This window comes from Lonchura striata, chromosome 10, assembly GCF_046129695.1.
Source record: "Lonchura striata isolate bLonStr1 chromosome 10, bLonStr1.mat, whole genome shotgun sequence".
Classification (NCBI taxonomy): domain Eukaryota; kingdom Metazoa; phylum Chordata; class Aves; order Passeriformes; family Estrildidae; genus Lonchura; species Lonchura striata.
The window spans coordinates 24,006,372-24,078,460 of record NC_134612.1 but is presented as its reverse complement, the minus strand read 5'-3'; the positions used below and the strand labels follow the sequence as shown (position 1 = coordinate 24,078,460).

At 41.1% G+C, this 72,089-nt stretch overlaps 1 protein-coding gene across 1 annotated transcript; it reads right to left on the bottom strand.

Annotated features, from left to right (window-relative positions):
- Positions 1–46,621: 46,621 nt before the first annotated feature.
- ZBBX (zinc finger B-box domain containing) lies at positions 46,622–60,303 on the bottom strand. The gene is made up of 16 exons (XM_031505608.2): positions 59,964–60,303; positions 59,349–59,462; positions 58,101–58,194; positions 56,913–56,961; positions 56,666–56,772; positions 54,360–54,534; positions 53,357–53,477; positions 52,720–52,853; positions 52,408–52,511; positions 51,986–52,083; positions 51,374–51,405; positions 50,690–50,964; positions 49,857–50,013; positions 49,157–49,312; positions 48,067–48,208; positions 46,622–47,433 (listed from the first exon to the last, which is right to left on the bottom strand). Exons 1-16 carry the CDS (start codon positions 60,029–60,031, stop codon positions 47,358–47,360), a joined length of 1,902 nt encoding a protein of 633 aa, XP_031361468.2. The 5' UTR covers positions 60,032–60,303; the 3' UTR covers positions 46,622–47,357.
- Positions 60,304–72,089: the final 11,786 nt, after the last annotated feature.

Genomic DNA, 72,089 nt, shown 5'->3' with positions numbered 1-72,089 from the left:
AATAAATCCCTGCTTTATTCTGGGACCCTGCCCAGCTCTGCTCCAGCTCAGCCTGCACAAGGCATCAGAGGAGCCCTTCCCATTCCCTGGGGTGTGGATCCTCCTGTGCCCTGTCCAAGTGTTCCTTCCCACCGTCCCCTCTGAGGGATGTGGCTGGCACAGAAGGATCAGGGATGTCACATTCTGTCCCCCAGGCAATGATTTCTTTCTCTGCCTGGGGTCATCCCATGGTTTTTCCATGGTTTGGATGGGCTGGATCCATGGGATGGGATCCTGGAGCTGGATCCTGCCTCAGGTGCTGAAGTCACCGACACTGCCCCTGTCAGCAACAGCTGGGGCTGAGCTCAGGGGACACTGGAGCAGGCTGCTCAGAACCTGTGTTTTTCGGAAGTAATTTTATGGGAGAAGCAGTGGAAATACCAAACCTTGATAGGACACACCTAACTCAGACTTCAGACTGGGGAACACCAATTATTTGGTGATTTTAACAGTGTGGGGTCTGCATGACTTGAAGGAAACCAGGCCAGGAGAGGGAACAGAAACACCTAATCAGCATTTTCCTCTGCTCTATCATGTCCCTCCCTAATTCCACTGTAAAATGCAGTCAAAAACTTGGAAAGATCCAGATTTTGTGTGTTTTAAAGCTGACAACAAACCCACAACTCAGCCTTGAACAGCCCCATCCACACCAAGTCCTCCCACGCTGCCACAACCTGTAAGCAGCCGAGAGGCTCAGTAATTAGTATTTACTCAATTAGTAATTCAGAGTGAGGAGAATGGGCAGGGAGATCTTCATGCAAAGCAGCAGAAGTCTAGACCCTGCTGCCTGCAAAAAGTGTGATGAAAATAAAAATGAAATCCTAAACACTCCCAACTCCCTGTCCTCAAAGGTGTATTGTATCAAACTCCAATTCTATTCTGATATTTATAATCCAATGAGAAAAACGAGAACAAATGCATTTAGAAGAGTAAATGCTGCCATTCTGAATGTTTTCAGTTCACAAAAGTGACACAAGTGGGCTAAGAAATACCCACACCTGCTCAAACTCCCAGAACCTCCCTATCCCACTCACTCACTGTGAATCAACAAATTCAGGATGATGACCTGGGCAGTGAAGGAAAGGAACTTCCAGGCAAGGATCAAAATCATTATATGGGCACTTGCCAAACACTTTGCTCCCTTCCCTACCCCACAAATCGATTTCCAGGCTTCAAAGGCAGATGGAGAGTTCTCACCCTCTAATTGACCACTTGTGCAACACAGGGTGAAGAATCTCAGACAAGGATTTCTGTAGCCTGGTAACTGCTCTTCAGCCTGTAAATCATCTTTAGAAAGTGATCGGAGAGATCTCAGGAGAGGCCACAGCCAGCAAAACACTTGAGAAAGTCCTGAAAAAAACCCACTCATAAAACAGGCAAATATTCCACTCTGCTGGTGTTAGTTGTGAGTTTTTCCTTGACTCCACGTCCAAAGCTGGAATCTAGGTGCCAAAGGGCTTCAGGTGGTGCTGCACAGTGATCAGGGCACAAGGGGACTCTAAAATCAAATGAAAGACTGGATTGACTGCAAGGACAATTCCAATGGCTGAGTTCCATATAAATCACCCCACCACTTCCACTTTTCCCCCCGAAACTGCCCCTCTCCCATCCTGCATGAACTCCACACACCCATGCACAGCAGAGATTTATGTTCCAACTGTTGCATAATTTCAAATAAACTCGATTATTTTTTTCTGTAGCCTTGAGCAGGGTTTGGACCTAGCCTCAATTAAAGCTCGAGTTTTCAGTTGGTTTTACTGCTTGGTTTTCTTTTTCTTTCAGACTAGCCATAAATTAAAGTATATTAATTGATAAGAAAATGGCTTTTTGTGCGTGTGTGGTGATGCTGTGGTTGATTTCAGGTCACTCCTTTTTCACACAGCTTTACATTAAATCCATTCCTGTCTGCTATAACAATTATGCATTAATTTTGCTGTTTTTTCCTCTGTTCTGTAACAAAAATGCCTCGTTCACCCTTGGCAGCAGGCATCAGAGTGCAGCCAGTGGTTCCTAGGTGGGAAGCAGTGACTTTTCACATGGACATGGTGCCTTCTGCTGATGCCCCCAGTTAAGCACAGGAATTTATTTGCAGTTTGTACCTGCAAACCTCAGCAATGCACTCGTGCCACCTATTGGCAAAGAACAGCAGAGTTCCCATTTCTGCTGAGCACACCTCAAGTGAAAATCCCAAATTCGGAGCTCCCTGAGCAGCCTGCAATTTTCCTCATCCTCCACAAAAACCAGCAGGGTTCACAGTGAATCCTCCAGAATTCTGTAAACATTCTCCAAGTCAAATTCCTCATTTTTTAAATTTCTGTTTGGCAAAAGAAAACCAAACAAAGAGTGCATCACCTATGGGTAGAAGCATAACTGAAGTGATATTCAGGTTTGTTCATTCATTTCCAAGTATTTCATTTCTCAAAACATTTTAAGAAAATGCAGACTTACAGACATGTTATGATAAGTTTGGCAAATAGAACAGGGTTCTCCAAACAATAGAGTGTCTCTGAATATTCTCTTGCAAAACGAAATGCAGTGCCCAGGCAGTTTGGGGAGTCCTGCTGTTCAAATGGCAATAAAGAACACGACAGGAAATATTTACTGCTGCCAGCAAGGCAACAGACAGGTTCTCATTACCTAATGACAGAAACTGAGAACTCCTTTTTTTTTCCTCTTAGTGTATTTTTCCAGCCCAAAAGACTGAGTTAAGAATGCAATACATTTACCAGCATGTGTCCTAGGAAAATATGTGTGGTATCTCAGAGCCCAGGAATACCTAACATATGCATTTCTTTTTTCATTTCTTCTGAAAACTGATGTAAAGCTGGCTTAAAACCCAGTGCTGTGTGTGGCTGGCTTCACTCTGAGTTCTTTTCATCCCTGACAGAAGCATTTCCTTCTGCATAGGATGGTCATCCATTTAATTGCATGGTACAGAGAAAAAAAGCAAAGGAAAACTCAGCTGTGGAGATAAATCTCAATAGGGATGTGATGAGTGCTCCTGCCAAGAATCATTTGCAAAACTTGCTATTCAATGCTAACCATCAGAAGTGGGACATCCACGAGCCCATCTGGGAATCTGGAGATAAGAAGCTGCTATTGAACACCCAGAGCAGTTTGTTCCTGGCCAGGAGCAAACCCACCACTTTAAATGCTGGTAACTTGGGAGAAAAAAAAGCGTTTTTGTGCTGCCACAGTCACAGAGCCTGAGCTGGGGAACTCAAGGCCTCCTCCAAGCCCCACTCACAGCTGGGCTTTGGGCTTTGGGAACTGCTGAGCTGCACACCTGAGCAACCAGGAGACCAAAAGAGGGGGAAATCCATTCTGAACACCATATTTAACAATTCTCTCCGGGATGGGGACAAAGAAGGGAATTCTATTGCTGAACTTGGGCCAAGAGAACACGAGTGCCAGTGTCCCTTTACATTTTTTTCTCCAGCTAACAGATGCATTTCTATGTGTCTCCAATCACACCATAGACTGTGGAATATTCCAGTTTTCTGTCTTTTTTTTTTTTTTTCCAAGAAATTTCCAAAATTCCCTTAGGGCCTTAAGACAGAAGAAAAGGGAGAAGTCACTCTCTTTCCAGATGAAGAAATCTGGAAAAGCCTCTTCAGCATCTGCTGCCAGCTGTCTGGTGGGAGGATGAGTAGACCTGGAGTATCTTACTCCTAACAAGACTTCAAGCCAACCAAAAGCCAACACTTGTGAATTCAACAGAGATTGTGCTGAGATAATGCTCATCCTTGGATAATGCCCTTTCTTCATGTGCAGCAAGGCAAATTGTAACTTAATAGTTTGTTATTTCAGCATTATTACTAATCCATTCATACAGGATTTTCCTCTATCCAGTCAAATTGAAAAAAAAGCCCCAAAAACAGTTAAAAAAAATGTACTAAGATCAAAGCAGAGCTGCTTCAGTCAACCCTTTCACTCAAGAAAAATGTTGGATCAATAAAGAAAAGCCTAAAATTCTCTGTTTATCTATCAGCATTAATGTGAGGGTCTGAGAGAGCTGCACACCCCTCAACTGCAAATCCTACAAATGTTCAGGCAGCTCATGCTCAGCGCACACTGCCCTCGGCTGGGTTCCCATGGCAGCAATTACTCCTGAAATTCCTCAAAGATGAGGTCCCAATGCTTTTCCCTGGTTTTCCCTGCTCCTCTCATCTCCAGAATCAGCCTCTGGTGACTGTGCCTGACTTTCTGTGCAAATTGATTTTGTGCCTTGGGACAGGACAATGTTAAAATCTTCACATTCTGCTGCTCTGAACTGAGGAGCTCTGCTTTGCTTCTCCCAGCCACGGCCATTCCTGGTCCCCAGGCACCCAGCACAAAGTCAGGAGGTTTTTATAAAGTAGCTAAGTTTTCTGAGCATCCTTTTCTTTCATCTCCAGCACTGCCTGAACAGGACAGCACAGAGCACAGGGGCCTGAGGATGAAGACAGAGAAGGTGTGGCACTCTGAAGAGGTGTGGAACGCAAAATCTGCTCCTTTTATCTGCTGCCTGTGGAGCATGGCCCTTTCTGAGCCAAGCACAGCATCCTTATGTGGAAACAACCTTCATCAGTGGGGCAGAACATGGACCTTCCCCTGCCCAGCCAGCGCCAGGCACTTTTCTCTCTTCCATCCACTCCACAACTTCTTATCTGGTGTGTCCCTGCCTGAGAAGCAAATGAAGAAATCAACTCCGAGTAAAGAGAAAACCACTGACCCAGCATACCCAAAAAAACCCACAGCTGAGGGAGACCCAGCCCTTCCTCCCTGGCCTCAGCACAGAATCCCTGGCCCAGGCTTCCAAACTCAAGGAGGCACCTCCATGGAGCCTCAGCCTGTCCCTGCTGTGCCCAAACCAGCCCAGAAGTGGCTCCTGTCCTGCTCCAACCTGTGACATCCCCCAGCTCACTCTGCTGTTCTCCCATCCCAAATCCTTCTGACGCCACAGGAGAAGCCTGGGGGGTCCTGTGGGACACCAAGGAGAGCTCGTGCTGGGTGGTGGGGCAGGGATGGGTGGCAGGGGAGCTGCAGGAACAATTCCATTCTGGCTCTTCTTGAGGCCTTCTGGGACTACCTAAACAGAGGCCAGACAAAATTAATTAAGAATTAATTAAAAGAATAAAAAGCAGTTCTGCTTATTGAAGAGCCTTCAGGTACATTCAGGGCAGACCAAGCCCCCAGGGGCTGCACCCAAAATGGACCATGGGTCATGGGTTTGCACACTTTTATAAATTAATCTTTGATCCTCCAATTCCAGCTTCAGGTGATGAAGTCATTGACCCCCAGTTTGCTCCCCCAGCTCACTTTTGTTTCCATCTCTGCCCTGAGGCACTGAGGGGTCCTTGATTGCCAGGCCTGGAGAGGAATTGCTGTGTCTGCCCAAACTGGGACAGCAGCAGCTGGCACTGGGTGTGGAGTTCAGAGTTCCACACCAAAGAACTGCAGGGTTACAGAGAGATGGAAAATAGAAAAATAGAAAATCTCAAATCCTGAGGCACCACTCTGGCAAGATATTCCCTGGAATTCCTGCCCATGCCCTGCAGGGCTGAGCTGAGGGGGAAGGCTGGCTCCCAGCACAGTGGTTTGTGTGCAAATTAATAAACAGGAGCTCTCTAATGGCAAACACTGGATGGATCCACCTCCCCAGCAATGCCAAATTTCACCTTTTGCAGGTAGAAGAGTTGAGAATTATCATAAAACGAATCCAGGCGGGCTCTCAGGAGAACAAGCAGTATTCAAATGCAATCAAGGCAATGTGAAATTGAGTCTGTGGAAACTCCTGGCACATCTCATAATGGATTGCTCAAATATGATAACAAGTACACTGATTTTTCTCTCCAAGGCAGATTAAGGCAGTTGCTCTAAAAACACACGATTAATCTGACTCGTGCTTTGATACTTATTTGTTCCAGCATTGGGTGAAAAAGTTCTGAGTGAAAATGCAAAACCATCCAGCTGGGCATTAAGAGCAAAAATATGCCCACTGAAGCAGTGCCATCCCATAAATTAAAATTAATTAAGCTTAGGTATCATTTTGGATGGCAACAGAATTTACACCTGTAAATTTAATACTGACAATCTGTGTTATTTTTTATCAAACATCTCTACAATTATGTTAATCTTTAGTTGACTTGTGGCACCTTAAGTTCACATTTCTCATACTTTCTGGACAGGAAAACTTGAATATATTAAAAAATGCTGTAAAGTAATAGGAATTGTAGTTGAATGTTTTTAATCAAATACAAATAAAATACTGTGGAGATAAGCAGCAGATTTCCTACCAACTCTCTAGGAATTCCTTTAGATTTACTCAAGGGAAAGTAGGAATAAATATCAGCAGTATTCACTATCCTTGGTCTTTTACTGACAAAATTCTACTGGCTTCAAGGTACCTAGTGGAAAAACAGAGAAGAAAAAAATAGCAGCCTTTAGTGAGATAATTTTATACATGGATGGACAGATGAAATAAAATTTCCCACCATTAAATGATCTGGGAGGTGACAGGAAAGGTTAAAATAAAGCAAGCCATGGATTCTTCTCTTGACAAGGAAAGTTTTGCTTTCAGAAAGATTGATGCTGAGAGAAGGGGGAGAAGGGAGTGGCTGAAGGAAAGAGAAGAGAGGCTGAGTTTGTGTCTGGAAATTCAGCAGCAGCTGAAGGGCTCAGCAACCTCTTCCCTTTCCAGCTCCTTCTCAGGTAGAAATATTTCTGTAGCTGCACAATCAGCAGGAGCCCACTCAGTTCTGAAGTCATTAACAAAAGAGGTTATTGCATTAAGGATGGAAACAGGTCATTTGGATACAGAGGAAAAAAAGATAAAAACAAAAGGGAAATGACAAAAGAGGGAGGAAAGATTTAAGACAGTAACTCCATTGCAGAACATGCTAAAATACAGAGACCCAAATAATTCTAGACATTTCTCAGCAGCCTCATTTACCTCATCCAAAAGATGATTGCTTTTAGAATTTATAACATAGATGGAAACATAGATTCCATCTATGTTATAAATTCTAAAAGCAATGGAAAGATGGAAACATAGATTCCATCTATGTTATAACAGTAAGATCTTCTATTGCTTTGAATATTGAATTTCGGAATATTTGCAATTTTGAATACAAAAATTAGGTTCTTCTAAAAGTTACGAGCAATTGCATTTTTTCCAGATAATTGATTTAACAACCAGGGATAGACATTTCTTGAATTTAGGACTGCAAAAGGGATTCTTCAGCACCCTGTGGAAGTGATTTCTGTGTTGGAAAAGATACCTCACATTCTTTTGAAAGGCGAAAAAATACATTTAATTTGAGAGCATAAAATCTGATGCCACCCAAAGATAATAACATTTCTTTTTTCTTCCCAGCACTTGATTATCTTTCCACTAATATGATTTAGATACTAAAACAAACAAAAAAAAAGATTAAAAAGAAAACCAAGAGACATCCTAACGATTACTTTGATAATGCTAATATGCCCTTTAAAACAGAGTCCAGCTGGGAAATTGAAAGGGTGACAAGTGGAACCAACTTGTATTAGGTTGGCATGAGACCAGTCATTGGCATGGCCTAAATGACAGTGACTGCATCTGGGAAGGGGTTGATAAGGAAATCCTGTTACAGTGCACTGCTAGATTATTATTTTTTCTTCCCCTCCTTAAATTACATCTTACATGATTTTTCTTTTTTTTTATTTTTTTTTTGTCATTTCTTCATTTTCTGACAACAAAATTGTTTCATTTGAAACACTTTTGATTAAGCAAATGCCTCAATGATAGCTCCCAGCACTTTCTTTTAAGTGAGGAAAAAAGTCTTATGTAAACTAATCTGATCACTCAAAGACTTTGGCTGGGCATCCTTCCAGTCAGAAGTTTAAAATTTATGATAGTGGTTTACAAAGTACCTTCCAAGTGAGGGAAAGAGGGAGCATAAGCTCTTTAGATGACCTTGATCTCTTCAGCTTCACTGAAGGTGTGGCAAGCACATTTCTCTCCCTCTCAGGGATTTTTCGTAGAGGTGCACAGAGAGAAATGAAAGAGAAAACAATTTCTATTTCTGCTCCTTGTTTTTCCCATGTGGAATGTGTTTGGAGAATTGTTTACCTGGGGTGGTTGCTTGGTTGGATTCTGGTGAGGATTGTTTGAGCTGGTGGCCAATCCAATCCAATCCAATCCAATCCAATCCAATCCAATCCAATCCAATCCAATCCAGTCCAATCCAATCCAACCCAATCCAATCCAATCCAATCCAATCCAATCCAATCCAATCCAACCCAATCCAATCCAATTCAATCCAATCCAATCCAATCCAATCCAATCCAATCCAATCCAATCCAATCCAATCCAACCCACCTGGGGCTGGGCTCTCAGAGAGGGTCACGAGTTATGTTAGAGTCAGAGAAAGTAGTATGTAGTTTTAGTATCCTCATTTTATATAGTATATTAATGTATTTTAGCATAGTTATAATAAAGAAATAATTCAGCCTTCTGAATTGAGTCAGACATCATCATTTCTTCCCATTGGGTTTGACTGTGTTTACAATACTGGAGGTAATCCCAGGGGAAGGATTCTCTGTTTGCAGCAGAAATCAGACAGGAGAGGCCACTGATGGATCCTCGGTGTGTGCAGAGGTGCTGGGGAAGCTCCGGGATCAGCCGAGGTCCCTGAGGGTTAAGGAGAAGACGAAGGAGGAAGTGGAGAGGATCTTGTCAAGCCTCTCCCTGGGCTGATCCACAGCTCTGGCTGCAGCTGGATCTGCCAGCGCCCTTCCTTCCCCTCAGACACAAATCTCCATCTCCAATTAAGCTGTCCTGTGACTTCGCAGGTCTCACCAGCCTGGCACGGCTGTCACAACTTTGTCAAGAGAGCTGAAGTGTTTAAAATAACCCTCCTGCTGCTGACATTTGTGTTTCTAAGGAATAAACATGATCCCTGCCACCTCTGACTTCCCCAGGCTTGTTCTGACTCTCAATCACAGAGCTCAGGGTCCATCACCTGAACGTTGATCCAAGGAATTCTTAGTTTATCCCCATTCAATGTGCTGGGCAATGGCAACATCAAAAATGCAAGCAAGGAAAGCCATCAGAGAAGAAGCAGGTGAGTCACACAAATTCCAAATATTGGGGTTTATTTCATCATTAAGGGTGGCTGAATTAACGAGAAGCAAAATTAAAATGTAAAATAATCTGAGTTAAAAATATGGCTGACTTTTCTCCAGGTCTTTGGGTTGCATGCAGGCTCCTCAGGAACTTCTGGAACTGCTAGACAATTTCAGTCAGATCTGTCAGATTAAAAGCATAGAACGTAATTATCTTCTCATTAAAAAATTGATTAAAAGGCATATAAGAACACTGCAGCATGTTAATGTAAAGGCACCACGTTCTGCATTAAAAGATGCGGAGCAAGTTTGCTGAAGAGGCTGAAGCATCCCAGAGTCAGAAGGATCTTTAGCCAAAATTTACCCAGGCTTCAAGATCCTTATCTTCTCTCTATCTAATGGCATTTTCCTAACTATGCTCTGGAAAAACAGTGCTCCTGCTCCTTGGAGAATCCCGGAATGGTTTGGGTTGGAAGGGACACTAGACCCCATTCCATCCCATCCCATCCCATCCCATCCCATCCCACCTTCCACTGTCCCAGGCTGCTCCAAGCCTCATCCAGCCTGGCCTTGGGCACTTCCAGGGGTCCAGGGGCAGCCACAGCTTCCCTGGGAATTCCAGCCCTCCCAGGGAACAATTCCTTCCCAATATCCCATTAAACCTACCCTGCTCCTTCACGGGTTCCTTGCACTGGCTGGATTTTCACAGGAACTTTTGGATCTCTGAGCTTTTTAGGAAGCTTCAAAAATATGGAATAAAATCAAAGGAAAATTCCAGAGGTCCTTTAGAAACATAAATACAATTGGAACTCCTTTCCTGGAAAACATGTTGCAGTTTCAATACTGCACAGTATTTTAATCTTACTTTCTGCTCTGTTTTCCTGTGTCATGTTGAGTTCACCTTTCAGGAAACTGAGGGTAAAAATAGGGTCCTGTTGTCAGATGGATTCCAGTCATCACAAGACACCAATGTTCCCAAACAATCCCAAATCCTGTCAAAGTCCTTGGGAAGAATCTGAGGAACTTCAAATGGCCTGAAAGGTTCAATATTTTGATTCACTGGTATTTTACTGAGCACCTGCTACAATAAGATGCATTTTCCTTTTAAACTGGGCAATATTTCACCCACCTTCCAATCCATTTGGCCCTATAACTTCTGTCAGGTGCAAATTAAGGTAAAATATTACCCAGGCCAAACCCAGACTGCATGGCTGGCTCTGACTAATTTTCCAGTATGGTTTTATGCAAATGTGCATCCTAAAGCATTGATTTAGCTAAATATGTGCACAGCCAACATTGCTCCTGGCTCCCCCAGTCATTAATTTAATATTCATTTCATATTCCCATGAAGTAGAGAAGTTATTTTACTTCACTACAAGATTAAATGAGTGACTTGGAGAAACGCAGTAAATTTGTGAAACTGCCAGGAACAGAATCCAGGTCTCCTGCCCAATTCCACAAAAACCATTTTTCCGGGCACCACGCACCACAGCTGCACAGTGGAAATGCAGAAGTTAATTACTCTCAATTCTTGTCCAATATAAACTATTTACTTCTTCTTCAGGATTAAAATTAATGTTTTGTCCTAGCACAAGCCCACTTTTTTCTTGTTAAATTCAACATTTCAGGTGATTTGGTTTGTGGGTGATAGAATTTTTATGGAGAGCACCACAGCTTAGGTTGAATTTTTAGCCTATAAATGTTGATTATGTTGATTGAGTTAATTACGAGTCAAGCCTTAAAATAAGGCATTTTATACGTGGACAGCAATTAAAATAATAATAATAATGTGACCTCATGTCACATTATTTGTTAGTTTTCAAACATTAGGAGATGTCTTCTCTTTCATGCAGTCTTTCAGCAGCTGAAGATTTTTACATCTATAAATATTTAAATCACCTCAATATGTTCCCCTTGTACATGAACTGCTGCTGAAGCTACATTTGTTTCAGTTTCCACTCTGAATAAAGACAAGCCAACTGATGGTGATCTTTTCCTCCTGGTTCATTTGCCACATGATTTTAAAAGGGACAAAGCAAACACACAAAGCTGCCAAGGAATATGAAGCTTCCTCCCCACTAAAGCCGATTAAAGGAAGTCGTCCTGAAGTTAATGTCAATGGAAATATCATGGAAACATGACTGCTTGTGGTATTTCCAATGGAAATACCAAACAAAGAACTGTCCAAATACTACTTCTCCTGTAAATATCATGAGGATATTTGCTGCTCAGCTCAAAGGCAGGAGGATAAAATGGAGAAGAGGAAGGAGAGAGCAGAGAAAGGAAAGCAGAGTGGGACAGAGCTCTCTTTGAAGATACAAAACACCAGAAACAGAGGAAGTTCTCAGTAATATAATCTGACCTTTAAGGGTTGGATAGGATTCAGAACTCCTCAGGAAATGAGAGAAAGGGAGGCAAGCACAGAAGATTGAGCTACAAGACCATGCAGCCTGGTCTTGAGCAGTTCCAGAAGCTTTCCAGGCTCCCCATCCCTGGAGGTGTCCAAGGCCAGGCTGGACGAGGATCACCTGGGACAGAAGAAGGTGTCCCTGCCCATGGATGAGCTTTAAGGTCTCTTCCCACACAAATCATTCTGGGATTGGTATCTCAGACACCGACACTGGGAATTGTGGTGAGAATGAGATGGAAGAAGAGGCATTTTAAAGCTTTTCAGAAGTAATGTAAATGCACACAGAGCCTCCCCTTGTCAAAACACCTGAACAATCCTTCCTTATGGCACTGATTCAGCCTAGGAAACACATTTTCCTACTTTCATGCATATGTATTTTTAAGTGTGTATAAATATATACATAAAACAATTTTCCTGACAGTATTTTCTTGTCAAATGAAATGCATTGCAACATTTATCTTGATCCATCCTCCCAGTACATTATTCTAGAAGCCAAAATGTATTAATGAGAAAGAGACTGTGCAGCCCAAATCCTTGTTGATTTTCTCAGTCCGTCCTACACACAATAAAATTAGCACTGGGCATCTTTAGATGCATATTTACAAGTTTCAGTTTTCAGCTCTTGTACAGAAACAAGACAAAATATGAAGAACTGATGTTATTATTTAATTTCTTTCGACATCAGTCTTTCCAGATGATTGATTCTGCCTTTTTTCCAACACCATTATAGGCATACACGAAGCCTAGAAAAACTTTTGCAGTGTAAAAAACACCCTGCAGAGTGAGAGGAAATCCCATTCACAAGTGAAAATTATTTGTATTCCGCTGCTGTAAAAATAAACTGAGTACTTCACCAGTTTTGCAGCATGGATTAATAATGCATAAATGTTCACAAATGGTAGAGGAAAGCTTCAGTCATTTCAAAATCCTTCTGATCAGTCAGCATCCCATAAACTGTCATGGAGGAAAAAGGAAGCTTTGGAGAGTACAATGAACATTCTGCTACTGAACAATTATTTATGACTCATATAGAATTGCTAAAAAATTATTAATATTACAGCTCCTCCTGGATGTCTCACACACATGCAAAAAAATCCTGTGTCAAGGCAAAGACTAAAAGATCACGGAATTAGAAGTGGAAGAAGGAAGCAGAGAGCAGGAACTCACCAAGTGGTTTCGCAGAACGTGAACAACTGAGAGGAGCCACATCTTCAAACTGCCCAGAGAGCTCTGCCTTCCACCTGCTAACACAGGTATAAAGCAAAAAAAAAAAGTAATATTTAGCTGCCTTGCTTCTTAAAAAAATTAAACCCAAAGCTAACACAATTTACAAAATAAATATGCAGGACAAATTAAGGATATAAACTACATGACTATGTAATTTGAACTATTTATACAAAATGAATATGCATTGCAAATTAAATATAAATTAAATCAAATCTTATCATTTCTAACCTCACACTCTTCCAAAATAGATAGGACCTTGTCACCCTTTAAATGTATTCAAGCGCATGATACCTTCAAAAAAGCTTTATTTATCAAGTCAAGATGAAAATAAATGTATTTAAATTAGAGGTTTTGGTAGGGTTTTGTAGCTGCACCAAGTTGAGAACATAAAGCAGGCAGCAAAGAGCTCAGGGATGCACAATCACCTTTAGGATTCACTGGGCACAAGGGTTTCATTGGTCCTGGTGTTACCAGATCCCATTTAAGATGAGCCAGTCCATTCTCAAGCCCAGCCCTCACTGGCTCAATAAACATTTCTATACTTCCACACTCACACTGCATCCACAGAGCAGGAGCAGCTTCTCCACACACCCGGGGACTGAGCTTCATCATCTGCTGATGGAAGTGCTCCATTGACCCAGGCAGATCCCCCAGTGGAAGAAGTCTCTGTTGTCCTGACTGAACTGTGGAGCCCAGTCATGGGAATTCCCTTGGGATGAGGCGTCAGCATCTCCCTGATTCCAACCACGAAGGTCCAGAGCCCAGCTGACATTTTCCAGGGCATGTTCAGCTGCTCTTCTCCAGAAGGAGAGGTTTAAAGATGTGCTCTAAGAACCCAGGCAACTGCTGGAGAGTTTTCATTTCAGCACAAGGATCTTGGCACATAAATCCTTCTAGAGTGGAGTCCTCTCTTTGATCGAAGAACTCCCAGCCCATCTTTTGTGCAATACCTGTCCAAAAAAATTAACAACACAAATAGATATGGGTACACACAGCCCAGCACTGAATCACACAATCATGGATTATTAAGCCTGGAAAAGACCTTTAAGATCATCCAGTCCATCAGCCATGTTCCCCATTAAATCACACCCTCAAGTGCCACATCCACTTATCTTGCTTTGAGATCTCTCAATTCTTAAAGCTCAGCTGTACCAAAGGAAGACAATTTCATCTGAAGGGGTCAGGAGCTCTCCTCCAAGCCAGAATTCATCTCTGTAGGAATTGGCTTGAACAGATGGAATTACATCAATTTTCCCACTGTCATCAGGACTGTCAAAAGAATTCAAGACATGAGTAGTTAATGGAATAAGGAGCTGAGCTGATAGCACATCTAATAAATCAACCAGGTATCAACTATTTGGCAAAAATAAACAGCTTGGCCAGAATAGTAACAAAGACAAAATTTGACAAATAGAAACCTTAAAATGCATATCTGATTTTAAAAAATATACACTGAGGACAAGAAATGTCTGAATATTGCTGTTCAACACTACAAAGCAAACAGCTACCTCAGTCGTGAATGTTGTTAAAAACCTGTCTGTGATTCTGTGTTCTCTGATTAATATTGGAAAAGACGTCCAAGATCCTGGAGTCCAACCTCATTATTTGAGACCTTAATTGATGCACTTCCTGCTTTTGTAAGTACATTTTTGTTTCTGAGACAGGAAAGGCCAACTCAGACTTTACAAGCCCTGTGGAGTGATTGCTCCTCTTCACCTGATGCCATCCCAAGAATGCCACAGGCAGGAGCAACCAGGATTGTGGTTCTTACTCCAAAAGACAAAAAAAGAGAGGGTGGTTTTCTTTACTGTTGGCTCATTGGGGATTTTTGCCTCCTGTCCCTGCTGAATGTGTGGCAGGACAGATTATCCAGAACACTTTGTTCCTTCCACTTTATTTCATTTTTCTACGGGGTGCTGGAAAAAGCAAAAAGCAGCTTTTTGCTTTTTGAAAGTTCCAGCCTCAGAGTGCAGGAGCTCATGTGGTGAGGAAGCCACGAAACTGGAGGCTGTGGCTCCCCTGGGGATTGAAAAAGTGAGACCTGAACCTGGAATGCTCCCATAAACAATCTGTGCTCCATGGCTCATTTAAACTTCTCTGAGTTTAAATTCCTTGACTACACAGTAGAGCTGTAAGTAACATGGGATGGTCTTGGCACCAGCCAAATATTTTGGGTCAGAACCAAGATTTTTCCTCATCCTGATGAGATTTGGGGCCACTGAAGAATCAGTGCCCACAAGGGAGAGCACACAAAGATCTCTTTTCTGTACAGCTTCTTAAAATACACTGAAAATACCGCAAAAAAAAAAAAAAAAAATTCAAAAGTTGCACACGACTGACAGTAAAGATTCCTTAAATTGCAAAGGTCTCTGAAGATACATAACACCAATGTATGTTCTTCTTGAGAAAAAAAACATTTTAAAACATTTGAGAGCTTCATTCACCCTAAAATTCAAAGCAAAAGTCATCAATGAAACAAAAGGCAACCAACCTAGCAGCAAACTGCCATTTCTTAAAAAAAAAATAAAATAAAATAAAATTGATTTGTTTTTTTCAGCTACAAAATATTCAAAGCTCACAAAAGTTCTGTTACCCCTTAACACATCATCTTTCTTCAGGCAACTTGAGCACAAAAGCAATTTGACTTTTTTTGTGCCTCCTGATTTAGCACTGTGAAACCCAGCAGAGCATTCTCAGCAAACATCTTGCTGACAGTGAACACCTCCGGTCAAACTGAGCCATCGGGGACCCCACCTTGGTCAGGATTTTCTTCCTGACCAAGCAAAGGATTCTCAGACTCTAACTCACCTGGAACAAACCCCACCTGAATTCAGAAACTGATGGAAGGAAGGATTCCCTTTCCTAGAACCTCCCATGAACAACACAGCAAATGTTTTAACTTTTTTTGTTTTAAATATTTGATTTTCTAAGCTGGTTGAGGGATCAAAAATGTACATGGGGCTTGCAGTCAGGTATTCCCAAAGTTCACAGATTCGCCTGTAAGAGCCTGAGTTCAATTTCATCTTGAAATTGATGCTGGCTTTTTTTGTACTAAAAAAAGTCTCATATCCTAATACTTCAGGGTTGCTGATGACAAAAATACAGTAGAAATTTAATAAAGCCCTTTTTCTATAGGATAAAGCCTGTGGAACTGACAAGGTGTACACTATAATTAGCAACCTGCACCTTCACATACTTGTTGCCTGAACAATAAGCTCCAAACCTGAGGTATCTCTCCACATGTCAGCAATCCTTTCACCAGCACAACTTGCATACTGATGCATATTATGTAAATGAATTTACAGATAAAAAGGAAAAATACCTATTCTGATGCAAATCACACCCAGCACATAAGCAGTGGGAGTGACTGAAGCCTAAATGCCTCTTGTGCTTTTTCACAGCACACCAAAAAAAAAAAAAAATACAGGAAAAAGCTGTCTGGATGTTCTCACTGCTGCTGACACAGAACCATGAGAAATCAAAAATTAAAAAAAGACAATCCACAACAAATAAATCATGGAGTATTTGCTTTAGTTTCTGCCTGTCTAATATCAAGATGACACCAAGCAGCTGCCCCGGAGGTGAGGCTGAGGTTTGGAGTTTTTAGCTGCTGTGAGCATGACAGTGACACTCCTGTGGGCAGCTTGAGTGCTGCTCCGGAGAGCCCAGAGATGCTTTCAGCTTTGGAATGGCCAGGGACCTTCTCCATCCCTTCCTTTCTCCTCAGCGTTGCAGGAGTAATGTTAAATCTGGACCTAAATTAGGTAGACGGAAAACACAGCCCCCAAAATGCATCTTTCATACATTCACTTCAAGTAACAAAAGAAAAATTTAGTAACTAAATCAGTAAATGTTGCTGGACACACCATTTTGTTAAAGTGGCAACTCAGAAGGAGAAATCAGCAGTAGTAGGGAAGCTCCCCAGTATTTCTCTGCTGATGAGGTATGAACTTTCCAGCTACAAAAAAAAGTGATTTTTACCACTTTGTACCTGCATTTTTCCCTCCTAAAAAACCTGGAGCAAAGCAGGCAACAATTGTCAGAACCAGAGGGCACAGTCTCAAGCTGCATCGGGGGAAATGTAGGCTGGATATTAAGAAGTTTTTCACAGAAAGAGTGATAAAATATTGGAATGTCCTGCCCAGGAAGGCGATGGAGTCACCATCCCTGGGTGTGTTTAACAAAGCCTGGATGTGGCTCTGGGTGCCAGGGTTGAGTTGAGCTGTTGGGGCTGGGTTGGACTTGATGATCCTGAAGGTCTCAACCAACCTGGGGGTTCTGTGATTCTGTGTGATTAATAAATCACAGCTCATTTCTCCTGCAAAACCACTTCTGGCATTAGACTCTTTCTCCATCCACATCTAAGAGTCAGAAAGAAAATCCAGAGGAAACTTCTGGCCAAGTGGGGAGCTGGAAACTTCCAGAGCATCTCTGGGCTGGTGACAGCACCCAAAGCAAGGGAACCTCTGAGGAGCTGAAGGAACAAACTCAGGGGAAAGATTTGGTCCCCAGACATGCCCTGACTTTTGGCACTGCTCAGACAATTCTGCATCCCAATTCCTCTGACACGGACTGGCCCCAGGTGATGGAATTTACCACAGGCAGTGCTGCATTCCATTTCTAATTCCCTGTGTACTCATAAACTTGCTCCAGCTAATTTAAGTGGGTACACACCAGCCCAAACTCCTGTGAGGACGTTTCAATTTTAGTCTAATTTAATGGATTATTACATTTTAAGCTGATAATGTTCCTGGCTGATTTACAATAACATGAAATAAAGTTAGTTTATGCTGCAATAAGAGTGGCTGAGCAGCCGATTGGACCAGCTTAATGAAACTGATTTAAATTACACCTCAATTTAAAGAGGTACAGTAATGCATAGAAACAAGCCCTGAGTGATGCTTTGAATATGAAGAGAACAAGAATGACTGTAAAGAGGTACAGACATTGCTGGATTGTTCATCTCAGCTTCCCCAAGTTTAGCTCTGAAGGGCTCAACATTGCATCCGGCCTGGGAGTAGTCATGGAGAAAAAAATCAGCATAAGAAACAAGGTAATTAATCTTACTTTCTATGTGGATTGCCTTTAAATTATGTAAATTCAAGGAGTCAGTGTTTCTCCAAAGCTACATAAAATAGGGGAAGGGCACAACAATAGATCACTTGTATTTAATCTAGTGTGATGGGTGAATTTGCCAAATTCATCACTAAGAACTTGATTATAGTGCTTTAGGAATTTAATTTTCAATACCATCAATTCTGTACTAAAAAGCATTTAAAGAATTCAAGCAAAAGTCACTGAGGTCGTGAGTTTACTCTGTGTTAAAGTTACAAAATTCTGTCATCTGTGACTTGTCTGTTCTTTGGACAAAAGCAAAGGGCACGACTGTAAAGAGGGGCTGGTAGTTACACTTAGAAAGAAAACAAAATATTAACTACTTTAGCTCAGTTTACTTAACTTATGTGTTATTTCAAGCGGGAGAAGTTGGTTATTAGGCACTTCTAGAACTTTTATGTCCCCCAAGATTTAGTTCATTGTGCTGAAATAGAGTGCAAATAAAATATAATAAGGAGAAAATGATGGTATAAAACATTGTGTTGCAGTGGGGAGAAGGAAGCCCAGCCTTATCTTCTTACTGCAATGCATGCTCCATTCTCTCCTTGGAATGGGCTCATATATAACTTGAAGAGTTTGGAAATAAAGCTTTCCATTTTACAATCTGTTTAATGTCAGCTGCTCACTATTTCATGGTGGGCACTGTGACAGCCTCATTCTGCAGGACAAGACACTCCCACTCCCCCTTGGCTCAGCCCAAGCTACTGATCAAGGCTGACCCCAAACTCTGAGATTTAACACTCTTTATACTCTTTGACTCTAAATTAATACAACTTATTGAAAACAAATCAAACAAAAAATGCAGATAACCTTACTCTTCCTTCTTCCTTCCACAGACATGCAGCAAGTGCTCATTCTTGCTCTTGTTCTCTCAGATTTGGGCAAAATTGCAGATACAGGGTATGACATTTCCATCCTGCTCTGCTAAGGGCAGGCCCCTTAAGGCTATGAGAAATAACTAATTAAAACAGATGAAGACTTACTCCTAGGTCTAGACCTCTTGAAAAAAAAAAATTAAAATAAAAATCACAATTCTATTACATGCATGACTCCCAGAAGAGCTGAACTGCATTAAATGACAATTTTATTAAGTTGAACAATTAATATGTGCAGAAAAGCGAGTTTGAGAGAACAAATATCACAGCAAACTGCAGCCATCCTGTCTCTTTGCTGAAGCCTCCCACTGCTGCACAGCACTAATCCAGGTTTATGGCTGCTTTGCACCAGCAGAGCAGCACAAAATAGCCAGGGCACAGCCATGAATGTGCCCCAAGATGTTCAGCAGAATGTTCCTGGGGTTTCTTAACCTCTTCTGGGGCCTGAAGAAGGGAGCACAAAACTCAGCAGTGGATTCACTGAACAAACAATGATCTGCACTAAAACTGGGTAACCCAGCAGGCAGAGCTTATTAACCCAAATTCCTCAGCGCTCTCAGCCCAGGTGTTACCACAGAATTCTGCCCATGCTTTATCAAGGTTTTTTTCCTAATTCTCTAGTGGCAGCTTGGCAAATAATCACTGCTGACTCCTAGCATTGCAGAAGTCCAGATCAGCTGTATTCCACACAATTTCCAACATCCCACAGATCAGAGCCCAGAAATAACCAGGAATAACTCTTCTCCAAAGGGAGGATGGTTTTCAAGCAAGAAATCCCAACAGGTTCTTTTGCAAAGCAGTTCCCCATTAGCACCTTGGTGGGGATCCCTCAACAGGCTCAGAAGCCAAACATTTCAGCAGCGAGTTCCCACATAAAATCTGTCCCAGTTCAGACAGAAATAAAACTCTGATTCTCTTGAAGTCCCTGGAAGAAGCTGAAGGGACATGAGCAAAGAAACTGAGCACACAGGAGAGGGTTGTGCCCACAAGTCACACTGAAGCCATCCAACAGCACTGAGCAAAGCACAAAGAGCCACAAAAGTCCTAAAGAAAAATACAAAAAAGTCAAATTAAAAACCCCTGCCTTTCAAAAGAAAATGTGAGAAAAATGAAAACCCCTTCCTTTTAAAAGAAAATGTGAGAAATAGACCTCCAAAATGCTCCAAGCATCCCTGTGAGGTGCCTGCTTTTAAACCACTGGCTCACCTAGGAAGGTCTGATCTGCAAAACCTGTAACAACTTGGAAATGTACTTATGGTCAGATTGCTTTGGAAAAAAATATATTTGCACCACACTCCAAATTTGCTGTGTCATATAAAGGGCTGCTCCTGTACAGAGCTGTCCGAGCCTCTCTGGCAAGGGAGAAAGGCAGAACTGCAGTCAGCCTTCCAAGGAGCCCTGTGCAGCTGAAATAAAGAGTAGGAGACCTCTGTATGTGGCTAATTAGGCAGCCATGTTAATGAAGAGACTCATTAATGAAGGCAGGACCTCAGGGTTAAACCATCCCAGCCTTCCCAGCCCTTACAGGAATCCAAGCTCCTCCTGGGGCAGGAAATCCCTGGGCAGCATCACGGGGAGGGGATGGGAAGAGCACAAGTCCCAGGTCACCCACAGAGTTCCCAGGCAGAGAACAGAAACTGAATTAATTCAGACCTCCTGTCTCTCTCCAAGATCTCAGAATTTCACCCAGAAACTGCAAACTGGGCACACTTCCACATTTACACCATCATTTGTATTTGCTAAATTGTTGAGGCCAACAAAGTTCAGCCTGAGATTATTTGTTTTGACTCTTCAGCTATATTTGGTAGCCTTGTTCTTTTTTAGATTACAAACTTTCTGTCAATGAAAACAATTAAGGGAGAAGGTAAATCATCTTCCTAGCATCTTCTGGGAGAAAACTTAAAGCCTGCTCTTGTTGAAGAGCTGACACACTCCACAGTTTAATCTTGAAACCAATCCAGGAAGGTAAAAGAGTGTCAGAAGTTCAAGGGCTTGAGCTGTAGCCAAGAAAAAGGTAAGTACAGGCACAGGCTGTGCATAAAAGCTGTGTCTTTCCTTTTTGTCCAAGGGGAGGTGAGGAAAAGCAGCAAAAATCCCACCAGCTCTCTGTCTCAGTTTAGGCAGAGCTTCAAACATCATGTGACAAAAGCAATAAATTGATGTCTTCCTGACAAGATCTGATTTTTGAGGTTTTTGAGTGTTTTACATACATACAACATCATTGGCAATGCAACATTATTGACACCATAAATGTGAATAAATAATCAGAGCAGAAGATAAAATAGTGAAGTGGGAAAACCAGTCACAGTTTCTAGAAATGGTTTATATTTGGGAATCATTGGGAGCTGTGGGATGTATAATTCTGAGCTCTTCCAAAACTCCAGCATCTGTCAAGGTGTATTTACGCACAGCTGCCAGCAAGATGATTTTTTTTTATCAGAATATCCTCAGGAATTGCAGGAGCTGAGTCAGTTGCAGGGAGACTGACCTCTCTCTTGGATTGCTCCCACAGGAGAGGAAGGAAAACCATGTACAGCTGGAAATTACAAGTTCTGTCCTAGAGCTGGCAATGAAATAATGAGAAAATTGCAAGTGGTGCCACTCTGGGGCCAAAGTATGGTCAGAGACTGGAGCAGGATGAGACACTGGAAATCACCAGAGCAGCTGGGCAGCACCACAGCCAGCCCTCTCTAAAGTGGTTCTTCCTCTTCCTTAGCAGGCGGTTTCACTTCTGTCAGTGGAACACAAAAACCTCTACAACTTTCACTTCTTCACTTTTCACAATCCAGGATTTCTTCAGTGCCCTCCAGCAGAGAAATGGTGAAGACTACAAGCTTTGCCTTTATAAAACACCAGTGCTGTCAAATGTTCCAGCTACATGACTCCTGTTTCCATTTTGTTCTAGCAAAATTATGCAGGATCCCAGAGCCCTGCTGAATCCAGTAAAATTCTGGAGGAAAAGCTCTGAATTTTATTTGAACTGTGCATTCTTGTGAGCTTGTCACAGACTCAGTAACAAAGAGATTTCTTTTTGTAGGAATACAAAATAGAAGAGGCTTAGAAAAACAACTAAAAGGAAATCTGACTAGTCTTTATATAAAAGATCTAGGAAATGTTTTAAAGAGCAGCACATGAGATTTAAAATTTCTATTCAGAGGCATCTAAGTGCATATAAAAAAAAATCACATATTGATTGGCCTTCTGTTTATCAAAAGAAGTTTGGAGCAAGCCTTAAAAATAGTTTACAACCACATATTTTGGAAATAAGCTCCTCATGCAGCTACAAAAGATTATGGTGCATGGCCAGTTTAAAAATATAGGAACTCTGTTGAAAAAAAAATCTCAGCTGTTATTTAGGATGTCAGGCATTACCCAAATGACTTTCAATGGGAAAAAGATGAACACCAGCAACATTGTTAAAGATAAAACCAGGGCATGGTAATGGATAAATAGGGTATCTTGGGGCCTTTTGTTGTTGGCTAGGTTTTAGCTTATTTGGAATAGCTGTGCAGTTGGGTTTAGGTTCAATTAATTCTCATCTGCTCGTAAAGAAATCTTTGATCTTAAAGGAGTATTCCTATTGTGAGACAAAGCTGTGCAGGGTAAGAAAACCAAGGATGTGAAATCCTGTTGTGTCTTGTCCACATGGGAGGGGTGTGGAATCCTCCTGGTGCCAGGGTGGGCACGGGGCACAGCTGGGATGGCACAGCTGGAATGGCACAGCTGGAATGGCACAGCTGCACTGCCCAAACATGGATCCCAATGGGCACAACACCCAGAGTGTTGCAGTAAGGCAGAAAAAACATAAAGAAAGGCTTCATAAAATCAATCCTGCTCTCCTGGAATCAGTGGCTGGCCTTGTCAAGGCAGTCTCTGCAAGTTCCCATGTGGAAGCAATCCTGGTGTCAGCAGTTTGTTAACAAAACAATCTATTCCTGGGGAAAAAACAACCAGCACCTGTACAAACTGTTTTTACACTGTTAGAAAAATGAAAACTATCCTTCACAAACAATTTTTTCAGCACGTGCACCCCAGGATTTGAGTGACCAATGAATTCAGAATAACAACTCATTACTGACCAATAAATTAATTGGGAAGAAAGCTGCTGAGCAACTGGAGTCACCCACGAGGCTTGTAAAACTGGATAAAAATGTGAATAAAGAATGGGCTTTTTCCACCATGAAGAAAATGGAGTTTTGTGTGATTTATTCCCATACCAGAGCCCAGCCTTGGTCAAGAGCTTCAATCTCTCCATCTCCTGCAAAGCTGAGCTGGCTGCCAGGCCAGGGCTGGAATTTGGGGCTCTGGAATGTATTATGCATTGTTATAATTAAATTTTCTGGTGTGGTTTTATCCAGCAAGTGTTAGTGCTCATTCCTTCACCTTGGAAAAGGAACAGGATTAAAATGGCTGGCAAAGAAGAGTTCCAGTTGGGTGGGACCTGCTCCCCTCTGAAACAGCATTTCCCTGTAATCTAAATCAACAGAGTCCAAATAATCCTTTTAATTGTCAGGCCTCTCCTGGTTCAAACCCCACAAGACAAAACCTTTTCTCCCCCTCAGTCACCATCCCTTCCTCACACAGATCTTCCTCCAAAGCAGCAGAACAAATGATGTGCAGGGTTAAGGGATGAGCTCTCCAGGCATTTGTACTTTCCTGACAAAGGCACAAAGCTGGAAAAAAACCTGTCAAATGAGTATATTTAGTCCAGGCAATCACTTAGAAACCATTTTATGTTTTTAAGTCTTTTCCATTGCTACAAGATGTTGTGCAAATGAAACAGCCTCAGCTCCCAGAATGGCTGTTTGATTTCCAGCCTGAGATTTCCTGGGCACAAATGGATGCAGGAGAGAGCACAGCTGCTCTGGGTCGTTCAGTAAATCCAGTGCTCTGGAGATGCACTGGATTTGCTGTAAATGCACAAATTAACCCTAAATCTCAGGCTTTTGGAGGAGCCAGGACTGCTGTGGCTCTGACAGACAGCCTGGCAAACACATCCGAGCTTTGTGAGCTGAGCAGGTCACTGCCACCTCCTGCAGAGCAGCTCTGAGAGATCACATTGCTCCGTGTCCAACACCCAGACAAACACACAGCACCCTCGGAGCGCCCATCTGAACAACAAGAATGGCTCCTCAGGGCATTTTTCAACAGCTTCAGATGAAAAGGATTGAAAAAAAAACACCTTCTAAGGGAAGAGCAAAGCCAGGAACAGCAGTTGCACAATAATCCAGTTCAAGTGATGGATAGAAGCTGAATGCAAGCCTGAGCTGTGATAGTAAAGATGGATCAAACAAGAACTGGAAGATTTCTTTTCAAACAGGAAGGCTCGTCTTTGGTTTGTTTCCCCTGCATTTATTTGGATGGAAACAGGAGCAGGAAAATATACTCACACTGTTTTTAAAATTAGAAATAACAGTCAAAACCAGGATAAATAGTTTGGCATAACTGCAGGATGCCAGCCCTCATGAACCTGTTCCATCAGTGGTTTATATTGCAAGTAGAAAAAATGAGCTAAGGGGAAGTTAAAATCAATGGGTCACACCCCCAAAAATGCATTTATGGAATACTGGAGAACTAAAAATGTTGAAAAAAACCTCACCCGTCAGAAAACTGAGATGGAAAATAAAACTCTGTTTTTAGCTATGCTCCTCCAAGGTCTTCAGGACTGGTCCTTTTTAGAACACATTGCTTTGCTTGCAGAGCCTAAGAGAGGAGACAGATGATGCAGTAATTACTGTTCAGTGCCATTCTGTCTCTTTTTTTTTCAGGATTTCCTGATAATCCATCCAGGACCTTGTCCACAGGCTCTCCAGGAGTTCTCCCAGCTGGCACTAGATGGGGTGTGATGCTCAGCATCTTTTGATCACAGACTGATCAGTTCTTTTGGGGAAAGGAGAGTCAATAATGAGATTTCAGCCCAATTGAAATAGTTGGGACAGCTCAGTTCAGGAGAAAGACCACAGCCAGAACTCTGCAATCCCACTTTTCCCTAAATATTAAATTATAACTTTCACTCTGGCCTAAAGCAGGTGTGGTAATCTCAGGCAGGTGACTCAGAAATGCAAGGGGGGAAATCCCACACTGCTCCTCTCACACCTCCCCATCCCTTGGAAGGTTTCCCTACCAAAATAATCACCACTGATATTTTCCAAAATCTGAAGGAATAAAGAGTATGGTTAAAAGTTTTGTTTCAAGTTTTTATAAATATGATGAAGATTTGAAAATTATTACGAAAAGGCAACCATTGCTATAAATCTCCTGGCCTTGAAGGAACTGCTACAGAGAACAACACAAACACAAATAGTGAAGGTTTAACACAAAAGCAGCTGAAGAATTTTACTAAATATTAATGCCACTTTTCAGTCCCCAATGCTCCTTCTTGGGTCTTTGCACCACCTACAGAAAGATCCCCCAAAACTCAGCCTCACACAGAAAACCTCATTTCTTCTCTTACCTTCCCAGACTCTTCAAATCTGTTTGAGGCAGAAAAAAAAAAAAAGAAATCTGTCATTACTTTGAGATCACTCACCTGTCACTTGAAACTCAAGGAGTGAAGTAACTTTTTAAAACAGTTTTAGTTCTTCTTAGACATCTGTTCTTGGAAATTTAAATTTCATTGTAGTAAAAACTTCCATCTGAACTATATGACTAACAATTTTCTCTTTCAAAAAACTTAAAGAGGAAGAAAAGTTTCCTTTGATTAGTTTTTTAGAAGTTCATCTGCAAGCATTCTTTCTTTTTGAACAAGAAAAACCTAAAGTTTCCATGACTGCCAGGCCATTTTAATGAGTTAAAGAGAGTGATTTCTTATAAATTATTCATTTCTTTCTTATCCTATTTTTTAGTTTCTTTTCTCCTTACTGTATTATATCCTTATTCTATATCCTCTGCAACAAAATCCTTAATTCAACATAACCACATTTGACTTTATGGCTATAAAAGTACAATAAACCAAGTGATGTATAGAATACCCCCTGCAATTCCAATGCATTGAATAAAACTTCATCCTTTTTAATTTCTTTTTTTTTCCTTTGGTGGGAGGATAGGATAAAAAGACAGAAGAGGAAGGAACCTAAGACTGATGAAGGTTCAAGAAATGCCCAATAGCTTTAGCTTGTCTCCAGCACTCTTTCAAGTAAAATATCTAATATTTTCAAAAACCATAAAGGATCTGGCCAGGATAGGAAGAAAAATCTCTGAATCTATCTAATGGTCTGGTTGTATCCTGAAGCAGGAGAAATAATAGCCTGGTAATTCCATCCCAGGGAAACAACAGACTCCATTCTTCCACTCCTGATAAATGGATTTACCCCAGCACTGATTTAGAGCTTTATTGGGACAAACAGATATGAAACAGTTTAGCCAACAATGAACGACTCCATTGCTTGTGGCTGAGTGGAACAAACTCAAAAATGTTTCCTTCATAAACCACTTATTAGAGAGACAACCACAGACAGGGAAGATTTAGCACAGAAGCAGCAGCTGAACAGTTTTGGTAAGTTTTAATGGCACTTATCAGTCTTTAAAAACACACCTATCAAACACACACTGTACTGATTATACCTTGCAGGAAAGTGATCTCACCACTCCCAGGAGATGCTGAGCTGAATCACAAACTTATCTTGGTTCCTTGAAATTATCAGAAGGTGCCTAAAGCTAATAATTAGTACTTAGACTACAATATCTTCTCTCCCACTATGAAGATTATTGTGTCCTTTTTTTTTTTTTTTTTTTCCTAGGGATTTGTGCTCATTTATATTCTAGGACTCATCTTTTAGGAGAAACAACCCCAGCAGAGTAGAGGCTGCACACTGAGAAGGGTCTTAGAATGTCACTACTGAACTATGTAGGAACTAAGAGCCACAAATGCCAAAAGGTCAGAAAAAGGGGGAAAAGGGACAGTTTCGTGAGGTGAGGAATAGACAAAATCAATAAAAGTGTCAAATCTTGTAAATCAATTTATTGTGATGGGCCCTGAGGCTGAAGGATGGGGCATGAAAAGGAAACAAGCAGCTGAGGCTCCCAAGAGCTCACTCATTGTATATTAAACATCAGGGCAAAACAGTGATAAAACTTCCACAAAGAGTCAAAACAGATGAACAAAACCCCTAGCAGACATAATTATGGCAAACAGGAACCAATGTCCCATGAGGAGCAGTTTCATTTACTGTTGGGTTACCACAGATACCTGTATCTGAAACAAGTCACCACGTGAGCCCCCTTAAAATAAAAAGTTCAGATTTATCCCTATTTATCACTACTCTGAATTAATTAAAACCTGTGTCACTCTCAGCTCAGCCCACAGGATCACATGGAACTGTAGAAAAGCTGTCTCTGGGTTTCTGAGCCTCCTTTCCTGAGGTATTTGTGCATCATAACCAAAGAATTACAGGAACATTGCTCCAGTTCCAGTTCCTTCTGATGCCATTTAGGTTTTGCCTTTTTTTTCTTTTATATTCTCTGTATTCTTCACACATGTATTTGTAACTCTGTCACCTATTGTATTAGGGACTCATTTTCCCAGCACTTTTCCATGGCCTTTCCTGAGGCAGAAAGACAGAAAATTCCAGAGCTCCAACCCCAGGGGCACAAGGCCCCAGGGCTGCCTCGGCTCTGGCTGGATCCAAGGCTGAGAAGAACTCTTGGAGATCCATTCCATGGACAGAGCACAGCCAGTGCCCAGGGGGGCTCCAGAGAAGGGGTCTGACCTGGGGAGGAAATTGCATCACCACTTGTGCTCCTAATTGGGGCTTTTTATCAATTATGCTAATTTCCTAAAAGCTATAAAATGTACTCAGCCCTGGGGGGGTGGGCTTTGGTGGACTTCTTTCCATGACTGCCCCTCAAGGCCTTCAATAAAGATCCCCTTTTGTATTACCTTCTTACTAAAATCATTTCAAATTTCATTTCCAGGTTGGGAAAAAGGCAACACTTCAATGGTTTTAGGTCATCACAGCACAGAAAAGCTGGGAGAAGGGCTCCTGAGTGCTGTCACATCTTCTTCTGAAAATACTGCCTTTCAAACCAACATAAACCAGTAGCCTCTATGCCAGTGAGTTTAGAAGTCTGCTTCACTTCTATGCCCAAACAGAGAGTGAATTTATTTCTATAAAATTAAAAGATTAAATTTCTTTTGATTGCTCACCAGTTGGGTTTTTCTTTTCCTCTCTGTTCCCTGAACACCCTTTTAAGAACTGGATCTTAAGGAAGATCTTTCCTCAGATTTTGCACAGCATCTACAATCCCTGCTTCTTCACATGTAATTTCCCAGTTTGCTAATAAGTGCCCAAACACCTCTTTGAGATGATCTCCTACAGTCAGACAATCAGAGCTGTTCCAGTTTCTCTGAGCTTCACAGAGCTCCTCTATTTAATTAACTTCAAGTGCTGTATTCTCCAAGGAAGCAGAGGGAGAGTTTATTAGGAGGTGTGGTATAAATTACACTGTAATTTGAACAGAGTGGAAATCCAAGACAGTTTGAGTGCAAGAAATGTCTCTGCAACACACCTACTCCCTGAGAGGCCAAAGGGCAGAACTTGGTTTCCAGCTCTTATTTAAGCCCCTGAGGAAGCGTGATCCCTCAGCATCTCCAGCAATTTGATCCATTAGGAATGCACGCCGAGCCAAACTCCCAAAGGCTTTGCACAGATTTTTAGAGCTTAAATCAAAATCACCATCCAAAAAAACCCACCCACATTCTCACTCGTTGCCTAGGTGAGAAATTCACCGAGTCTTCCCTTTTGCCTGGAAGATTTTAGAGTTGCAGCTGAAGGATCCAAGCCGGAGGAGCAGACGAATAAATCCCAGCTCTCTAATTAAGCAGAGGGGCTCCTCACACCCTGGAGACCCCAAGAGTTCCAAGCACAGCTACCAGACAAGAGCAAGTGGATTGGCTTGAAATGATTGCCAGAGTATCAGACAATGGCTCAACAATTAAAACAATCCTCCAGGGAAGGGAAAACAGGGTGAGACAATCTTCCTGCAGAGAATTCCAGACCACCTCATTCCCTGCTGCTGCTGCTGCCACCCAGCCGAGCATCCTGCAGAGCAGGAGAACGAGAGGGAGGCAAATCGTGCCAAATTAATGTGCTACAAGGATAGAGTGCAAAACTCCCAATTCTTTTTGAAAGCAAGGACTAAAGCTGAGCATTAACCACTGGACTAGCAGCAATTTGCTCCTTTGGGAATTTCTATTTAAGATGGAGTGTGTTGGTGTCCAAAACCAGGTTGGACAGGGGCTTGGAGCAACCTGGGAGAGCGGAAGGTGGGGAGGTGGAATGGGATGAGCTTTAAGGTCTCTTCCATCCCAAACCGTTCCAGGATTCTATGATTAATACTGGCAATAAAAAGCAGGTTTCAAGGCATTTCCTTCAACCCTAATTTAAAAAGCATACTCTCTTCAATACTTTCAGAAATTATGCAAGCAGAGAGAACAACACACACCAAGTTTACATCCTGAGCAGCCCTGAAAAGCAACACAAATCAAATCCATATACACAAATTATTCTTTCAGCAATCAGTTAAGTAGAAATACAAAAAGTTTTGCAAGATGAAATGGCTACATTCTGGTGCATTCATGAATCCTATCAGCTTTCCTTTTATTAATAAGATTCATTTTAACTGTTGGTATTAACATGACAACAAAATATAAATTATTTGGGAAGACTTTCTCAATTGCTATATAATTATAAAGGGGAAAAAATTCTCTTGTATCAAGTTCATTATTAAAAAGGATAAGTAAATAAATCTATAAAATATTCTGTTAGTTGCTGAGAAACCTCATTGTTGATATGACAACCATGGCACAGAAAACCAGATTACAGTTTCCTTCAGATCTGTGGGGATTCTACATTTTCATTAAGGAAAGTGCTTTCTATCTGCTATGCTCTAGTGACACCTACAGAAAAAAAACCCAAAAACATTTAAAATGGGGGCCATGGGCAGGAATTGGATTAGAGATGATTTTTAAGTGCTGTATAACCACACTTGTGTGTGGATGCAATAAGTATTGTTTAGAATCCAGCATGGAGGCTCTGCAATTCCATCTGCCAGTCTTCCAGGACCTAATTTATAAAGGTTTTCATGGCAGTCATGTCAGCAAATCACACCAACAGCAAGTTTCCAAGCAAAGGTGGTTATTAAAATTGCTGAACCCATGCTGCTAACATGCTTTCAGAGGCAGGGATGTTTAGTTTTCAAAGGCTCAGCACTTTTTCCCCTGTGGTGCTGCTGAATTTACGAAAAGGAGCATCTTCAGAATCTCCTGTTGATTGTGAATTGTTGCACTGATGTTGTGCAACTTGTTTTCTCTTGAAAATGCACTCAAGACTTTGCTTCTACAGAGGGAAGAAATATTCCTTTTTTCTAGACCTCCTTTCCTCAACACTAAATGCTCCGGGAAGTTCTGGGCACAGCTTTTATGGTTGACAACACCTTCCAACATCAGAAGCCATTTGGAGGAGAATCATTCATTCAATATTTAATTCTTGAATCCTCAAAGACTGACACAGTATTTCCATTTTCCTTTTCAACCAAATAATGGCAGAACAACCTCCTCTTTTTCGGTTCTCTTCCTTTAACACTTTAAGGTATTGCAGTTGAGGGTTTAATAATATTAAAGGCTTCAATGAAGGAGCCCCTTTCTTTGAAGGAATGGACAGAAAATCTTTTAAAAAAGGCCTTTATTACATTTCCCAATAAGAAATTACAATTAATATTACAATTTATACTTTGTTTTCAGTCAGTAACAGCCCCACAGCCAGAGGGGAAAGACTCTAAGATTTCTTCTCATCCATGTTCAACATCCAAATAAACTTAGGAGCAAATACCTAAAACCTGGGCCTAAATATGACACAACAAACAGCTCTTGGAGCTGCATTTATTTACTCCTACCCATTTAACCTATTGCTTTAGAATAAAATTTTCTCAACAAAAATGACCTTAAGCTGTGTTTGCCCCAGACATATTTGTTTGCCAAATTGTACAGATTACATTTATTTGCACAGATCAGCCACTCTCACCACTCTGAGCAGACCATAAGGACTCTAAGCAGGGCTTGACAGCAGCCTTAGGACTGCCACCACTCCAGGCTGCAGCAAAAAGCCTCTGTAGAGCTCCCTCTGAGTCCCTAAATAAACATCAATAGTCCCCAGAAAAAGTTACCAGCCATACAACAGTGGTTTATTACTCCCTGCACTTGAATGCTTATTCAAACTCACAGATGGTCCTTTCTAAATCAAATGAGAAATGAAAAGAGACAATGAAGCAGAAATGCTGTGGTTACACCTGGAAGAGATAAGGGCTCCTTCTCACTCCCTGCACAAACTGAGAAAGCTGGAAAAAATAAGAAAAATGCACAGGTACTTTGGGCAGACACAGACAAATCCTCTGAAAGAAAGGCAAAATTTTTTCGCTGTCACAGCAAGAGTTAAACCCAACTCCATTACCTCTTCCTTAGAAAGCTGCTCACATTCCACCTCCCTTAAATTGCTCCCTGACTTAAGTAATCATCTCCTTCAGGCCCTTAAGCAAGACTGGAGCTGGGTGAGTGAAAACCAAATTTCATCAGTAGCAGCTGAGGTAGCACAGGAGAAGCAGAGGTGTTTCTGGCAGTGTATAAAACATTGGCAGTTTAGAAAGGAAGGAGCCCTTTCCCATCTGACAGGTTTTTAATATTTCCACTCAGTGTGTCTGAGTGCTGCCCTAGGCATCCCAAAGTTTGCTGCACGACATCATTCATTTCAACAATTCCATCAGACACGGAAAGCAAAAATAAAACACATTAAAAAACCATCAAGGCAGGCAAACTTGTGCTTCTGGGGAATCCAAATCCACAGTTCTCTCCTTGTGAGAGCTCCCACTGCTGTTGCTGCAGCCAAGTGTCCAAGTGGGTGTTCCTATCAAAGCATGGAGGTGGATGGGGCCAAAAATGTGAGCACTGATGGCCCATCTGAGTTGTCATCACACATCATCCAGTGGTGACAGTGGATTTTTCATTTCCCCCAGCAGCTGGAGAGCTGAGCATGGATTTCCATCAGCAGCAGGGCTGCCTTGAGGCCCCTCTGTGGCTCCCCCATCACTGATGTGTTCCTGCTTCAGCTCCCATCGTTTGCCCAATTTTTTACCTGTGCCCAGGTGCCTCGTGCTGCTGAAGAGCCAGGTGCAGGTTTTGTCCTCTCCTCACCCTTCTCTGCAGCCAGGAGAAAGGTTGTGCATTATTCTCAGGCAGCATCCTGCAGCACTGGTGAATTAAAAAGTGGAAAATTTCTTCCCGGATATCTGACTTCTGGAGCACATTTTAAATTGATCATGTTTGGGTCATTTAAGGGGAGTTTGGGAGGTTACACCCAGGAAATCAGAAACTACAGAACATGCTCAGGCCTCTGTCTTTGCTGTAAAATGAGCTTTACACTTTGATTTGCTTCCTTTTGCTCTTTATTTGGAGGCTTTGCACTGTGGAGGCTGGAAAGGGCTGGATTTAGGCTCAAGAAGCATTTGGACAATGCTGTCAGGCTCAGGATTCTCTGGATTCTCAGGATTTCTGGGGCTATCCTGGGCAGGTTCAGGAGCTTGACTCAATGATCCTGTGAGTCCCTTCCAACTTAGGATATTCCATGATTTTTTTCAGGTGCAGGGCTTTCAGGTTTCACTGTCTGTCTGTGGGGAATTTTTGTGCCAGAGCAGAATTTCAACCAGTCCCTGTTCTTTTTATCATTCAAGATAAGAATACACCTATTTAATTCAGGTCACGTTCTTTACTTTTATTTCATTTTCTTTTCACAAAAAGGAGTCTCAACTTCCATCTCAACACTCAAAATACAGCATGAAAGTGTGCATCACTGATCTAAAGAAATGCACAAGCAAATTCCCCTTCTGTAATTAATTAAGCACTCCTAAACATAATCTCATTCTAGGAAAGTCCAAGCACAGCTTTTCACCTCTGCTTTAGGTGCTAGCTCGACATAAACACAACATCAACCCTGCAACAGTGCATGGGGTAAAGAGTAGAATTTAGATTTCTGCTCAAATAGCACTATTAAAGCTTAATTTTATCAACTGGCTCAGACACCTCACTACATTACAGCTATTAAATCTGAATATAAAACACTTTAAAAAAGCTTTACTCTGAAATCTCCCCATTTCTGTTATACACAGAGAGAAGGGAATTTGTGCACAGGATCAGGTCAGACACAAAAAATTCAGTGTTACATACTGGCCACAAATCTCAGCTTTCAGAAAGCAAAATGTCACCTCCACAGGCCAGAACAGAACCCTGACAGATGTGCTTGGCCATGAAAGAAATCCAACATTTTACATCTCAATAAGGAGCATTTTTGGCTAGCAGGGCACACTAGAGGAGCTGTGTGGCCCAGGAGGAGCTGATAAATCTGATATTCCATGGAGCCTGCTGGGGTATCTCAGCACCTCCCTCCATCCCTGCCCCTACAACAACCCCAGCCAGCCCTCAGCGGGCAGAAGCAGCTGAAATGTTGGAATCTGATGAAAAAGAGCCAGAGCAGAACCCCCCCAGCATCCCTGGCCTTGGCACCAGGGGCTGGGATACTGAACAAAAGACAAAAATGGGAATACCTGAGCTGGAGATCAGAGGAGCAGGATCACATTACAGGGGACAACCATGCCCTCCCAAACCCCCCAAAATGAAATTTAAACAGTAAAATCATTCTGTCTGGGTTATTAAATCAAGGAATCACTGCTGATGCCATTACCAGCAGCTAAGGACTGTTTTATTTTACTGCCTAAAAGAGCAGTCAGCCAGTCAGGTTCCTTTACATTTCATTTTGCATGCACTGGGACACAACTTCACCTTCACAGGACAATGGCAGCAAAGACCACAGCATGAAAAGCAAATTTCTGAGTGCAGGATTCATCCCATAGACTGAAATTCCTACAAAAAAAATCAGGATTCAGTATTTCCAAGTGTCTGAATTAAGCACCCAGCTGTTGTGGTGGGCCCAAGATCCTGAGGCAGTCCAAGGGAATCATCTTCCACAGACAAATGATGCTCTCAAGATTAAAACAAAAAGCCACAGAATAAAATTGCTCACAGGTGGCCAGCAGCAAGCTGGATATAAATTGGATTACAGGATTGTCAAATGTAATATCAACTGTTCTCTAGAAAATGAGCAAAGAAGGTCCTCTCCACTCTTCTGTGTGCTCAGGAAACCACAGAAATCACATCCCTGAAAAAAAAAATTACACAAATTCTTTGTAATTTATTGAATAGCTTTAGATTTGTAACATAATACAGCACTCAGAAAGCAATGGAAGATAAATCACTCTTTTAGCTCAGACACAGAGTGTTTCCAGTTACTCAACTACTGCTCAAAGAAATTATTTATTCTTGCAGAAAGCTGAACACTGGATAGTATGAAAATCATTTAGCTTCCATTTACTAACTTAAAGTTCTGCCACATGTTGCAGAAGACCATTCTGCAGCTAATTTTCTTAATTTTAGATATATTTCAGCTTCAGTGCCTGTCTTGAAACCCCAGTGTTTAAAACAACTTATTTGAAAGTTCTGTGCAAGCATTAAGCTTTATTGGAAGAATAAAAAACTACACAGCAAATTTCCCCCAAAATTTACCAACTTCTGATGAGGAGAGTTTCATTCTTTCTCTTTCTCACACTGTGCCATTCTTGATGCTCTGCAGTCTCATTTTCCTCAAGCATCTTTGATCAACAGCATCCAGATGTTTCCTTCTGGCTCTGCCGAGTGCCAGATTTCACTTTTTTTGTGAAGTTCTGAAACAAAGGAGGAGTTTTATGAGCATTATTATACAGTCAGTCTTCAAGGAATCTCAGAAGTCATTTGCTTCATCGCATGGAGTGGCTGCATTAAACCTCTCCTAAATTTAATTACATTACTAAACAATGGAGTTACCACAGCTTTTATAGCAAACACAGCTGGAGCCATAAAAAGGTGAATTAGTCACATCCTATCCTAAGGACCAAGGGGAATCTCCTGCCAGACACTATCTTTGATCAGTTTAGCAAAGTTTTAATGCGAGGCTTTAATTGCTGCCTCTCATTAGATACAATGACTTGAAAGAAAAGCACTGATGGAGAGAGAAGATCCTTGTAAACTAAAAATGCTGGTTAGAAATAAAGATTTCTGACAGTCAAATTAAAATCAAAGTTAATCTGGAAGTGGGATAAAGTTGACTCTTGGAGCAGCACCTCCCAAACACTGGATAAATGGCAAAAATAAATTAACCAACCAAAAAAAAATTTAAAAATTAAAAAAAAAAAATAATGTGCTGTGTTGTCTGCAAAATAAGGCCTTTCCTGGAGAATCTGCCTCCCAATGAAGAGAGAATTTGAATTTTCCTTCCCCCATTCCATCACCAGTGAGCAGAGCAATGCACAAGGTGGCCTCACTCTGCTCCACAGGGAATTCCACGGGTGGCAGCTCAGTTGCCACTCAGCCACACCTCCAGGGGAAATCACACAAGGATTATTCCCCAACAACAAACTCAGAACTCAGCCATGACCTTGGCTAAGGTTCCTTCCCACCTACAGTCACTCATTTATTAATATTCTGTTTCCTCAGTCACACAAGAATTTCTGCAGGCTCCCACAGCCAGTTTTAATTAGAATATTCTGAGTCACTTTGCATCAGCAGCAAATTGTCACCTATTTATTTCCTTTTCCAGGCCATATTTATGCAGGCCTTGGAATTGCCTCCACGTGAAAACCTGTCCTTCAGTTCCACCTCTTTTTAATAGAAAATAAGTTTTTAGTAGGTTGTGAAAACCTAAAAAGCCTAATTTTTAATCCAAACTCTTGCTCAATTTACTAAAAAGCTTTTATATATATTTTAAGAGTTTTGTTTGAAAAATCTTTATGCAATATGTAAATTATGTCATCTTCGTACTTTTTAACTTCTCCTAAAATCTTCCAGGTACTGTTTATCTTCCTAAAAGTTACAGAGAGAACTCCCCAACATCTGTTTGTCCATTCCTCTGAGCACCTGAATTTTTTTTTTTATGCTGTGCTAAGTCAGATTTGAATTCAGCTCCACACTGAAACAAAGGCTGGGGTGAGAGTTCCTCCCTGCTGCTCCTTCTGCACCCAGGCAGATCTAAGTGGTGTCCCACAGCAGCAGGCTGGTGATTTCACATTTTAATTCCCTCACAAGCACTGGGTGAAGACCATCTGCTCTTTGTGCAGTGCTCCTGCTCAATTTATTGATTTGTCTCAAAACTCGAGGCTGCTGAAGAGAATAAAGCTGTTACAGAGGTCAACCCAGTCCAACAAGCCCTACAGAAAACACATTTTGCAGGATCATTTACCTAGGAAAACTCAACTACAGACGTGCTGCCTGCTTCTGTGGGGTTTTGCCATCATTCTGGCTGGGTTATGTGAGGGAACAGAAGGGAATCTGACCAAAGTCATAATACTAAAGCTGCTCTACAGCCCAAAGTTGTGCTACAAATCATTTGCATTTATTAAGCAATTTACTTTTATACACACACCAGCTGAAAACACATGAGCACAGGGTTAAGCATCTATAAATACATCTCTGCTCTTGCAATAGGTAATCTTTCCCTTTTAAATCCACTTCCCCTATCAAAAATACACAACAGTACTTCAGTTTCATAGTCCCACACATTCTAACAGTACAATTAAACCTACACTGGTTTTCTCTATTTTTCCTTTCCCAGCTCCCCTCATCTTGTAAAAAATATCTTAGAACTCAATTTATTATGGTTTTGTATACTGGATGCTGCATTTCTAATAATCTAAAATATGTAACCCCCCCCTCAATGGATGGAAATGGACACACCTGAAGTTGGAATTGTACAGAAGAATAATGTTCTGTATAATAATAAATAGAATAAATATAGAATATAGAATAAAGCATCCTGCAGGAGCTTTTAGTTCCTGGCTGCCACACACACCAAAGAACAGCAACTGATTATTTGGGGTTCCTGAGCTGGATCCCAAGAATCTGGAAGGGAGCAGCAGCCTCCCTGCTGAGGGCGGCCAGCCAAAGAGGGGCAAAAGAAGCAGGGCTGGAGCCAGGACCTGCTGAGGGACAGAGGTGAAGGCTCTGCTGGGCAGCAGGGAATCCAGACAACAGCAGCAGAACCTTCCCCTGGCTGCAGCAAGGGTTGGCTGGGGAAAAAGGCCTGGACACCTCAGTCCTGGAAACCAGAAAGTTCTGTAAAAAGTGCAAAATCCAGAAATCTCACCAGTAGAGTCCAACTCTGCTTTGCAATCAGCCACAGGTTTTTGTTCTCTCCCTCAACATGTTCATTACCAGCAGCAAGGGGAGGGAAAAGAACAGGTGAAGGTGATGTCTCAGATTTTAGTTTTTCTGTTTTTCACATTCTGTGCTGCTTTAGTGTATGGGGCTGGGCTTCAGATCAGTGGATGGTGAGCTCTCCTCACAGAGCAGAGACAAAACAATTCCTGCTCCAGCTGGGCACCAAGGACAAATGATCCAAACCTCAGCCCAGGAGCACAAACAGCGTGGGCTGGAGAGAGAAAAACAAGCAGGGTGGGACTGATGGGCTGGAGCTGGAATGGGACAATGAACTCCAAGGTGCCAATGGAGCAGAACTGATCCCAGGGAGAGCCCCGGGAGCGCTCGTGCATTTTGGGACCATTTTGGGTCATTTGGGTGCAGCCCTGGCTGGGCTCTGGTGCTGCCCAGGGTGGATCCATGGAGGAGATCCTTGAATAAATCCCTGCTTTGTTCTGGGACTCTGCCCAGCCTCTGCTCTAGAGCAGCCTGCACAAGGCATCAGAGGACAAGAAGCAAAGTTTGAGGAGCAAGGACAAAATGCCTCCTGTACCACAGGACACAGGGAAAGGAGAAGGAATTGCAAAAGCTGATTGGCTTTATCTTGCAATACACCCACCTTGATCAGCACTGCTGGAAGGAGAGGGAGCCAGGCTGGTTGGAGAACACAAAGAGAGCACAGGAGAGTGTGGGAGGAATCTGGGCCAGGTCTCAGTGGTGCCCAACACCCACAACAATACTTCGCAGAGAGGAGTTTGGCTGCAGGAGTTTATTCAAAAAACCCAGGTAAAACCATTTGGTTGTTTGCTGTCAAAGAGGATTCCTGGAAAAGCATTTCTAATCAAACCAATATCTTCACTAAGCAAAACAAACAAAGCCACCTACAACACTCCTCAGTTATCTTCATTTAATGTGAACCTCAGAATGGAGCAGCTGCCACATTCAGGTGACAATTTGCTTGACGTTTTGACACATCATTCACACTCAGAGCATTGTTCTTCTCTTGGAAGCAAACAGATTTTTGCTTTAAATAACCCACTTCATGCAGTGATACTTGCAGGCACAAAGCCTTGAGTGTCATTCATGAAAGAAATGTTTAGTTGAGTTGTAAATTATAAGACAACGGAATTTGAATCAAAATGAAGAGTCGAATATTGAGTGGATGCCACCAAAAGGAGACATTAAACTCTTTTTTTTTTTTTTTTTTTAATTAAGAAGAAATAGCAATAGCACCAAGTAGGATAATTAGAATTTTCAGCATGTTTTCCTCCAGCACTTGTTGAAGTGCTGGAAAGAGTCACTGGCAGGAGTGAAATGGGCACCACCACCCAGCTCGTGCTCTGCATCCTGAGCTGCAGGACACTTGGAAACAAAAATTCTGCCAGAGGAGGATTCACTCATGTCCAATTTAGCCTCACCATAAGAAAATAAATGCTGCCAGGAACAGGCATCCAGATCCTGTATGCTATTCCTGTCAGGAAAAAAAAATAAATCTGAGAATGTTTCCTTGTTACACTTAATTTACGCTCGTGCCTATATCCATATTTAATGTCTCATTTTGACTCAAATCCCCCTGTCCAACACTGAAATTTTACTGTGCTTTTGAAAATCACTCCAAATTGACAGAGAGAACATTCTCAGCTAAAGCTCATGCCAAGCCTCACAAAGCTTAGTTCCCTTCCTTTGTTTATTTCTGTTCTCACAGAGGCAATTTAGGAAATCAGACATTTTTTGAAGGTGTTTTAAGTGAAGGCCTGTGTCCCTTTGAGGACAGGGTCACACAACAACAGAACAGGCAACAATGCTGGGAATAGAACTGGGGCTCCCAAAAGAAGAGAAACTTGCTGAGCCCTTTTTAGCCTTTCCAAAACCTTTATCCACAGAATCCAGAGTGGTTTGGGTTGGAAGGAACCTGAAGCTCATCCTGTCCCACCCCTGCCATGGCAGGGACACCCTCCACAGCCCAGGCTGCTCCAAGCTGGCCCTGCTGCCTGCTCTGGAGGAAGAGCTCAAAGGAGATGCCACCAGGGATTCAGAGTTTTTCCAGTGGAGCTCTTCCCCCTCCTTCCCAATAGATTTCATCTGGAAAGGACACCTGGCCATGGCCATCCTCCCTCCCTGGATGAGCTGTTAATAAACACTGCTGTCCTGCCTTCCCAGCCTGCAGGAACAGAACCCCAACAGGAGCAGGAATCTCTGCAGAGCTGTGACAGTGATGGCCCTGTGTCTTGGCAGAGCATTTAACACCCTTAATACCTCGGGGTGAGCCACAACTTTTGCTCTGTGTTTACACTGATCAGCTTCTGAGGTTGCTTTGGCTTCTGAGAGCAGGTTTTTTTTTTGATGACACGCTGAGAGCACAGCTGTCTGGGCAAGTAATCTGCAACTAATAAAACTCTGCAGTTATTTCTTGTTCTGATATTTGACTAAATGGAATTAAAAAAAAAAAAAGCTTTTGTTGAGCAGCAAGCATTCTGTTTTGTTTAGAAACTTGTCAGGAAAGCAGCCTCATCATTCTTCAGCTGCCTTATTAAACGAAGATGTCATGCAAAGCAGTCCTGATAAACACCCTGCAGCCAGATCAAAGTCTTGGAGTGAAAAATAACCCCCACTGCTGTAAATTGTCTGTCTGGTGTGATTTTCTAAGCACTCCCCACATGCTGTGCCATAAGCCTGTTCCTGGTGCTGCCTCCCAGTCCTCTCTTGTGCAGCTTTGCATTGTAGGAACGATGTAAACACCAGGGATGTTAATGTAGGAGTCAAACATCCCAATTTTTCCAGGTTCAGTAGAAAATACTTGAGGGAAGAGGAAGGAAAATGGTTTACTTGGAGATGATTTGGGATATTCAAAGCATCGTACACATAAGTTATATAAGCAAACTCATCAACTTTCACAGAATTACACTGCCAAATAAATTCAGGTAGAAAGATTAACATGAAAAATATTCTCTAGGAAGCTATTTTGACTTTCCAAACAGACATCATGAAGCATAAGAAATGTTTATATGGTGATGCTTTTCCAAGCAAGTTCAGTGAGTTTTAATTTGTACTGCAGAAGGGAATTGCAGATAACTATAAAACACTGTCTTTTGAAGTGATGTACATTAAAAATGTCTGGTAAATTATGAAAAGATACTTCATGTCCCCAGTGCAATTCAGAAAAAATAAAGGGTAACCATCACATTCCTGTATTGGTTTTTGATGAAGTGAACAACATTTGAAACTCCTCAGGACATTAAATCTTCTCTTTCACACAGTTTGTAAAATATCAGGATGATTTCCAGTACCCTTTAAATCCAAGTTATGGTCTAATTTCAAAGATTTTCCATTAAAACAGGTTCTTGCTAACCAGGCCTAAAAAATTCTTAGTAAAATTCAAGCTGGCTCAGCAACAATAATATTCCTAAGTCTGAATGTTGTTTAGCATTATTGTCAGTTAATGTCTTAACATTGTCCTGGGCAATGGTGTCATGGTTGAGCCAGTCCTTAAACCTTCAGCCTATTCCCTGATCTAAGCAGTTCTTAATCAGACAGCAGAAAAGAGCTGAAATTGCTTCAACGCCTATTACCAATGAAAACAAAAAATATTCCACAGAAAGCAGGTTATTGGCTCTATCCATGCTGCATTTCCTACAAGCAGAGAAAAAGCTCTAATCTGTTTGATTTAGCAATTATTTAGGATGGTTTTTTGATCTAGGATGTCTCTGCATATTGGCTATGAAGCTTTCCAGCTTGAAAACTGAAAAATCTCTTCAGGTTGCTTAATGTTGACAGGGAAATTGAAGTTTAATGCTGTGCTCCATCAAAATGGAAAATGTGGGGGTTTCTTTCCCCAATTTCCATCTCAACCCCACACAAGGCACAATTCCAGAGAGGTTGTGGATTTCTCACCCCTGGAAGTGCCCAAGGCCAGGCTGGACAGGGCTTGGAGCACCCTGGGACAGTGGGAGGTGTCCCTGCCATGGCAGGGGTGGAAGGAAAAGGTTTTTAAGCTCCCTTCCAGCCAAAACCACTCTGTGATTCCATGAAAATTCAAAACAAGTCATTTGAAAAGGGCTACATGAAAACCATTTATACATCCAGCTTGAGTTTTCCCACTTTTGGCTACAGCACAAGAGGGAAGATTAATTTCCAACCAATCTCTTATTAAACATCTTCCTGCATGGGAGATATTTTTCTACCTACAACCAAGCTGAAGATTTTATTTCCACCCACATTAATCTTGAAAACACTGCAAATAAGCACAAGGAATTTAGAGAGCAAAATGTGAGAACTTTTAGCCTGACAATGACAACACTTCCTAGTAATGAAATTTTGCACGTCAGGGAAGTTATTTTAGTAGTTATATCATAACTTTAAACAAGAAAAGATGGACAGGAGGTTGTAAAATTTGGGTAATTTAAAAAGGCTTGAAAGCAGAAGTTAAGCCAGCCAGCAGCTCACCCTGGGCTCAGTCTGTTCCCTGCAACAGAACATTTGTTTGAAGATTATTTCCTCAGCTCTCTCTTTCCCAGGCAGTTTATTAGCCTGAACCCCATGTCCTACACCTCAGGAAGTTTATAGCAGTTGAAAGATGTTGGAAATTATTTTCAGGAGCTCTTCTCTTAACCAAGCATCCACAGGAGTGCAGCTGCTGGCACTCCAAGCCCCTCTTCCCAAATCCTGGCTGTTCCAGGGGCTGAGCAGGGGGAACCATTACAGGGATCAGCAAAGACTGCATGGGAAAGGCCATTCTCTAAAATTAATTCCAAAGTCATTTTAACTGTCACAGCAACAATGTCACTGAGAACAGGATGTGCTTTTTCACTGGCAAGCCTCCCACAGGCTTTATCAAGAGCAGATTGGGGCTGTCCCTGCATGTTCTGAGATTTCATCAGCCACATTTCAGCCATTTGCACGTTCTGTGCTGAAGGGAAGGCCAGGATATTTGCTTTTTACCAAGCAGTAAAAAGTAGGAAAAAGTAATCAGAACCCTGATCTCAGCTCCCATTTTGATCTCCTTCCAAAAAAATACACAATAAAAAAGCAACTCATTCTTTAAATGGATACAAGCCCTAAAAGTCACCTTAAATTGACTAAAAAATAAAAAAAATAATCAGACAGGAAAAAAAAAAATGGGGAGGGATTTGCAAGAAAGGAAAGGTTGTATTTATACCCGCAGCTTTTTCTGATCTAGAAATTGATCATATCTCTCTTCTCTCACTCCTTTCTCACCTGATCCTGAGGCCCAACATTTCTAAAGACTGGCTCACCTCAACTACTACAAAAAATGTAGCAGAATGAAACTTCAACCTTCATTAACAGATTGGCCAAGAGAGAAACAACCTGTGCAAGCCCAGTGATTGGAATCAGGCCAGGTGATGTGATTCCTCTCTGCCTCAAAAATTGCTTTTTTTTAAAAAGAGAACCCTCTTTGTTCTGTTTGTAGCTGCTGTTCTTATTGTGACCATAAAAAGTGGTTTTAAAGCACTAACAGCTAAATGCAAATAACAGCAGCTGTGTTTCAAGCAACATATGATGTATCTATTTGATAATTTAATAGCAACTCTAATGTAATATAAGTAGGAAAATTAAATATAGTAGAGGAGAAAGTATATTTGTATTTGGCAAGCTCCAGCAGCCAGACAAAAATAATGCAACAGAGCATGATTTTTCCAGGCTGTTTTAGAGCACTTTAAGAAAAATGTTCACATTTTTCAAACCGAGCCACATTCAATTAACTTCTCTTCAGGTTTCCCTGTGTAAATGATTCAAACTTACAATAAAAAACCATAAAATAATTGTCAGGGCTCTGGTGCAGGAGCAGCATTGGTAGAAATGGTTTGTGGGCACCACACCATGGGGCCACTGTGCTTTGGTAACTTTTCATTCCTCTCAGTCATTGCCCAAGTCACAGCATTTTCAGGTTATAAACAGGATTTTGGTAGATCCAAGCATAATTCCCAACTCATATTAATCACGTTGCCATCATTATGCAGATGTTTATTCAGAGTTCTGCATCTACTGCCATTATTTTATGGCACAGAAAAACTGGCTACAGCAGGAAATTATGGAAGGCCTCTCCCAATGAAGAGTTCCTTTAACCAAAAATCAGCACACCTGCAGTAAATTTAACACAGAGAAGGATCACAGCAGACAAAGGAAAACAAAATAAAATTGATGGAGTTTTATGCTATTTCATATTGCCAAGTAAATATTAGAAAAAAAGAAGTACCATAACAAATGGTGCCCCAAAAAAACAGTCAACTAAAATTATGCTTGTGTTCTTCAACACAAGCATTGGGTAATTTTTGTTGCATTATGTTCAGAGAAACATATAATAGACACACACTGGGCAAATCCTGAAGGATTTGCTGAGTTTTTGTTAGGTTTGGGGTTTCCAGATTTTTAGTTAAAAATAAAATAGAATCTAATTCATACCTACCAAGGTTTCACAGTTCATTCTGCTGAATATTTGTTCCTTAACCTTTCTGTTGTAATTCCTTTGGAAATCAGCATTTGAAATCCCTCAGTTTTACTGAAAGAAATCAGAGTTTTCCTTTGAGGGTCTTAACATCCCTCAGTATATGGAAAATTAGCTTTGGTTTTGGAGGCTTCCATTCCTTGGGCTTGTTAACTGATCTGTATTATTAACATAAAATAGATTATTATGTTTCCATCCCTTACCAAGAGCATAAGCATATTAAACAACCTAATTAATCCTAATTAACTAGAAAGTCATGGAACAGTTCTCTTGACCAAAATAATTTAGAAATGCCCTTGTGTTGATGGCTTGCAATTTGCAGGATTCATTTTTGAAATGAAAAAGACAGATGTATTTGTCTCTGATGCAAATGGTCTGGATAAATTAAAACTAATTGGGTTTATGCGTTCCTGATAATTAAATGAGATGCATGTAAGCTATATTATGATGTAGGAAAGAACAACTCTTAATTTTTATAAATGAGATGCAGCAAATGACAGCATCTTAAAGTCTATTAAAGGGTAAAATCAAAGGGTAAAACAGAGCTGTGCTCTGGAGCGGGAGCAGAGACCTTTACAGTGTTTTCAGTGGAATTCATCCCTTGCTGGTTGAAAAGAAACATCATCAGGAAAACCTCAATTTTCACTGTCCAATCTTTGCCCATCCCATGTGCAAAGCCAGGTGAGAAAGCACTTGGTGAGGTTTCTCTCACTTGGAGGAGTGGCCCTTCCACACCAAAATAACAAAGTCTGGCAGCCAGACAAACACCAGCCAGTTAAAATAGTTCAAGGACTCCCTGGTAAGCTGGTCTGGATTTTGAGCACAAGAATGATTCATTTTACACTGTAAATGTGTTGATTAATGGGAATTTGTTTGTTTGATGAGAAGCAAGCACATAGATGTGGGTCAGGATGTGGCATCACAGCCCCTGGGCAGTGCCAGGCTGATAATTCACCAGCCCCTCTGACCTTCCTGAAAGGAAAGGGAAAGGAAAACCTTCCTCTGACCTTCCTGTGATGAAGACAAGGGAACAGCAGTTTGGGAATTCCAGCACTTGGAATCCTGTGGCATTTCTGTTAGTCCCCTTTACACTGAGAGCAGAAAATGGCCGCATACAACAAGTCAGACTCAAGCAGGTGGTGCCTGCCAGGCTCCTCAACAGGAATCCTAAAATACTTCAACATATAATGAATGTGATGTCCTCTCACAAAACACAAACTGATGGCCAAGTCATTTTCCAGGATTTATGTTTTATACAATCACATCGCCAAAAATCAATGTACACAAAAAGACAAACTCACCCCAGAAGCTCCAAAAAAATAAACTGGTCTTTCATTTTCCCCCTCCTTCTTTTCTCCTTCTCTAAATGGACTAGAAAGATGATTTATCTGTGCAAATCCCTTGGGTATGTATCAGTCATCCTACGACAGGCAGAGGTAGAAATAAAAATAAAACTTTAAAAAATTTAACATTATCATTTGTAGATTGTATTGGTATCAAGAAGTCATAGAATGGTTTGTGTTGGAAGGGACCTTAAGAAATCATGAAGAGAATTACATTAAGCCACGTTCATAACAATAAACAACTTTCAACCTTCCAGCACAAAATTTGTTCTGTTAGCAATGAATGTATCACAGAAATGCAGCAATTCAGGTGCTCTTTTTGGGATATCAGTTCCACAACTACAACTTAAACAGCGGGGGAAGAAAACAACACAAAACCACTTCAAATGTTTTAAATCAGGAAGACAAAACTGAGGTATATTAAAATCACCACTGCCTAAACTAATCAGATCAGAGATCACTAACACATTGAAGGGAGCTTGTTTTTAGCTCAAATTTTGTTGCAGTTGTTATCAAAAGCTCTTTTTTTCTTTCAAGAAAAAGGGATGGGAAGGGAAAACTTTGAAAATGAGATGTTGAAAGCACACAGTTCTGGTTATCTCCAACAAGCCCAAATTTAAAGGATTACCCTGCCTGCTGAGGGCTTGAGGCACACACTGCAGCAGCAGCTGCTTCATCAGTTTTCCTGTTAAAAAAGGTTGGGAACAGCATGGAAGCAGTCAGGCTGTCTGTGCCAGTGGAATGAGTGTAATAGGAATATTTGGAAGAGTAACTGAAAAAGAAAGGTTACATTGATGAAAGAAAAGCACTGGCCTCCATCTCTAAAGTAGAACTCCTGCTTTGTGATTTTATTCTCCCAATTTCTGACAAAGGACTGCTGTAATAAAACATCAATATATGGTAAACTCTATAAAGAAAACTGAGGTGGAAAATATGCCCTCACCTTAAAGCCAAGAAATGAGGCAGGAAATCAAATCAATGGTCTGTTCAGCCTGATGCCTCTAGTTTGTATGAATTAGGGTGGCTGAAGTGCTTGTTCCTGTAAAAGAAATTGTTGCAAAGATTACAGAGTTGTCTGATATTAGTGCAGAGCTGCTGGGGGGGCAGATAACACAGCAGAGTCCTGGGGCGTGGGGAGAATCCCAACCAGAGTGGGTTTAACTGCCAGAAACCAAATGAGAGACTGGAATGTTTCCACTGATCCATTAGTGAAGGGCACCTGCCACCTCTGAACACAAAAACAGAATTTAAAGCTTCTCTTCCTAAAGGAAAGTTTTTGATGATAACAATTTCCGTGAATTTTAGAGCCCTGCCAGGCAGTTCACCCATAAACATTTAAGAACAATTGTCAGACAAAAGCTTTAAATTAATCCCACTTTCAAAATCTCCCAACACAAAAAGACAAATCTTTGTCACTGCTTTTTGATACACCTTTATTATCAAAACTAGGGGAGAAGGGGGAAGTTTTCCTTAAAACCACAGAGAAGGAAACAAAAGGAAAGAGTCAGGCACACAAAGGGAAAGAGAACTGTCAATCTAAGCAAGCTGCTGTGTCTGAGAATCCTAAAGATGTTAGCAAAAGATACCATTTAGGTAATTTCAAAGCCACTCAATTATTGGGTACAATTAAGCATCCCCTCCAGAAGAGAGAAGAAGGTCCCCAAACCCTCTTTACATCAAAGCACCACGTTGGCCAAATGACCTTTTACAGAAATTATATTAATTGCATTAAACCTTGCACTTTCTGGGGAGGAGGAAGAAAAAAGCTTTTTATACAACACAAACACAGCAAGTTCAAAAAGACAGTTGGGGCTGTTTGTTAAAATTCAAACCACCCAGGATGGTTTTAACTACATTTCCTTTTGTTCTTTTAATTATCCAAGGCCTGTAAGGCAGCAACTTACACCAGAGCTGGATTTGCCTGGACACCCCTCTGAACTGGAATTTTGGAGCAGGGAAAGAAAGGGAATTCACTCCCAATTGATTCTGAGCAGAGGTTTGCTGCTGGTCTGGGCTCCCTACTGGAGTTAGAAGTGTGGCAGGAGAAGTTAAATGTGCAGTGGAAAGCTGTTAAATTCTATTCTGTAAGGTGCAAGTCTTTTCTAAAACATCTGACAAAGTGTATTTGACCTTAGAGACTCCTCCTGTGCTTCTCAACACAAACCTGATCATTCAGAAACCCCAATTTATCCCATTAATACCCCTGGTGTGGCACCTTCCAGCTTGGCCACATAAAACCACATTTGCAGACACAAAATTCCACCTGCAGACAAGAAAACTTACAGTAAATTAAAAACAATAAATAAAACAATCCTAAAGAATAGCAGCACAAGAGAAGGTTTTTTTCTGTTATTTCTTCACAGTAATAATTTAAAAAAAAAAGCCAAAACAAAGTATTTTCAAGAAGTTTTAATGTAAACTTTACAGAATAGTCCTTAGTTAATGATGTCTTGAGCAGAACTTAAAACACCTCTTGATCTTGTTGGTTCTGAACCATAGAAAGGTGGAGACTGAACTGAGTTTTCCATGTTCACTGCAATGCCAGAACCTGCAGTTTGTCCTCCAGAACTGCTTCCTCAGCATCCTTTTGGCTTTCCTCCCAGTCCCTTAAAAGAAACACACCCCAGTGATTTCCAGTGCCTCCAATTCCCCAAGTTCTCTGCTTCAAGCCTTGCTGACATATGTTCACATATGTTGAACTAAAAGGCACCAAAGAAAAGCTTTTACTGGAGATGTTGTCAGTACAAGCTACTCTAATTCAGCTTTTCCCTCAGTTTTTGTCACAAATCTCTGAACCAGCTCTAATCACACAGCATGGAGTTCCCTTTGGTGCTCCTCTGACTGGCCAGGAGAGCCCAGTACAAAACCTGTGAGACACAGAGCTTCAGGACCTTCCTTTTCTCCAGTCACCTCCTCAGTGTCCAAGGCAAAATAACAAATATACAAGAATGCAGATGATTTTTGAGATTTACCTCATAAATCTCAGTGCTAATGCATTGAAAAACCCACAGCCCCAAAACTGATCATTTGGAGTCTAAACAACAAAATATAACCTTCAGTTCTGACTGAGCAGCCTGAGAAGGGGCTTAGAACACTGAGACACCACACAGAGGTCATGCTGATATTGGTAATTAGCAGGTAATGCATAATTAGAGGCTGTTCTTATTTCAGTTCTGACATGGTTGGCATCTTGAATAATCTAAAATGTCATAAAAACACAGCCAGCAAGTTGAATTTACCCAAAAATATCAAGTGTGTCGTGGTCTTTCAGCTCCAGGGCGCTCTGCAAATCTGCATTTCCAGAATTCTCCTCTGTGGCTCTGCTGGAGGAGGTTCCATCTTCACAAGTTTGGCTGGAATGTTTTTCAGGGCCTGAAATGTCTTAGGAGCAAATATGAACAAAAAGATGCAGTATCTCCACTACCAGCTTGGAAAAAATTCAAAATATTGACAAAAACTTGCCATTAAAAGTCTCAAACCAACTCTAGCTAATGAAAAATATCACTACAAATTAAAACTGTACTTCCCAATATATTTGTAATTTCTTTATTAACACCTATAAATTCATCACCTTGTACTTCAGAATCTTTCAGAAAATAAATAAATTATTTAAGTATTCTGCACAATGCCACAAATTTTATGTGAGGAAAGACACTGAATGATTGCAGAAAGCTCTAAAGTTTGGTTCCTTTTTTTTAATTTAAGGTAACATGAATAAAATATAGACCCTTTCCAATATTTTCCTGGGATTCAAAATTGACAGCTTCGATTTCTGCACACAACATTATTTAAATTAAAATGTCAACCTGGCTGCTCATGATGTGAGAAATAATGTAGAGCTACATTTCTTGGGATGGAGACAGTTGAAATTGAGAAAGGTAACACAAAAGTGCAGATAGTTATTACTTGTGTCCCTGTTTCTTAGAGTTCATCTAATCAGACTTGCTTCTGTAGCAGGAAGAAATCCTTTATTGGATCACTCCCAAATTGTACCAGAGGCTACCAACACACAAATACACAGAAACTTCTAGAGGGTTTATTCTCTAAATAGTCAAGCTAAGAGAGGAGTAAAGGGCAGCAGCAGAAACTAAGCTAAATAAAAAGGATTATTGGTGATAGCTGAGAAGAGATGATTTTTAACTCCAAAGCTTATTCAAAAAACCCACTAAAATCAAATTCACAAACTACTAAAATAAAAAAGCCTATAAAAAACCAAAATACAAATACACAAACAAAGATAGAAAAATGACAAATTCAACATTCAAAACGTGTCCATTTTACACAATTAAAATTAACCTAATTAGGAGCTGAGAACTGTGCTGTCCCTACCTGGCCATGGCATCCATGCTGCCATCAGATGAGAAAGTTGATTTTGAGCCTGGAAAGCATTTGCAGCTCTGCTCAGCTGACTTGCCAGGACACCTTGGACTACAGAGTCATCAGCATATTCACTTAGGCTCCTCTCAGAAACCCACAGCCCATCTCCTGAAATCCAACGTTATTAGAGGAAATTATTTGCAGGTTTTCTGTTAATATGCATTTATTCTTCCTGGTTTTGCTGCATTTAATGTGTGAATTAAAGAAGCCACGCAACAATTTTTTTACAGATAAATTATACACAGATATATAACAGTTATGTATAACAGACTAAAAGCCTGATTTCAAGTGAGGTATGTAATCAAATTAATGATGTTCACTTGTTGCCTCATATACACCATGAAAAGCAATAAGAACCTCATGGAATTCCATTCTCAGGGGATATATTTATATGAATAATTATATTTATGTATAATATATAAATAAATTATAATATAATATATTATATATAATCATATACAGTTTAATTACAATGAAAAATATGAAATTTATGGCACTAGATTGCCTCAAAGTAGGGAGTTTATCCTTGCCCAGCAGCACTTGTGTGGCATGACTGTCACCCTGAAGTGACTCTTAAAGCAAGCTGGATGGAAGGGAACTGAAAAAAGATGATAAATATGTATAACCTTGAGGATTTACTCCACAACAGTACCTGGAAAAGGCATTTTCCTGTCACTAGGGCTGGAGGCAGCAGCCAGGGAAGAAGGTGCCTCCAGCTTTTCTTGTTTAGGGCTTGCACCTACAAAGAAACCTTCAAGTCCCTGATATGATGTAGAACCACATTTCTGTCTTTTGGCTACATCCTGCAACTTGAATAAAACAGAGAGATTACAAACAGGAAATGTTATAAATTGTCCCTGCAAGGTAAGGTTAAAAAAATGCTCTTTTCATAGAACACAGACTGATTTTGATAGCCAGCTGTAATAGATGCTCATGAGGATGATGTTTTTGCTCAAGAAATGCTTTAAAATCCTAAAAACTTCTCATTTTGTGAGAGTTTGGATCTGTTCTTTCATGAGGGACATGAAAAGCAGATTTCCTTTGTGCTCATTTTTGGGTACATAAAGGAAGGTGATCACTGTTTAACAATGTCTCCAAAGCAATGTCCCAACATTTTCTATATTTTTTTTTTTTTTTTTTTTTTGCTTTTGATTTTATTTTCAGCAAATGAGGATCTGAATAATTCGTTAGGTAAAACAGAGAACCATTTTTTGGTCATTCAGACAAGAGGTGAAGTATTGTTAATACAAATATGGGAAGAGCTGCTCCAACAGCTGAGAGCAGCTCTTCTTTGAGCTGAGTTTTATGTCTGAGACAGTTTGTTCTCTTTTCGTTTTTTTGAACATTAACAGAAAACTGGCACCACAAAGTGGAGCCTTTCATCCCCTACATATCAAATATGGCAGGCAGTGACAATCCCCTAAACCTAAAGCAGATAAAGCAACATCCTTAATCCATTTGGCAATTTAAGACATCATAACTTACTGCTGAAGATTTTGTCACTACAGGCAAGACCAAGCTCTGAGTGCTGCAGACATTTCCCAGCTCCTGTGGCTCTCTCCTGCCCTCCTGCAGCTCTGACTCCTGGAGATCTCTGCTGCTCTTCAGTTCAGCCCCAGTGAGATCTTTGCTCACTCCTTCAGTGGGCTCAGAGAGCTCAGGAAGTTCACAGGAGCTCAGGGATCTTCTCCCAGCCTTTGGTTCGACACTCTCCTCCTGCACTGCATTGATTTCCAGATCACTGCAGACAATCAGTTTTTCTAGAGGAGTACAACAAAATCATAAAAATAGCAATACTTGTAATGAATATTAATTATAACCTGCAAAGCCCACTATGCTTTCCTCATGAACTTAAAATACAAAGTTGCCATTAAAGCTAAAGAAAGGCAATTGCAAAACTTTAATAAAATTTCCTTAAAAGCATCATAAGGTTTGAAATCCATCCTACCAGGCTGTGAATGATTCTGTAAGTTGGTTTTCTTTGTTATACATATTTATCCCAATCCATCAAACTGTAATCAAATGAAATTGTGATAGCCCAGAGAATGGGACATAATTTAATGACCTTTAATTATTTTTCAATCCACTGTAGTTGACTACCCCAACCCATATAAGAATGATAAACTAAACTCATGTATGTATTTTCAACAAAGAACTTTTCACATTTACCTTGAGAAATTTCTTTAGGAGAAACAGGATTTCTGTTGAGAGGAAAAAGAAAAAACTATTACATTTCAGCTGAGGAAGTTAAATGGAAAGAAGACTTTCCCATTATACCCATTTATTTTTTAAGAGTCTGGTTCTGTGTTGTCTGGTCTGCAAATGCTGAGCTTTGATAGAGGGGAAAAGACCAGAAGGATACAAAAAAGCAAATCAGGTCACAGTTAATCCAATAAATGTTGGGAGAACAGAAGAATTACAGATGTATCAGTTATTGTTTTTGTCTGGAATCACAGGGTTAGTTAAATAAGAGTATCTTCAATGTGCACAGCACTGATCTGTGGTAAAATCTGAATATGAGCTCCTGCTGAGGTAAGAGCTCAGAAAAGAGAATTTCACTAAAATTCAGGACAGGCAAACGCAAAGAAATTCATCTTACCCATGTGTTAGGTTTTCAAACTGATGCCTCACTAGTTACAGACAATTAATACTCCTTAGTGGCTTTAAAACAGTGTGCACTTAACACAAATATAACTGCCTGCAAAGAAAACCTCAATTTCTTAGGAACTAACACCAAATTTGGGATTATTTCCTTTCCCACAATCTCTGCATTTCTGATACCTTCCACACTCCAGTGGCTCAGTTTTTCCTTGCTTATTCATCCCCATATTTCCAGTTTCCTCCACAGAAGAGTATGAAGATTCTTCCAAGTCCTCACTCTGAGAATGAATAAAAACATAAAGAGCCACACTCAGCAACAGATTATAATTTTTAAAATAAAAAAAAAAATTTCAAAGTGCTGAAAAGCTGCCAGACTTTGTGTATAAATCCCATACAGTGCAGGTCCCTGAACACAACAGAAAGAAGTACAGGGAACTTTTGGAATTATCAATTTTCCACATTTGTATGGAAAACAAACAATGCACCAGTATTCTTCCTTATTGGAAGTTATTTAACTGTTGCTATTTTAAACATTGAACAGATCAAGACCTGAACAAATCAGTTCATTGTTGAGACTCATTAAGTCCTTTATCAATACTCACATCATCAAGGAACTCAATTTTCAAAGAGGACTCTACATTTTCAGAAACAGTGTTGGATTCTTCAGTTCTATAAACAGATGCCCAATATTTCTTCACCTCTTCATCTGTGAAATATAAATAATTTCACACATTTCACTTTTCCGGTTCAAAACTGACTGAAAATTAAAACATTTTTATTCTTTATGAAAAAACACAAATTTCTCCTTTTATTACTGCTGCCCTTTGCAAACTGGTTAAGAGTGGAAATGCTCAGCAATAAGAAAAGACATCAAGGAAAAGGTGTTTTAGATTGAATAAACAAATCTGTTACACCTGTTAACTCCTCAATGTCATCATCATCATCATCTCCTTTTTCCCCTCCTCCAGCCCCAGCGTGTTGAACACTCAAGGCTTGCACAGGTCTTGAATCTTTCATGCAACTTGCAAAAAACTGATCAACTGGAGTTCTGAAATGGGAAAAAAAATAAAAATCCATCTTAAAAAGTTTTACTTTAATATATCACAAAAAGAAAACTAAAGGAAAAACCCTACCAGCCTATTTACTGCAGCAGCATTAACTAACTCCTCCTACCTTCATTGAGGTGACTTTGCTTCTCAAGAACTCCTAAAACAACTCTGCAATGCCCACAAAAGAATCCTGAAGTTTCCTTTTCTCTATAAAACCCCTGTAGCAAATGCCCCAAAATCAAATAACCAAATATCATTACCAGTCTTCAAATTCTACACTAAACTGATAGCAAAGAGAATCCCTCTAAATATTCCCTCTGCAGGAATTCTGACCATCAAGTGATAAAGTCTGGTTATAATCATTATTTTATTAAAAGAAAGCTCCCTGTATACACTCCCCTTAATTCTTGATAATATATCCAATATTTTAAAAGTTTCATCTGGATTTTTTTAATTAGGTATTTCTGAATTCTTTCATTAGGAGCAGCAAATGCAGCAATACCTTCTGTATTTCTTTAGCAGGAGTTTCTCCATGTAGCTCAGGCCATCCTTCTGGAATTCCACATGGATGGGTTCCTTCAGAGCAGTAACATTGGTCTGTACCTCACAACTCCCCACAGCTTCTGTCAGAATTATTAAAAAATATATACAGTTGTCTAGGCTTATAAACGTGCTCTTTACCTACATTATTCTTGAATGAATATCACATTTGGGTCTGTGCTTAGTTCAGTCTTTGCATAACTCCAAAATTTAAATGGTCAGCAATATTATATTTACAGAACACAGGCAGTAATGGGGGCAGTCATAAAAACTCATTTATTACAGATTACACACTGGTGCCTTAGAAGGAATGGGGGGATGGAAATCCATGACAGCGCAGATCAAAATCCCACAGAAAAGAAGAAAAGAAAGGGGGAAAAAAAATCAGTTTAATATTATTTTGTACAAAAAGCCACAGAGAAAAACCACCATCCGTGGACTAGAGGAAAAAGACACAGATTGGATTTGTACAAATCCAATCAGACCAGAGGAATTTTCCATATTTTTCCCTGCATACTTCAGCTGATTGCAGCTTTTCATTGGGACAAAGAAATATTAAGAGCCTGTGGAAGACAAGCAGAAAATGTACTTGGATAGAACTTGGATAGAACACACAAAATCCTGAGCCCTGCACATTCCTTGCCTCAGTTTAAAACTGGTTTTATGTTTGAGCATTGCAGCTCATGCTGAAGTGCCACGTGAGACACAAAGCCATGGGAGGGTGCAGGGACATGGGTTGGACATCCTGGCCATTACCAGAGATCATTACAAAAACTGAGCTAAACACTCTGCATATCATTAAAAAAAACCTTCAGAGCTGATTGTTATTAATAAAGGCACACTGAGAAATAATAAAATGGGTTTTCTCAGCTTCACATAATACCTGCCTTCATTAATCTAAAATCTAACTCCCCCAAATGGCTCCTATTGTATTTAAAATGTCATTAAAACAGAACAAACCATACCTGATGGGATCTCACTGGCAGACAGATCTCCTCCAGGATCACTTCCACCTTTTCTCCACTGAAGCAAAGCTTCCTGAAAAGACTTTGCAGATGCCTTCTCATCAAAGGCACCACTCAGCAGCAATCCTTTGTCCTGGTTCCCAGGGCTTGCACAGGCTGACGCCGAGGCTGGTTCCTAAATCAGTTCCACAACATTACTGACAAAGCATTTCTGAGGAGCAGCAACATTTTTAGTGTCAGCTGTGGAACTGCAGCACTCACTTTTCTGGGCTCAGCTGAGCTACCTGGTAATCAAGATCACTCCCATTTTATGTGATCTTGCTCACAATTAACTGCAAAGATCTATCAAGAGCTAAATAAGAAAGACAAAGTTTTTATTACCAGACACACAAACCCCCTACTTTTAAAGGATTTTTGGTATCAGAGAGCAGTGGTCATGGACACCCACATCCCAAGTTTTGGATACAAAGCCATGGATACCACATCTCATGTACAGGGTGGATTAAATGAGGCATTTAATGCAGCATGTCTCATTTAAAGGAATTTATGAGCTATGTGCTTTACTAATGAAGAGCTGCTTATTGAAGCTTCCCAATGGACAGGGGCATATCTGGAGAGGTCATCAAGGGAAAAATGGTCATTTAAGGGGCTAACTGGGGTAGTTATTAATACAGCAGTCCAGGGAAGTCCAAACTGTAATTGATGAGCTTGGTTAAAAACAGCTACAAAAGGAGAAAAAACAGTTCTATACTCGGAATTTAGTGATTTTTCACCGTTTATTAGAGCAAAGGTTTTCATTACCAACTTTTGGATGATTATCAAGCAAAACCACGAAATAATTTATGTATTTATGGGAAAGATCTTTTGTCTACACATTCTCCAAGTGCTTTTACTACAACAAAGCAGCAGAGGTACTGGCAGAAAGATGAGAGTCACACATCAGCAGCCCCTACACAATCAGGATATTTAAAATCAGGTTCCTACGCTGCTTTAAGTGATTCAGGGAATGGTTGCACATCCAATGGCACACAAGCAATAAACGGTGCCTGTTAAAGGTGTCGTTGTCCGCACGTCCAGTGCATCCCCCGATCCTCCCACTGCCACGCAGGGTGAGCACGGCACAAAATTCCCCGTGTGAACAGGGGATCAGCAGGGCACAACTCGAGCGACCGGCAGTGGAATTCCCCGCAGCAGCACGGGTTTCCAGGCGCGTTCTTGCTCCGGGATCCCCCGGGATGCGGGAGCGCTCCGGGATGCGGAGCGGCCGCGGCGTCCCGCGGGGGCGCGGCGCCCTCGCGCGGCCGTCCCCGGCACTGCAGCCGCCCGCCCGGGACATCCCGGGATCGCTCCCTAAAAACCGCTGGAAAAAGCAAAACACGCACGATCTGCCCCGTTGGGAGCGTGCAGTTCTTTGTTCCCTGAGCGTTAATGAAACTGGGAGCACGGAAGCAAAATCCCCGACAAGTTATCTTAAATGCCAAATCCGCACGTATTTTTTCCCCCAAAGGAAAAGCATTACAGACACACACAAAATATCAGTTCCTTTTAAGGGTTAGCAGCTCCAACTGGTTTAATAAAACAATGGAAATAAATCACATCATCTATTACAGGGTGGAGAGGGGGATCTCTCTAAGAGAGATAACGCCTAAAATAAAAATGTTTTTTCTTATTCAACAGTGGAACTTCCCTATTCACATAAATGACTTGAAAATCGAGTTGTATGAAGCTACACTACACTTTGGATGATGGGTTTCCTATTTATTATTTGTTTCCTATTTCCTACTTGCTAAAAGGCAAAAATACATACCCTTATTAAATACTTATACCTCATACTTAATAATAGAAATTTCCACTCTAACACAGCCAACAAGGTGCCAGCTTGGAAATCAGTTAGAATTCAACACACGCCCTGGGACTTATGTAATGATTTAAAATTACAAAACATTCATGGACCACTTAATTTTGGCCCCTTTGCCTGCAACCACACATCTTACTTTAATAACAGAGAAGTGTTCTTTAGTTAAGGATGAGATCAGCCTCCTTTAGCCATAGCCACATACTGGGCAAGTTAATAAAAATACAGTTTAAAAAAATTCTTTAACTGTAACCAGTTAAAGAAGTTCTAGTAACAGAATCATTTCATCTGTTTCCTTGAATCCAGGGAGATCAGTCTGTAAAATTTCTCTTTACTCTACAGGCACTAAGTAATTATCAGAGTAAGAAAGAAAAATGTATGTCTACATACTGACCCCAAAAAATTCTACACACATTAAACTGAGAGTTATTTTTAAACCATTTACACTTACCAGCAGCCCACCCTTAATTTCAGGTGGCCTACAGGCTATCCCCTTCACTCCCAGTTTTTCATGAGCTACATTTCCTTTTTCAGGTTTGACTGCTTTTTTCGCTGGCTCTGAAACAAAACATACAAAAAACCTCAACTAATCCAGTGTTCCACTCTTCGATTTCTTTGCTGTTTAATTGCAACAACTTCTAAGAAGAAATAATCTATCAGAAGTTTGGGTTTTATTCAGTTAAGAAATATGTCTTTACCTTGAATTGGTTTCTTGAGCACTTGCAACTTCACTTTTTCTGGAGAAAGCTAGAGGAAAGAATATTTACATATATCAGAATAAGGTTCTAATGGTAATGACTAAAGAGTAGTCATTAGGAGTAGGAATTCATTGAACAGCATAATCCTGTTGGGACAAAAACAAAAACAACTGTTAAACTTGCACAGAATGAAAATGTTTTTAGGGAAATAGCAGGGCATGCATTTAAAGAGAAAACTCCATGTAGTGCTCATGACAGCCATGAAGCCCAGGACCAGTTTCACTCCCCAGACATGAAAACATTCCCCATGTGACCCTTCCATGATCTAACATCTCAATAATTCATAATTTTCAGCATTTTTGATCCTCAGTTTTCCCCTGAAGAGTTCACCCTGCAGCCTCACTGCCCCTCACTCACCCCTTAATCTGCTATTTTAAAAATGTTGCCCCATCATCTCCTCAGCCACCCCAGCTGAAACCTTGAGTCTTTGAAGCAGCAACAGCTCCGAGTTCCTTGTCTGAGAGAAGGGGAGGGGAAAGAGGTGGGTAAAGAAAACCTTTTCATTCTGATCCTCTCCTCTCACAGACAAGGAGGCAATTTTATTGAGTTCTCATTTTCTGCCAGTCTAAAAAAAATTGCTACAGACTTTTTCAAAGGAAGATAAGTACCCCATTTGTACATACTGAAAAGAAAACAGATTTTTCAAAGATTTAGCAGGAAAGTTCTACATCCCTTCTTTTAGGTCTGAGCAACGATGTTATAGAACAAGAGTCAATATAACTGAGTTAAAGAAAATACTAACTGTGGTGTATTTTATCTGGGAAGACAGAATTTGCACTCAAAGTTTCACCCAAAGCCTTTCAGTATTTCAGATCCATCATGGGCACCAGCCCATGGCTCCTGATGACTTCCACCACTACCAGTGCTATCCTACAGGATTAAATCTGTAGGAGCGGGGATAATTTGCTGTTTATTGCAACTGAAACACCAACAGATCACCCAGCAAAACTTGATGTCCCTCCAGCTCAAAGGGACTCAAAAGCTTGGCATGGAAAAAATAAGCAGTAAGGAATTTTACTCAGATGGGCTTAATGTTTTGGTTTTATAGCATTTGAAACTTTCCTGTTCTGCAACATAAATCCAGTTCTAAATCTTGTTTTACTTTAAATAGCAAATATGGTTTCCTACCTTCTTCCTGCTTTCATTATTTTGGGTCACAGCTCGGGTCTGGGGGGTCCTTGGTCCTGCCTGCCCAGATTTCCAATGGTAAGCACCTAACTTCCTACAAACCAAGGCAAGAAAAAACTTCAGAATTCAGCCTCTGGCAAGCAAGATAAGCATAAAGTTTTTCCTTCAGCTTGTTAAGTACGAACAAAAGATCTCAAAAATAAAATTTTTGTGTATAGGACAATCAATTCCTTAAAGCACAAATACTCCCATTGAAATCTGCTTCAAATCCACTTTAAAAGCAGTAAATACAACAATGTGTGAGAAAGTACTTATTTTTAAACCATTAAATTCATCCAAGTTTTTAAACTTAAAAAAAAAAAAAATTCTTATCAATTCTCAAAGGTCGGTTTCAGAAGAATAAAAACAGAAATACATTTTGTGTGAGCCTTCATTGTCCCAGTACTGTAGGACTTCATCCAGCACTGCTAAAAATGCAGGAACTCTCAGATCCTTTCCAGCCCAAACCACTCCATGACTGCAGTGGTGCAAATGCCAAAGCCTCCTGTCCTCAGAGCTCAGCACAGCCCCTATCAGGGGCTGCAGGTACACGGCCTTGAGAAGAAAACAACAGAATAGCACAGAGACAAAAGTGCCACACATCACCTGGAAAACACTGCCCCAGCAGCTCAGGGCAAGCTCACAGAGCTGCCAACAGCTCAGCAGCACCAAGGGATCCAAATCCAAGGTATTTGCAGTCCAAGGGACAAACTGCAGGCAGAAACTCAAGGAAAAGGAAGCACATGTTGCAGGAATTTGCCAACATTCAGATTTAAACTGCAGCCCAGCATTTGCCTCTTTACACTGTGCCTGGTTCCAAGCCCTGCTCGCCATCATGCAGGAAAGGCCACCCTGGGAGGCCACACAAATGTAAAAGGGGATCAAAATTAACAACAGCATCCTCTGCAGAAACGTCAGAAACAAACAGGAGAAACTACTCTGTCTCCTGCTTGAAAACTAAGGTGACAAATCCAATCAGGGGGAAAAGGAAGAGGGAATACATGAGGAAAACAGATCAAATATCATATGAGAGTTTCATACTAACAAAGTCATAGGGAAGCAAGTTGAACATTGAGAAGAAAGACTGGAGAGAGGAGACTGAATATAATTGTGAAGTCCAAACTTTACAAGCAATCCCATGTGAGGAGTTGGCAGTGTGGAGGGAGCATCTCATTGAATTCCTTTTTTCTACAGAGAAACTGAACCTACCTCCTCTCTTCTTTTTCTCTGCTCATGTTTGACTGCAGCTGCAATAATCTTCTCTCCATCTCTCTGTTTTCTGTTTCTAACTGAGCTTTCTCCAACTGCAATTCCTTGACAGTTCTGGAGGAAATAGTGAGATATTTGTTAGAAGTCACCTGGAAGTCAGTAAGGTGCCTGAAGAAGTTTAAAGCAGAAAAACAGAAGCTGGAACATTTCTCATTACAGCCATGTCCCTCCCTTTATTCTCCCAGCAGGATTGACAACAGCTTGGGGAAATTTAGGACAAGTCAAGTGCAAATTCCAACCAAAAAACTGATATAGCTGTGTCTGTACTCAGAAAGGTTTGGGGTTTAATTGTATTAAAATAAACAATCCACTGATTTCTTTACTATGCTTGTATTATCCAGTGGATACACAGGGTTATAAAACCTATAACTTAATCAGGAAGTCAATTAAAGCCTGAGAAAAGAAAGGCTTGTGGATAAAAGCATAGGGAAAATGCTACAAAAGAAACACATCATTATTCTTTTTGTTCTTCCACTCTTCTAGTTAATGTTGCATTAAAACTTAATAAAAATTATGAAAACACATCTCAATCCCAATCAGATTGAATGCACTTACTTTGTTTTTAATCTCACGGAGGTTCCAGCTTTTGAGCCTGGGAGAATTACAAAATCATTGACATTCATGATGCCTAGTATAACTTCTCCTAAAGAAATAGAATTTCAATGATTTAGAGTTAGGAACCAGTTGAAATGGGAATTTGATTGAAATAAAACAGTAAAAAACTCATTACACATCCAAAAATATTCATATAGAGAGAGAAATGGAGCACAAAACTTGTTTATATGAGGTGCCAATAAAATCCTAGAGCAACTCAAAATTAAATTTAACTGGGGAAAAAAAATCCTTTTTTATTACATTTATGATACCAGGGAGAAGATTTCCTTGGCTGTTTCATTTGGGCAATTCCCTAAAGTTCATGTGCAAGGAGATTAATATTAACTAAAACACAGCTTTCTTGAACCAAACCCATAGAAAGCACCAAGAAGGAGAAAATTGTACCATTGGCTACGAAGTCAAACCATCTCATTTGATTTGGGAAGATAAATTCCTTCTGTCACAGACAAATTGATACAAAGGAACACAATAACTCACAGAGCAGAGTTAATCCCTCCTCTCAAGACTTTAGTGGTATTTCAAATACTTTTTTTTTTAAATCCAGGTTGTAAAATAAAATACTCTTCCAAAAAGCAAATTCGTACAGCAGGGGGTTTAAATTGAAGGTGAACATCCAGAGCCTTGCTGGGCTGGAATGTTTGTGGGATAACTGCAGCTCAGGGCAAAACTGGGCATTTCCTGATGCTGCTGGAAATAATGGGAAAAGAATGGAATAATTGAAGAAAAAAAAATTCAAAAGTTGACAGTGCAGAGACTTACAGCTGCCAGGGTGCTTGGAAACTCTTCTGCAGCTCGTGGATCTCAGCTTCCAGGTCCTGCTCTCCCCAGGGAAATAAGGATTGGAAATATCCCCGATGTAAAAGTGCCTGTTCACAGTGAGCATTAATACAGATAAAATGTACCCAAATATCTCCACCCATGAGGCCAAACACCTCAATGGCATGTGGAAGTTAAAACACTTCTGCCACAGAACCTAAAATGCAATATTTCAGTGCTGACAAAGCATCAGATTTGTGCACAAAACATACATCTTATTGTGTCAGGAAATCCAAGCACTCAATTCTAACATCATTACAAAACAGTTATTCCTGTTCATTTTCCAAGATAAAAAAACATTTTATTAATTTTGAATAGAAGAAAGTTTTTCTCGTGGCTAATGTGAGCTGGTAGGACCAGCAAAGCTGGACAGGAGGAGGTCACACACTGGATTTGAGGGGCCCAAAGGTTATTTAATAGTAAAAATAGAGGCAAATGACACAGTTCAGCTGAGCAAGCTCAAGGAGAGAAAGTAGTTAATAAAAAAATACCATTTATACAAGTTAACTTTAACATATTCCACTGAAAGCAAATATTTAAAGGGATAACTTAAAAATGTGGTAATATCAGAGATAAATATCAGAGATGCTGTGTGAGAATATTAGAGATAAAAAGCCCTGCAAAGTTTCAGGAACACTAGTTGGGGAAAAACAGCATCAAACTGTAGAAACAGGGGATAGAGATAGACAGTGATCAACCCCCTGAATTATTCTGAGAAAATACAGGAATTCATTGAACAGCATAATCCTGTGTGGGACAAAAACAAAACAACTGTTAAACTGAGACTGGAAGAGTCAAAGTTGAACAAACCCCGTGGGGAAATGCACACCCTGAAATATTCCTGAGCTGGGCCCTCAGGGCTGCCAGGGAAGTGCAGCAAAGGCAAACCCAAACTCCTCAGAAACAGCCTTGGAATTTAAATACACAGAGGAGTTCCCTCTTTCTGTCTGCTTTTTTTTTAATGAATCCCTCTTCTCTCTCTAGTAGGCAACACAATTTGCCAGCGAGGCAAACACTACAGCAACTCATCAACATAAATAAATCAGGCACTAATTAGCCACATCCTTTCTGCCTGCTCCTCTGCCACACTGGTACTCAAATTTCACCATTCCAGCAGGTTTCTCTGTGCTGATAATGGATGTACAGTTAAAAGTAACAAAGCAAAAACTGCTGCTCAGGCTAAACAAAATTTGAGTCAATTTAAGACGACATATCTAAATAAACCCAAATTCCACACAGCCTGTACCCCAGCTTAGCTCGAGTCTCTTCCTAATCAATTTAAAGACAGGTTTATAACTTACAGACTGCTGAAGATGGGTTTATTTCACAGTACAAGAGTTTAACCAGGGCAAATTCCGACAGCTTGCTCACATCAATAAACCCATCAAATCCAAAGGGATGTTACTGTCCATGCAACAGCTCACATCCCATTATCAACACCACGAATGTGGATTTCATGCTGCACTAAGTTCCATCCACTTACCAATACTTCAAACCAAATTATTTCCTTTGAAGAATTATTCCAAGTGCAATAAAGAGTTTGTCTATCATCACTCCTCACCCATTTGCTGTTAACTACAACAACTGAGACTTCTGGCCCTTCCAAGCACTAAATATTATGCTAACTACTTCAAAGAATGAAGAAAAAGAATGACATTAAAAATAAAAGAAAGGAAAAAATTACACATAAACTTTAATTCAGGTATGCTGAAATAATTCCAGCCTTTCAGAATAAATTCATATTATCCATGCCCAACACCTGTGACACCAACCATTTCAAACTCCATTTTCTATTTTTAAACCAATTACCCATTTCTATGTGTAACACTCTGCAACACACATAAAGACAGATTAGGAAAACAATATAAAACTCACTAAATGACAATTTCCCTAAGTCCTTTTTGCAATTTTCAATATTTTGCAATTTCAACACACTTTGGAAAGGTGCATTATCTTAGTAACGCTGCAAACTCAACACCTCTTTCTATGGTTTGCATATCTTCACTGTTGTGGCGGTTTGAAACAGCTTGGTTTTTATTTAAGGGAAAAAATTACAGCAGTTAAGGGGGGAAAACACAGTCAACAATACAACCGTTTAACCAAGAAGTGCCATTTCAGCTGTATTGTAACTTCAAACACAAAGGCCATGAGAGGAGGGTGTAAGCATTTCCAGTCTACTTAAAAAAAACCCAAAGAAACCCAACAAAAGCAAAGCAAACAAAATGAAACAAACAAACAAAAAAAGAAAGAAAACAAAAACCACACTTCTCAAGAGAAAAACCTTCTTACCCACACTATGGAGATACAGTCACTGCCCTGTGAGCTGCAGCAGCTCTGCCCCGAAAAGAGCAAGGGGGGAAATAAAACCAGGCGGGGTGATAAATAACAGAGAAGGTGATAAATAGAAGGTGGGGCGATAAACAACAGGTGGATAATGGCAGCAGAGTCAGGACTTGCCTTTACAGCTCCTCTCAAGGCCCGATGTGGGATGGGTTTGCGGGTTGTACTCGTCCCGATGGGCGCTCTGGGGAAAGGGCAGACAGGGAGTAAAGGTGTAAAAAGCCGCGCAGTAAAGCGTGGGGTTGTTTAGGTTGTGGCTGTCCCGATCCCGACCCGGGTCCCTGTGGCGGTCCCGATCCCGGTCCGGGTCTCTGTGGCGGTCCCGGTCCCGGTCCCGGTCCCGGTCCCTGTGGCGGTCCCGGTCCGGATCCCGGTCCGGGTCTCTGTGGCGGTCCCGGTCCCTGTGGCGGTCCCGGTCCGGGTCCCGGTCCCGACCCGGGTCCCTGTGGCTGTCCCAGTCCCGAGCCCGGTCCCGGTCCGGGTCCCTGTGGCGGTCCGGGTCCGGGTCCCGGTCCGGGTCCCTGTGGCTGTCCCGATCCCGGTCCGGGTCCCTGTGGCTGTCCCGATCCCGGTCCGGGTCCCTGTGCCGGTCCGGGTCCGGGTCCCGGTCCCTGCGGGCTCCCGGCCCCGCCGCCCCTCGGTCCCCGCGCGCGGCGCCGTTGCCATGGCAGCGCGGGAGCGGCCATTGAGCGCCGCCGTGTGGGGGGACAAGGGGACAGACGATTCCTCAGCCGCGGAGCCCGGCTGAGGGCAGAGCTTCATTTTCCAAAGAACCGCGGATCAGCGTGGGCTGGAAGGGACATTAAAGATTTTGCAGTGCCACCTTTGCCATGGCGGGCATAGCTCCGCTTGTTGCTGCCATCCCCCCCTGCCTGGCCTTGGGCGCTTGCAGGGATGGGGCAGGCGCGGCTGCTGTGGGCGCCTCGCCACCCTCACAGGGCACAGCTCCCTCCTTATCTAAACCTGCCTTCCACCGCCTTAAAACCACTGTCCCTTGTCACTCCAGGCTCTTCTAAAAAGTCCCTCTCCCTCCTTTTAACGAGCTCGCTCCCATCTAATTCCAACCTTTATTGCCAAACTTCTCGAAGCATCCCGTTTGTCATTGAACGCACACTTTTCTATGGTTTCGCTTTAAAGTATTATTTATTCGCCACTCTGGAGGAAGCAGTCTGCTCTTCCCGCTCATTTAGTGTCATGCTTTAAGTAGCTAAAATCTAAATCAACCTCGCTGAGCGCAAGGAGGCTTCAAATGGCTTTTTTTTACAAGTTATCCCATTATCCACACTAACCTAACTTTATCGCATATTTTTACAAGTTATCCCATTATCCACACTAACCTTTAGTTAGTGCTCAGGACTCACTGAGCTAAACATCCTTTTGATGTTTAATTTTTCACAAAAGCTCGATTTATGCCCACCCTGTAGATCTGTGCAGTTGTTGATCCAGGCATCACACCTGGGCTCTTCCACACCAGGTATTTGTGTCTCTGCCAATAAATGATAATTCCCATGCCTCTCCCTCAAAGGATACCTGGAGTGCATGGAAATATTCGAGTTTTTATCGGTTATATTGTTGCAGTTTATTTGCTTCGAGTCTTGTCCTTCCAATTTTGGTGGTTTGACTGTTATTTATAATTGATGCTCCTTTAGGGGATAAACAAACTCCAGAAAAGCTGGAGTTTCAGGAAAAAGCACTCCATGATCCAAGCCAGGATTTAATAAGGACAAAGTGTTATCTCTTTGAAATTTATGCACTCTAAGCTGTATGTCATTTGGCAAATTTGCATTTGTCCCCATATGTATTCAGGCTAGGAGGCACACAATAACTTACACCCGTTTTTCTTCACTATATAGTCTGTCTGGCAGAAATTTTCCTTCATCATCCTGGTTACAGCACAGTTTTCAAGATTTTTTTACTCTGACAGGCAATTTGAGTGGAGAGCCTGTGGAAACACATATGGATTTATGGATTTTTTTGATCTTGAGAAGGAACTCAAGTAGTTTGCATAATGTGTAATCAACCTGAAAATATTTTGTATTCTGGACCTTGCCTGGAGTATTCTTTTCTAGCACTATAATATGCTCCTCCCTGTAGGAAAATCATATTCTTAGTAGCCAGATGAATACAGTTTTTAATATTCTATAATAATGCCTTACTTAAATGCATCCCATTGTAAAAGGGATACTTATCTATTCTTTTCAAAGAAAGCAGAATATACTATTCTACATAAATTATGTTACAATACTCAAGACTACTTTTAATTATAACATTTCCACTAGGAAAAATGTGGTTTTAGATGTAAGATAATTTCCTGCAGAAAAATTGGCACTCAGTATCCCAAACTTAAATGATTCATACTGATTTTGGGAGCTTCGGTTTGAGGATCTCATCAGGAAGAGCATCAAGAACCTGTTTTGTTGGGGTTTAGATTTACAAGCATGGGAGATGAAGTAAAGCAGGGTTTGATGCTGGCATTCTCTACATAATCATATTTATAATTAGATTATTTAACTTCCAGGCATTTTATGTGTCTCCTCCAATGCCCAGTTGTATTTTGTGTTTCATTTACCAAGATCTGCTTCTCATAAACATAATTCCCTATTTTTTCAATCAGCTTTCACAAGTGTAGATCACACAAAGAAGTCAGTGCTTGCCTGATTTCTCACAGTAAGTAAACATGAAGTTTATAAAGAAAATAAAAACTGAAATTCAACTCAGATCCATCTGGTGGAGTTGTACTATAAGTTATAAACCTTCTCTTCCTTTGTTCTCATACTGCTCCTGACAAAAATGAACCACATTTATTAACTTTGTGGGGCTTTTCATCCATATTAAAATATTTTTAACTCTTTTTGAAGCTCTGTATTGACAGCCACTGTTAGAAAGAACTCCTGAGCACAGAGGTGACTGAGGGACTGACCAAGAGTGGCTTTTAGGGGCTTGTACCAAGCCACATTCCTACTTTGATTTGCAATCCCTCACATTTGTTTCAGGCTTTAGGTGAGTCTCCAGATCGAAATTTCTGAGCTTGCAGGGCTATGAGTTAGATTAATACTGGAAATGAAGAATGATCAGGAAATATAATTTATTTTTTTCCAAGCTGTCTTTGATCACTATTCACAAACTTTCATGCAGTTCAAATTCCACTTTCATAACCATTTACCAAAGGCCAGCTTTAGAATCTCATAAACCAGGATCTCCAGGAAATGAACTTTCAATTTGCTCTGGAACTGCCTGTTCTTATGACCAGGCAAGAAATAAAAGTAACATCCTTTTACTTACCTGATGACTTTCAATAAATACATGTTCAATAAAAGCAGGGTATTTTTAGTCCTCAGGAGGAGATTGTGTTACTTATTAGTTGTGAATTATTTGCTGCATTTTGTCCACACAGCAAGAACATTGTTTTCCCTCTTCCTCCCCTGTTTTTGGCTGCAGAGGCACATTTGGAATGACAACTACCAATCAAATGAAGATGTTTTACCTTTCATCACATCAGATCTCATTTAAGATGGTTTGGAGTATTAAAACTATTTAAATTCAGGGAAAGCCTGGACAGCTTCATCCCTTTTGGTTGATAGGAGAGGGCTAATTAAGTCCATTGGGGAGCAAAATCCAAGCAGGGTTTGATTTACTGCCAAAATTTTCCTTCACACTTCCCTGAGCAACACATGAAATTGCCATGTTCACTCATTTTTCATAAAAAAAAAATTCCTTGCTCAGTCAGAGCTCCTGGTTTGATCACAAACCTTGGGCTCAAGCCAAGCACAGGCAGAAATGAACTCAACACCTCCAAACATCAGAATTTCCCTGATGAAAAGAGAAGTGTTCACCTCGAGGTGTGCAGTGCAGACCAGGCCATTCATTTGTGCCCTGAGCTAAAAACTCACAGTGCCTTTATTGGCCCTGCTTGACCCAAAACTCGACCAAAAGTATCCAAAATTGGAGCCAAGTTGGGAGTTTTCTGTGAAGGCAAGGTGATTTTCGGGTTTCATGACCACGTTTCAGGCTCTGTGACCTGCAGCCTGCACATCTGAAGGTAAAGCAGGCTGATACCTCCAAGGAAAAGCACTTTGCAATAATAAATGGGAGGATTATTTCCAGTGAATACAGCTGCTGGGTAGTGTTTTATTTGTTCACTTTATGAGGATAAAAAAAATGAACTTGTTTTGAGCCATTCAGGTTTAAGACAGGCTTTATCTCTGTGGTTGGAGGAAAGATTAGCACTTATTAGAGCCTAATCTTAATGATATCCATTTATAATTAGGGCTTCAAATTACCTAAAATATTTAAACATGATGAAATGTAAAGACTTAAGACAGATGAAGTCTTTAGAGAGAAAAAAAATTGAAAACCAGAAGATTTATCTACAAAGATTAAAGCAGCTTTAATGGCAAAGCCCTAAAAGCAGAAAAGAAAATACCAGGAGAAGGAAAACAGAAGTTTTTGCCGTGTCTGTACAAGGGAAATTAAGTTATAGATATGGTAAAATGACTTAAGAAATTATAAAAATGTAACCATTTAGCTGCTATTTCATAGCCAAAGATATCACAAAAACATTACCTTTGTCTAATCCTTTGTTTTTCTGAATCTTTAAACAGTCTTTGCTTTTGTACAGAAGACTGTTAATGCATTGAGGCATTTTCAGGTTTTAAAAACATAAATGGTTTTGGTTTTTTTTTCCCACCAAACGGTAGGAAAGAGAGCACACAAGTCTTGTTTGCGTGCAGATCTTGTAGTGAAGCAGCAGGGGAGTTCCTGGCTGATCACAGGGTGAGGCAGGTTACAAGCACAGCCTTGCAGACATTCCACACTGAAAATTCCACCTCTGCCCAGGACCATCCGTCCCTTCGACTCAAAAGCTTCCCCATCATGAGGAAAATGGTGTTTTATGCCCAAGCCTCAGAGGAGCCTGGCAATGAAAAGCCTTTTCCTGAAGGTTTTCATTGGAGGATGGGTGTGAAGAGCAGTGTCTTGGTTTGGAAAGCCAGGTGTCTGCTAAGGAAGGCAGGAGCCTCGCATGAAATGGAAAATGGAAACCCCCTCAATCTGAATTATTATAAATTTGAAATTAAAAGGCTCTCAGACAAAGATACAGGAATAGGAATAATAGTTCTTTATCAGGAAAAATAAAATCCAAATAAAAAATGCAGAAGTACAAAACCACACTGTCAGAGCCAGAGCAGCCCTGTCCCCTGTGGGTCAGGGAGTGGCTCAGCCCCATCCCAGGGGGGCTCAGCCCTCCTGCAGTGCCAGCTGTGCTTCTGCTGGAGCAGGATCTGCACAAGGGGGGAGTTTTCCTTGGAGCTCCAGGGCTGGGGGAGATGGGCCTGGGCTCCTCTGGGAATGCAGGGGGAAGGAAGCTGCTCCCCTGGGAATGCAGGGGGAAGGAAGCTGCTCCTCTGGGAATGCAGGGGGAAGGAAGCTGCTCCTCTGGGAATGCAGGGGGCAGAGGCTGCTGTGCTGTTCCCAGGTCAGATTGTATCCAGGTAGGAATGTTTGGCTCCTCCCCTGGGCAGAGCACCTCCCCATGGGATGATGGAATTTTCTCAGCCATGCAGGGACACTCAGTGGCCATGGACAGAAGATAATTAATAATTTATGTCCCATGAACAGCAGAGATCTCCTGGAGGGAGGATTGGCTGTGGGAGAGATAAAGTGCCCCATGAAGAGAGATAACTGCCCCAGCTCTGACAGATGGAAATAGAATTCACACCCAGCTACACCTGAGACAAGCAGGACGCCAGATGAGTGCAGGGATCTCCAGAGCTGAGAGGGCTTTGCCAGCAGGGTCAGGGCCTTTTTCCAGCACTGCCTTTTTCCAGGTGTGCCCGACAGGAGATGTCTCCATCAGCCTGAATTCACCATGGCAGCACAGATCCCAAACAGAAGGATTTTTCCTGGGCATGCAGGGTTTTTGTGTGCTGGATTTGCTTTGCTTCTCCTCGCCTGATCCATGATGACACATGTGAAATGCCCAGGGTTATACAGATGTGAGCCTGAAGTCACCTTGCATCCTTCCTTCTGCTGCTCAGGCTCACAGCCCTGCTGTTCTTTCCTGTTATCCCGAATTCCTCAGTGCTGCTTTTCACAGCCACTGCAAGACTTTTGCTGTCTTTCCATGATTTGCTGTTAATACAGGTCTCAAAGAAGCTCCTGGCTGGTTTAGGGCAGCTTTTGCCTAAAGTCAGCAGAGAATTCTGTTGTTTGAAGGGGTATTAGTAACCTTTTCCTTCCATTTGCATAACTCCAGCACTTCAGTTTCTTTCCATTCCACAGTGACAAAAAACAGGACTCAGGAATTTGCTTACAATAACATGCACAAACTTCCTAGAAAGATTCAAACAGAGAAATCCTCAGCTGAACTTTATCTATTGGCATTCACTTGGCATGGTTAGTGAGTGCACCTCACTTTTGCAATTCATCTCTGTAATAGATTTGCAGAGCTTCTTCAAAGCCTTGCCCAGTTATTTCGGGTGTCATCATCAATATTTTCTTCAAAAATTGGATATGAGAAACAGTAAATGGGTGGTTTATATGTGAATAATGATTAGCTTGGGCAGCAGTACGAAATAATTTCCCATAGCCCTGGTAGAAATAGTTCAATGATTCTACATCTATAAAAGAGGGGAAGACACAAACAAGAATGCAGATCACAGCCCAGTTTTACAGTCAGAATGCCAACAGATCATGTTTTAAAGAACTTTCACTGGAATTGCTTACAAATGCGAGGAAATGTTGCTTATTTAGCACATCTGTAGGGGAGAGAGAGATGCTTCCCTAGAGAAGAGCTTTTTAATATAATCATTAAAATAATTCTGTCCTGCAAAAGTTTGCAGTTTTAGCAAACTGGGTATGAAACATGCATCGTTTGGTCTGCTTGTATTAAAATCCTTTTTGTAGCTAAACCACTGCAGCGGCTTATTGAAACATGAAAAACCAAAAGCTCAGGAACTGTTTTTCTGAGCTGGCAGGGATATCAGCCCCTAGAGGTCACATTGCTGTCATTTGTGATTTGCTAAATAACTATGATCAACAGGCAAACCCTATTGGGGGTATGAGGATGCAAGAGGGACAGAAAAGGGGTGGGAGCAAAATTGATTTGTCCATCCTCCAAAATCTTAATGGTGTTAAAAAAAGGACTTGTCTCATTCCTGGTTTAAAACTTTCCATTATAAAACATCTTTGCAAGTTCTGTGATGAAGAGAGGAGAGTGAAAGGGGATATTGGGGAAAATTCTTCTCTGTCAGGCTGGGGAGGCCCTGGCACAGGTGCCCAGAGCAGCTGTGGCTGCCCCTGCATCCCTGGCAGTGCCCAAAGCCAGGTTGGACACTGGGGCTTGGAGCACCTGGGACAGTGGGAGGTGTCCCTGCCCTGGCAGGGGTGGAATGAGATGTTTTTTAATGTCCCTTCAAACCACTCTGGGATTCTATGAAATTCTTTAATTTTTTGCTGCAGGCCATCAGAATTCCAAAAGTCTTTTATCATTTCTGTACAAGTTTGCAGGATGCAAACTTTGAAAAGCTTTTGCTCCTCCATGGATTTAGTAACAGAAATGCTCATTTCACATAGGCACAGAGGTCCTTGAGTGGAACCTGGAGCTCTGGATAAGCCATTTAAGGACAGTGGGTGGGAGAGGAAAACATCTCAGGAAGCTCACCTGAAGCATTGACTGCAAATTATTTCATTCTATGCAAGAATTCCTTTCTTGATTTCATTTTAAGAACTACAACTGTGAAGATATCCACCTCTCACATACCCTGCTCCATATCCCTCCAAAACAGGGGGAAACTTTATCCCTGGATCATCTCAATGGAAGGGATCTCCAATATTTTGACCTCCCAGCAGAGGTGGGATTCTGTGATTTTTCCATTGTGATTTTGGCCCTAAGGTATCTCAGTTCTGCCTGAATTCTGCTGGCAATGCCAGAGCTCTTTCCCAGCTGGAATTCCTGCTGTGCTTTTCACAGAACACTCCTGACAGGATGCCATAACTGAATGTAGTCCTTGTAAACACTGGTATCCCAACAGGTGAGCCCTCTTTCCATGCAAAATCCCACCAAAAATGTACTCCCTGTCTCACAACTACATAAGGAATGTTTAAATTATACCCTTGCTCATGGCTCCACCAGAATTTTAGGGGAGAAATTAGCACATGGCCAAAGTTTGAACAAAAAATGCTTTCGTAGAGCAAAAGTTGTAGTCTGGTTGTTGGGTCATTTCCAGGCACAGGCAGAAATATCCATCAGGAAGTTGCTGACAATTCTGCAGATAAAGGAGGGAAGGATTCACCTTGTGATTACAAAAAATCAACAAAAACCAAACAAATACAAACCAGCTGCTGGATTAAGAACAAAAAATGAAAAAGGAAAAAAATGCCTCCAATTTAGAAGAGCTTCACTGGAGTCTTATTTTTTGTCCCAAAAAGCAATAGAAATTAATCATGTCTGCTGGCATGCCTGAGTTAGTGACTAAAACTTTGGTCCTGCAAGTAAATACAAGTGAAGGTCTTGCTGTTAAAAATTCATGTAAAAATCATTCCAGCAGAGGAATAAGATCAGATATTTTCTTCTAGTTCCAGCAAGCTGACAAAGGAAAGAATTAGATACCAAGTCACAGCGTGCATGAATTAATCAATATGGATTTCAAATGCATCTCCCTGAGAGCTCCAATAAGAGGAGCAGACAATTATTGCGTGGCCAAAATCAAGCTGCTACAGAAACAGAATTCTTATTCTGACATTTAAGTTCCTCATCTTTTTTTACCACGTAATGAATAGAAACTGTATTTAACTATTAATAATAAGATTTTAATTTCAGAAATTAGACCTTATAAGCTTTATATTTCTTAAAGCCAGTGATCTTTTTCAGCACTCCCAAAAAACCATGGGGCCTACATATCCAAAGGAAAG

Bases quoted from the DNA above. Each gene is read 5' to 3' on its own strand.
- ZBBX (XM_031505608.2), bottom strand. From the start codon at position 60,031: ATGAATGTCAATGATTTTGTAATTCTCCCAGGCTCAAAAGCTGGAACC. The intron at 50,965-51,373 runs GTAAATGTGAAA...GTACTCCTCTAG, and splicing joins TCCTAAAGAAATTTCTCAAG to AAAAACTGATTGTCTGCAGT. The intron at 50,014-50,689 runs GTAAGTTATGAT...GTTTTATTCAAG, and splicing joins TAGTGACAAAATCTTCAGCA to TTGCAGGATGTAGCCAAAAG.